This window comes from Acipenser ruthenus, chromosome 9 (genome assembly GCF_902713425.1).
Source record: "Acipenser ruthenus chromosome 9, fAciRut3.2 maternal haplotype, whole genome shotgun sequence".
NCBI lineage: Eukaryota > Metazoa > Chordata > Actinopteri > Acipenseriformes > Acipenseridae > Acipenser > Acipenser ruthenus.
The window spans coordinates 50,548,935-50,620,614 of record NC_081197.1 but is presented as its reverse complement, the minus strand read 5'-3'; the positions used below and the strand labels follow the sequence as shown (position 1 = coordinate 50,620,614).

At 39.0% G+C, this 71,680-nt stretch overlaps 4 protein-coding genes and 2 long non-coding RNA genes across 12 annotated transcripts; 3 read left to right on the top strand and 3 right to left on the bottom strand.

Annotated features, from left to right (window-relative positions):
• Nucleotides 1-16,411: 16,411 nt before the first annotated feature.
• Nucleotides 16,412-20,980, bottom strand: LOC131737936 (uncharacterized). The gene is made up of 2 exons (XR_009329523.1): nucleotides 20,568-20,980; nucleotides 16,412-19,506 (listed from the first exon to the last, which is right to left on the bottom strand). It is a non-coding gene; the product is annotated as an uncharacterized LOC131737936 (long non-coding RNA).
• A 1,423-nt stretch (nucleotides 20,981-22,403) lies between these two features.
• Nucleotides 22,404-28,455, top strand: LOC117405228 (methyltransferase N6AMT1-like). Its single transcript, XM_034008110.3, has 7 exons — nucleotides 22,404-22,536; nucleotides 24,013-24,148; nucleotides 24,759-24,845; nucleotides 25,893-25,983; nucleotides 26,283-26,366; nucleotides 26,537-26,678; nucleotides 27,644-28,455. Exons 2-7 carry the CDS (start codon nucleotides 24,021-24,023, stop codon nucleotides 27,748-27,750), a joined length of 639 nt encoding a protein of 212 aa, XP_033864001.1. The 5' UTR covers nucleotides 22,404-22,536; nucleotides 24,013-24,020; the 3' UTR covers nucleotides 27,751-28,455.
• Nucleotides 28,456-41,783: 13,328 nt separating this feature from the next.
• On the top strand, nucleotides 41,784-46,146 carry LOC117406386 (C3a anaphylatoxin chemotactic receptor-like). Its single transcript, XM_034010403.3, has 2 exons — nucleotides 41,784-41,903; nucleotides 42,708-46,146. The coding sequence occupies exon 2, from the start codon at nucleotides 42,719-42,721 to the stop codon at nucleotides 43,718-43,720; it is 1,002 nt and encodes a 333-aa protein (XP_033866294.1). The 5' UTR covers nucleotides 41,784-41,903; nucleotides 42,708-42,718; the 3' UTR covers nucleotides 43,721-46,146.
• Nucleotides 46,147-46,443: 297 nt separating this feature from the next.
• On the bottom strand, nucleotides 46,444-48,050 carry LOC131737935 (uncharacterized). Its single transcript, XR_009329522.1, has 3 exons — nucleotides 48,000-48,050; nucleotides 47,102-47,170; nucleotides 46,444-46,541 (listed from the first exon to the last, which is right to left on the bottom strand). It is a non-coding gene; the product is annotated as an uncharacterized LOC131737935 (long non-coding RNA).
• A 3,093-nt stretch (nucleotides 48,051-51,143) lies between these two features.
• Nucleotides 51,144-55,011, bottom strand: LOC117405399 (large ribosomal subunit protein uL16m-like). The gene is made up of 4 exons (XM_034008424.3): nucleotides 54,715-55,011; nucleotides 54,297-54,365; nucleotides 53,432-53,580; nucleotides 51,144-52,070 (listed from the first exon to the last, which is right to left on the bottom strand). The coding sequence occupies exons 1-4, from the start codon at nucleotides 54,770-54,772 to the stop codon at nucleotides 51,585-51,587; spliced, it is 762 nt and encodes a 253-aa protein (XP_033864315.1). The 5' UTR covers nucleotides 54,773-55,011; the 3' UTR covers nucleotides 51,144-51,584.
• A 2,046-nt stretch (nucleotides 55,012-57,057) lies between these two features.
• On the top strand, nucleotides 57,058-69,171 carry LOC117406229 (uncharacterized). 7 transcript variants are annotated; one of them, XM_034010168.3, is made up of 7 exons: nucleotides 57,062-57,251; nucleotides 62,795-62,824; nucleotides 63,375-63,413; nucleotides 63,780-63,818; nucleotides 64,554-64,652; nucleotides 66,202-66,260; nucleotides 68,137-69,171. In XM_034010168.3, the coding sequence occupies exons 1-7, from the start codon at nucleotides 57,209-57,211 to the stop codon at nucleotides 68,236-68,238; spliced, it is 411 nt and encodes a 136-aa protein (XP_033866059.3). In that variant the 5' UTR covers nucleotides 57,062-57,208; the 3' UTR covers nucleotides 68,239-69,171. The 7 variants fall into 7 exon arrangements, with proteins under 7 accessions (XP_058886180.1, XP_058886178.1, XP_033866059.3 ...); XM_034010162.3 differs by having other exon boundaries at nucleotides 62,795-63,124; nucleotides 64,557-64,652; XM_034010161.3 differs by having other exon boundaries at nucleotides 57,066-57,251; nucleotides 62,795-63,124.
• Nucleotides 69,172-71,680: the final 2,509 nt, after the last annotated feature.

Genomic DNA, 71,680 nt, shown 5'->3' with positions numbered 1-71,680 from the left:
ATCAAACCTGAGACAGCTGGAGCAGTTTGCTCAGGAAGAGTGGGCCAAACTACCTGTTAACAGGTGCAGAAGTCTCATTGAGAGCTACAGAAAACGTTTGATTGCAGTGATTGCCTCTAAAGGTTGTGCAACAAAATATAAGGTTAGCGGTCCCATCATTTTTGTCCATGCCATTTTCATTTGTTTTATTATTTACAATATTATGTTGAATAAAAAATCAAAAGCAAAGTCTGATTTCTATTAAATATGGAATAAACAATGGTGGATGCCAATTACTTTTGTCAGTTTCAAGTTATTTCAGAGAAAATTGTGCATTGTTCGTTTTTTGTGGAGGGGTACCAACAAATTTGAGCACGTCTGTATATATATTCATATTTTAATGTGCATATGCATTTTCTCAATTAAACATTTCTTGTATTTTCCCTGATTGTCCTTTACATCTTTGGCATGTATTTTTATTTGTTCTCTAAATTTGACAAAGTGCTTTCCAGACACCAAGCATAGCACACATCTAAACTCTGTACCTGTGACCAGAAACAGAACACTTTAAATATTTGAAATTATGAAGGCAAGATACCATCTATATATTTTTTTTCTCATGCTTTCTTCCAAAACAAATATTTCTAGATATCTTTCCATACACTGTTTACTTTTCTATGCAATTTTACTGTACCAGGGTGATATCTGTGTGTGTGTGTGTGTGTGGGGGGGGGGGGGGTGTGGGCATGTGTGTGTGTGTGTCTGTGCGTGTGTGTGCGGGGGTGCGTATGCATATGCGTGTGCGTGTGTGCAATGGCAGTGTGGTGCTGACAGGCTTGACCCAGTTGGCACTAGTTCAGCATATGTAGGTTGGCAGAGGATGCAAATGTTATCAGAAACCACACACCTCGATTCCCTCACTACATGCACTAATTTATCCATGTCTTCAAAATGCTGAGCATTCTAAGGTCAAAGTAGGTCAAGCAGACAAACGCTTTGTGCTATTTACAATCCCATCAAGACGTATGATGACTTAAATGTTCGCAAAGTTCAAGCACATTTTTTTGAAACCCTAATAAGCAAATAACATATAAGGGGAATTTACCATTACATTTTTAACATATAGTCCCATATTCCTAAAGCTGTTTCCTCAAAATTTGCCAAATTTTGGGCAAAAAAATTATAACAATTCTAATATGAATAATAAACAACATAAGAGTCTTTACAAGCCTAACCCAAAGTATCTTTTTTAAATTAAATTCTCAAATGGCTTTTTACTAAATTCTATGGATTTTCACTATAGCCTTACTTAAGTGTTCTAGAATTGAAGGCCAAACAGCCCTTGTTTGAAAGGTAATACCACTTAAGGAAATGAATTTATTTTACTCTTTTTTTATACATGTATAAATATTGAAATAATTGAAATATTTTCCTGTGCAAACTCAGATAAATTCTCCGGGGCTGGCTTGGTGGTGACGCATTCTTGATCAAAAGTAACCTGTGAAGAGTGCCATGAAGACCAGGGATGCTGATCTGATTTTAATTTGGCTCCTAAAACGTGAAGGCAGACAGGAAGGCAAATTTCATGTGCCGTCAAGCAGGCAGTGTTTACATTGCCAGGTAACACCACAGACGCATTCCATTCCAAATCTCTAGTGCAAGGGTTCCAACTGAGCGACCTCCACACTGCAGGCTTACATTACATGTCTGTGGCTACAAGAGGATCACCTTCAGCTATACTAGCGTCTCTGAGTCAGCAACTGTAAACAGAGAATAGTCCAAGAAGTTGTGGTCTGTGAAACGCCCACAGACCTCAACCAGCATTAAAAATATGTATATTTATCTAACTAACTATACAAGCAGCGGAACTAGGTATTATTGTTAAGACCATTATTCTTAAAAAAACAAAAATACAATTTAAAACTGTAACAAATGTTATAAACAAAAACTTGAATCTCAGTCTTTATCTTGGCCTTGAGTATCTGGCCTCAGATGTTCTTGGTTCTTGGACTTCAAGATCAGGGCACTTCAAACAAGTTACATGTCATTCTCATACTGATAACAATTATAAAATCATAATCCTTGAGTGATTGCTAATTTAAATTAAATTGTGAGGCGGTTTATTAGATGTAATTTATCAGTTTAGTACTGGGTACAGTTTCTAAACAGTACACCTCGAGTAAGACTTATAGTGCCATCTTTGTCCTTTGTTGTGCTCTGCCTTGTGTGAGGGTGGAAGCTCATTTGTAAAAAGTGTTCCCTTACTTACAGGCGTTTCAATCCCCCAGGCATTTGGAAAGGCGTTTCTGTAGCTCCTGATCCTTGTGCCAAAGCACCAAATTACCCCAGTTTTAACAAATGTGTGATCATTAATAGTGCTGTTGCTTCCATATTAGCATGTACCTGCATTTATGTTTGTGAATACTGACACACCTGAGAGATTACTGAAGAATCCCACATCTGTTGTCTCTCCCTGGGTGGTGAAAACTGACTTGCATAAATAATTCACCAGTCTTGTGAGGATCAGCCCATTTACACAAGCGTGTGCTACTGTAACAGGAGGCTGGATCATGCATACTCCAACTGCCTTAACCACTGCATGCACAAAAGAGCCAGGCTGGTTTGCACAAGCAGTTATAGAGCATGTAACTTTATCTAAGCTGTAGGGGTCAGATGTTTCTAATTGTATTGTGTGCTTAATGTTTTATCATTTCTCTAATCTTCCATTGAAATTGTCAGACCATGTGCAAAATGAAACATTGTCCCGTGAACAGTCTTTCTTACAAATTCATACCATATGCAGGATGTTATACTGTTTGTTGAGTTTTCTTTTCTTGTTTTTACAGTGGAAAGGCCTTTGTGCTTGTTTTGATCACACATGTGTGGAGAAGGTGTTTTAATAACATGTTTTGAAAGAAAGGATTGATGTGATTGGCTTGTTGAGCTGATAGTCGTTTCAATAGCTTTCATCTTTGGACAGTTTACTAATATAATGTCTGCAGGGAAATAACATGTTTGTCCAATAGTTGAAAAAGTATCTGAATATGTGGATGAGGTATATAACATATTTTTTTTAAATAATTTTTTCTGTAGTTCTATTTTTTCCTACATTTCTATTCTGTATTGTACTGTATTATAAGGCCTGCACAGACATGTTTTATTTCACGAATAGCTTCTCCATCATTGTAAATCCAAGTTTAACACAAATATCTCAAATGCTTTACACAAATTCCTATAAAAATATGTAAACATTTGTTTTGACGTCTTATTGAAATATACAAAATCTATAGAAGGAAGTTTGATGATGTTTTATTGAAATCTATTACAAATATATTACTTTATTTATGCAAGGGGACGCAGGCATTTTTTGGAAAAGTTTATTTGAGTTGTAGCCAATAAAGTTTTAAGCAGATTTTATAAGATGTTTCTGAACTGCTCAGCTTGTTTAGCGCCCCTGTTACAATTCACACTGGGCACATTTGGTTCACAGGTTTTTCCCCCCAGGCTCTTCTAGGGTTGGACTCAAGTACCAAAAAGACACAACAACACTGTGTTAAGAATCTACTTACACAGCAAAACTCACTGTTTCAGCTTAGTCTGATTTATTTTTTTATTTTTAGGAAACTTGAAATGAGTTGTCCTGCTTGTCCCTAAACTACCTCTGTTCCTCCCTAGCTCTCTCTCTCTCCACCATACCCTCTCTCTCCTCCTCCTGCTTCTATCTCTGACCTCTCCCTAGTAAGTTTTAGTCCCAATTTAGTGCACTTTCATTGCAAAAACAACTGAGATGCAATTCAAATTAATTCAATCTATTTCTGACATGTCAAACACATTGAAGGCATATATATTCCTACATCAATGTGCATTTGAATGTGTTAACCATTCACATCTACTGAAAGCAGTATCATATTTAGACTAAGCTGAAATTAAATTAAAAAAAACAGGCATGGGTGTGAGAAAGGGCAGGCAACCCAGACTCTTTTAGGTTTAAACTGCAGAACAGAGGTTTCAGGATTTGTGTTTGTGCACACCCCTTACAGTAGTATATAGAGATGGGTTAGCACAAATATCCATTATCTCTCTTTTATTTACATTTACTTCCATCAATGTCTTTATAGCTTAATAAAGATCATTTAAAGGTTTTACTCTGCTTTAAATAAAAAATTGTACTGACAATAAAAAATGAATTTTCCATCAGAACACAAATATATTGTATGGTACTTTGCACAAAATTATTTCATAGCTTTTAGTTTTTCAACCTAATATTTATGTATTATCTTTCATTTCTTTGTATACATGTGACAACAATGTAGATACTGTTAGATGTGTATGTGATCATACATATTTTTTTTTATTATTTTAACTCTTCTTAGGTTGTATTATACTTGTAATGTTTACATACATATATCTCACTTATTTAGAGAGAAAGAGACTTTGCATTTCTGTATTGTTATTTGCATGTCATGGTCGTACTTATAAGTTTGTAAATGCATAACTTCAGCATTTAATGGAAAAATAAAAGCTTGTTGAAGTGTTGAACTTCTGTACAAATTTCTTATTTTCAAATGTTAGTACATAACTTATAAAGGTCTGTTTTCAGTGAATTGTGTTGTTAGAAAAAGGTGCTCTTGCAGACTCGTACTCCATCGCTGCATGCAAAGTTAGCACATGCAGCAGATTAGGGAGCTGCTATGTTACCCACGACAGGAAGGCAGTTTGTAATTTTAATGGAACAGAGAAAAGTTGATCACTTAGAAAACCTCATCACTGATCTTTCCTTTACTACCAGCGGATCAAATTCTTGATTTTTGGGGGTCTCGCAACAGTTAGACTGCAAGGTTACATGCAAACATTTCAAATTTAATTTAGTGTCCTCATGTCTCACTTTTATCAGCCCGTTAGTCAACAGATATTGAGCCGTCTTTAACAACTTTTATAACAAAGCCAGGATGTACAGCAGGCCAACAGGACCTGGACTGACTGGAATGTTTGTAACCAGTCAGAAATACAGTGTTTATGTGTATAAAATGACATGTGTAAAGCATGTACTGTATGTGTAGATGGAATAAAACAGTAAAGTATATGCAATGAAACACTATTTTTGACTTAGATTAAATGTTTAACACTTGAATAAAGTTTAGTGTTTAGCTTTAAACTATTACCAGAAGTCGTCTGTGAAACTTATTGGAGCGCTGGTGAAGAAAATTAAATTGATAGAATATCTACCAGAATGAATTTGTGGTTTCACAATTTTGTTTTTTTACATTTTAATTGTGGATGTCTTCCAAATCACTTTCCTTCACAAATACAATGCTTTACTAACCTTGTTGTCCTGATAAAGAGGATCTGCATTAAATTGTCTCTGAAAGTAATTCCCCAAATGCATCTATAATTTAGGTTTAAACATGCTTACTTTTCCATAGATTGCACTTGTTATATAAACAGAATTCTATGAGTGCACACAGAGTGTTTAAATAAGTAATAAATAAACTATCGCCTGAGTTTCCTGACTCAAACCGTTTTTACTGGCAATGTTATGCAAAATTGGGTTAATCTGAAATTGTGGAATATCAAGTTTCTGTAGGACCCCCTCAAAATCAACATAACAGTACAGATTTACTCTTGACAGAACTTTAAATATTAGTACGGTACAGTACAACCTGTTCTAGGTTTACGTAATGAAATAAAACAAGCCAAAGTCAAGCCAAATCTGAATTGCTGTATGTTTTAATTAGGTTTCCTGGAATGGATCCACATGGCAGATACACAAGCTAACTCCTCCTGTAAACTAAATCAGCTGCTCTTCTCGTGTCTGTGCTCTTCATAGGGAATTCTGGAATTCTGGTTTTGCAGGAATTCTAGAAGTTTCTTTGTTATTATAAATAGTGAATAATGAACTAAGACACAAAATGACCAATTCCATGTAAGTGCTTAGGAATTCTTAAGTTGTTTATTTATTTAGCTTTGCAACAGATGCTGCTTTTTTTTTTTTTTAAATGGCGCTAATGACACTTTGTAAATGTTGTATAATGTATGTAGGTAAGATCTGAATGTTTTTGTAAAAGCAAGTTAATGTGTAATTGCACCCAAAAGCGGTAGTCTTGACGAGCTTTAAAATAGACAGAAGGTGCTATTACAGTAGGATCCAGGACTGTTCCTGAAGTCTCTGAAAGTAATTCCCCAAACGCATCTGTATAATTTAGATTTAAACATGCTTACTTTTGCATACATTGTACTTGTTATATAAACAGAGTTCTATATCAGTTCTATAACAGAGTTCTAAATTCTACATTGAAAAGCTTGCAATCCAGATCCATTTCCATAGATGAAGATGTACTTTGTGAGTCCAGATTAAACAAGGAAATTCTAGACTTTGATCTCTGTCAGATATACTGAGTCTTACAAAAAGTAAACCTACTGAACCTCGGCACAACCAGTTCTAAATGATCATGCTTTTACGAGAGGATTACTGGCTTGAACAATCAGACTCTCAGTGAGACGTGCATCTCCAAGAAGCTTGTAGCCAGCAGACATTTTTACTATGGATTCAGGCTGCTATCTAGTGGCTGTTAGCACAAACTGTAGCAACAAGCCTTCCTCCAGTACAGACACTTACAAACAGCTACGATAAAAGAAAATGTGATTGATATGCCATGGGTTACAGAGAAACTAATATTAAAGTTGTTTTTCCCCCCATTCATACAGCCAGGCTTTTCAATTTGTATCAGCATATCACTGTTTTTGGAAGCTAGAACTACATTTTTCTATTTTTTTTTTAGATTTGATCTTTGTTTGTTATTTATCAAAACATATCAGAAATATATTTCTCAAATGACAGCATAAGATGATCTAATAATATAATACTATATCGGTATTACCAGTCTACACCCAACTGTGATATGATGAAATATGACTCTTGGTTCACCAAAGTTCCAGCAGCATGCATCCTCCTTGCTCATGATGGCAGGACCAGAGGACACACACAATGGGAAAATAAGTGGAGAGAGACTTAAAACAGAGGGCAAGAGACACACACTGTGAGTAGTGAGGGTATGGAATGGGTTACCTAACCATGTTGTTGATGCTGACTAGTTTTGAGATCAACCAGCTACTAGGAACCTGACGAGCACTGAGAGTCCGAATGGCCTCCTCTTGTTTGTACATTTTCTTTTGTTCTTATTTTGCAATGTTATACTGGGAAGTTTCTGTGTTTGTTTTTCTCCAGCTGTTGCACCTATTTGACCAGGCTTCTCCAAACCTGACCATTCCAAATATTTCGCTGACTGCTATAGTATCAATTCCAATTTGGCCCGCCTGCCTCCTTAGAAGTCTTCTATCTCACTCTCGGGTGCTTACTGGCACAGGGAGGTTATCTGTGTAGATGCTGAAGGGGTAGCTACTACAACACTCCCAATAACCTCCCTTGCTGTGGTAAAAAGAATAGTCAAACCTACGAAGGTTAAGCCAGGAAGTTGCTAATGCCAAGGTGTCTTCCAAAAGTATCTGTGTGTGTGATTCACCAAACCTCAGATGTTTGCCAGGTTTAAGCAGTAACGTTAAAATTTGCTGCCCACTCACACACACACACACATACACATAATGATTTAGCTGTGAAAAACATGTGATTACACATAGTCTGCTATGTGTAATCACTGTGTAATTATCTGTGACTGCAAAACTAGCACGCTTTCTGAACATCCAGATGGAGTGCGCTAAACAGCACATAATGTATTCAAAGAATTTGGCTTAGCACAGAACATTTTTCCAGTCTTATGAAATTATTCGTTTTTGTCATTCGTCCATCATTCTCCATACCTCATAAACTACACTGTCACGTGGATGGAACGAGATCATATCTTTTGTAAGTCACATAAGCCATGATGATGTCGGCTGTGTAAAGTAATGGCAACAGTTAGCAGATCGCATCATTATAGTTTACCTTGTGCAATTCCTTTAATAAAAGCAACATAGGAACATTTGAAATCAGTTTATTTGGTTTTCAGCTTAGGTTTGTGTGCACCTTTTGGTCTTGTTTCTGATAGTATTGTTTGCCATTTTTGCTGATTTTTTTCCAAATTTTTCAGTCAGATATGTAAATAAACCTTTGTTGTGAAAATAAATAATTGGGCAGAGAAGTAATTTGACATATTGCCTGTAATACTCTTGTAAATCACTCAGGTACTGCAACTAATATTAGTCCAAACACTTTCAGCATGATACAAGACCAGTTACAGCAAATCCAAAAAACAAATGTCAACACTTTATTGATATCGTGACCACTGGTAAGAGCTCATTTAGAATGATGCTTGGTATGTTGCAAGGTAAAAGGATATTTCTAGACAAGCATTAGAAGTAGGGTATATATAATCAGAGACGTAAGTTTATTCTCGAGTAGTACAAAGTGAATTTTAATCTCCAAACAGTTTAGTACAATCACAGGAACTGTTTGTATAAGAGACTTGATGAAAGAATGGACACACAGCCAATAATATCATTCCCCTGGGCTAGGTCCAAATTTCAGTAGGAGCTAAAACAGTTCAGGCCAGCTTGCCAAAATGCTAATGTGTCACGGGTGACAAAAGTGTGTGTAGATTATTATTTAATAATTATTATTATTATGATGACGATGATGATTTTTTGAAAAAAACAAAAACAAAACAAAACAATTGATTATACCTACTGTTGTCCTCCTTAGTATGGGTTGAGGGCTGGTTGTTGTTCCCCTCTGTTGATGCCTTGAACCTGATAGAACTCCTTATTTTCTTTAAACATAAAGTGGCGTAGTCTGACTATATTCTTATACGGGGTATTTGAAGTAAGTTATTCCTCCCCCCAACTCCAAACACCCTCGCCGGTGACAAATGTACTGTTTTACCAAGGAATGACTAAATCAAAATACAGGCCCCATTAAGACTTCCTTTGGCTTTCTTTGATACCATCATGCCCACAGACAGAAGCATGCAGGAATACTACATTGCTTTCAGGAGGAAAGCATTTCATTTTCAGAGAGCACGGAAATGTGTCTTTGCTGCATGTGAGTTGGAAATGAAATCAGAAATGAATACAAGGGTTAACTAATACAGATACATGTGGGGTACTAAGATTCTAAATATAAGGACAGACATGAATGTACAATTTGCAGTGCATCTAGAGTGGGACACAAGATCGACAGGGGACCTCTGTTCTCGCTGTCTAGCCAATCACCTTTTTTACTGAACCCATAGAGGTGAGACTTTATCCTGGGGGTCTCTGCCTGGCCTCGCCTGGAGTCACTATGATAGATAATCCCTCATAGATAGCAGGAGCGAAAAGACCAATGCAGTGCTCCCTATGGGTCATCAGTTAAGATCAGCAACTCAGTGTGACCGTATTTGATCAGGATCTTGCTGGATTGCATGATTCACCCACATGCCTTTTACCCATGTTACTTCTATAAAGGTTACTGTAGAAAGATGGTTGTTCCATTTAATTTAAAGTGGCTTGAGATAAACTAAGTACTGCTTATAGAGCGTACTAATGCTAATATAACAAAATATGTCAGAGCGAGTTTAGAGGAAAACTTTACCCCCCAAGCTCATCCACCAAAGTCCCATGAAAAGAAAACCATCCAACCAACCAGACTTCGCAGGGGATGGATTTTCACCCAAACAACATTGCTATCCCACAGAGAAACTGGGCTGGCCAAATCGCTCAAAGGCTTTCACAACTAAACTGCCTGGGGGACCTTGGAAACTAATTAACAAACAGAATTCTTCAGAATGTCCAATCTGTTTTTAATTACAGAAAGGTCTTGTAAAGTGAAAAATGAAAATTGTAGCCAGTTTGGAATGAGCTAGTAACATAAAGTATGATCTTAATTTATACATCATGCAACTTTATTTGTTTTCAAAGATCTGATCCAAATACTCTGGGGCAGGATTTTTTTTTTTTTTTTTTTTGTCTGGCATTGATGATTTCACAATTGTTATCAGTCCAAAAATAACCATGAAAAAGAAGGACTATGTTTTCCATTACCGTTTTCACTGTTGCATTGCAGAGTAGTGACCCCAAGTGGTGTTTGTCATGAAGACAATATTCAGCCTAGAAGAACATAATTAAAGTGCAGTTTTATACAAGTATTATTTAAATATAAACTAGAATAATAACAAGAAATGTGGACATTTAGAATAGAGTAGATCCATACATTTCATACAAATGGGTTTGTTTAGTGTAGTTTAAATAACTAACTGAAATTTTAAACCTTCACATTTTGTGAAATAAAAGATCGACACTTGTCCCATCCAGTCATTCTGCATTGTTCGTCTAACAAGGAACCACAGCACATGGGACAGATTGTTATTTAAAATCGTTTGCATATTTGGTAATCTATTACAATAGGTTAAAGAAAGTTCTCAGTTTGCACATCTTACTTTTTTATATATATATATATATATATATATATATATATATATATATATATATATATATATATATATACCCACACACACAGTGGTGAAATTCTGCTGGTACTCACTTATTTAATCTGCTTTTCATCTAATGTGGATGCATTCCATCCACTCACACAGTCCACTAATGCAACGTTTCTCAAATGCGCTTTCATTCAGCACAGTTCGTGTTGCTTACATTCTGTTTCCGCATTGCTCCTGTTTCTGTTAGCTGCTATTGGCCACCATTAACGTCAGTATAATCACTGCATGTTGATTGGCCGAGCTTTCATTATGATCTGATTTCATTTTGGCATGAGTCACAAATCTCCGCCCATTTCGCTTTGTGTCAGTCCTCATTCATTGATCAACGAGAGAAGCACTTAGCAGTGCAACGTGAAAACAGTGGTATTGAATAATTTTGATTTTTATGAAGTAATAATTATTTTCTTAAGTGCGGTAGAGAAACGATCTGAAATATTCGAAACAAACATTGCTGCACATGAATTTGAAGGCAAAAAAGCCACATCAGTGTTCTCCATAAATTACATAGTTGATAAATATTAGAAATAATAATCAAAACGTGTTTTGCAAAGTCGAGGGCGCTATTACAACCAAATGGTCATACGCTCTTACGACATCCCGACAAATTTCTAACATGTCAGAAAACTTTAGTCCCCAACAAAGCAATTCGTGAAATGTGTGAGGGGCTACGGGCCGATTTATTGACGAATCCTGCCTGTAACCAATAGGACAAGCTAGCAACAGTAGCGACGAAGAGAAAGGTTGTGCCCCGCAAGGTGTGGAGCCTCGAAATTGAGGAAAGGATGGTGGAGATGTGGCAGGAACACCCGTGTGTCTTTGACATAAGTGACATTTCCTATCATGATCGCTCATTGAAGGCGCAAAGATGGAGGGAAATTGCTTTGCAACTTCAGGTACCTGGTAACTAAATAATTGTTATAACTTATTAACACCGAAGCAGATACTGTGTGTGGTAGTGTGTGCTCTCATGGCAATCAGTTTCTACAGTCACTAGTTTTCGATATCCCTTTCAAACCCCTACTGTCTGTTTGCTTGTATTGCTCATTTAATCAAAATACGAGGAGGGGTGTGCGTCTGTGAGTGTGAGAAATAGAGAAAATGTAGATTACGTTGTTGCATATTTAAACCTATGACAAACTTGTAGTAGCCTACTATTAAAGTTGTATTCTAGTCTGTTCAAAAGCACAACACACGCTTGTAGTACACAATATTTATCAGCTAAAAGTCTTCAAATTATTCATCAGAATTTGGTATTCTGATGAAGATCGCTTGACGGCCAATCTCCCACACCAATCTTTTAATCTAAAAAATATTTTGTACTACGAGCGAGTGTTGCGCTTGTTGAACAGATTCGATTTTATATATTTGGATGCATCTCGACTTGAGTTGGTTCAGAGCACAGACGTCAAGGAAATAAATATTGACATTGCTATAATGTTATAACTGTTATAAACGTTTTTTTTATATACATATATATCGCAATATTGAACATGTATGCAGTCTATGGCCCTGAAGTATAAGTTTTCATGCTGTAATTTGCAGAGTATGAAATTAGCAATATCCACGGTCCTATTATACACACATAGTACACTTTTTCTTCTTTTTTACTGTGCAAAACAATGCACAGACAACAGCGATCGCCTCCTCGCTTCAGTCCATGATTCTCCCGAATGATGTCTATGATTCTGCAATGAAAATAGGCGCAGTCCGCAACAAGATGTCTCGTGTAGTGTGTGTAGCTTGCAATCCCCGATCTACAGTGAGAAATCGTAGCTCAATCGGTTACAGCGACTGTAGACATCTCAGAGGTGCTCGTATTTTCTGGGATGTTTTGATTTAGCCATTCCTCAATTGACATCCTATTAAAAAGGTTGTAATTTACAGCATTTTGTTAATTGCTGATGGAGTGATTTTATTTGATTTGTTTTTGTGATGCAGTTACAAAGATTCTAAGTGCATATATAAGGGACTATATCCCTCTATCTCAACCGTATTTTGAATGCGTGAAATCTTTCAATTGAAGTATATACTGTATGTATATATATACACACACGATCATGTGATGCTGTTTAACCAATCAGAGGTTGTTATTTTTCCAAGCCGTGTTATTATATATATATATATATATATATATATATATATATATATATATATATATATATATATATATATCCCTGTAGTTTACATGTCACTTTAATCCCATTACATTTTTAATAACTACACTAGTCTAACAATGCCATGACTAAAAGAGGTGAACAATGAATTACAAAGTGGTTTTCCAGGGCCTGCAAGTAGGTTAGCCTGACAGATTTGGCTACAAAGCACTAGTACCAATTTAATGCAGCTGCTGGTACTCTACATTGAACATTGTACCCATTACAACTTAGGCTATTTTTCTTCATTCTAAAACTAAAATTTGTAAACATACTCTATCTGGGACCTCACCTATTGTATGGTATTGTAAATGGGGGTCAGTAAGTCACCCCTGCTGGTAAACACTAGCAGGACTAACATAGTGTTAAAGAACGGTGGTATTTAGATTCAATCCATGTTTAAATTATTAAAATGGACCCCCTTTTAAATAGGCCATGGTGTTTATATTACAACAAACTATGTTTGTCAGTGTTCTGTACGTATGTTTATTGATAAAACTTCACAGTAATTAAAACCTGGTTTATAATCTTTAGAAATCAGGGAATTTCTACCTCATGGGAATCTCTGGCACACAAACTGGCACACTTATGTAACAGTATGTCAAACATTCCTTTTTAAATCCAGATTGTGTGTGTGTGTGTGGGGGGGGGGGGGGGGGGGACCTCGACACTGGCAATGCTGTTTCGACCAGGAAGGGAGACTGAGACACAGAAGTTTCATTTTCAAGCGTTAATGCACACTTTAAGAAAAAGAAATAAACAAAACACTAAACAGAACAAAAAACACATTAACAAAACAAATAGGCACAGGGGCCAAAATAAAAAGTCTACAAACTTACGGAAATGTAAACAAACATGGACGTAAATACAACACAGAAGACAGAACACATAGTCACCTTTACTGCCAACATTAATTCTAACCCCTCTTACACCCGTGATCACCCTATTTATAAACCTGTGGCTGGAGCCTTAATCATTTCATAATTTATTCAATTCACGGCTCCCACGTGTTGTCAAATCCCAGCCACATGGTATTCAAGCGGGAGCTAAATCCTTTGTTTGAAGAGGAGAGTTCAGTGAAGGCTAGTGCTCAGCCTAAACCGAAGGAGTGGGGTGCAAACATCCAGTGAAGGCACTGCTCAGCCTGGACAAGCGGAAGCATTCATTTGAAGTGCATGTATTGTTTTGATTGAACCTTTTATTAAGGACCCTGTGGCGTATTTCTTTGTTTTGTTTATTCTGCGTTTGTAAATAAACGTGCACAACAGTGCTTTCACTGCCGCTTCCTGCACCCTCAGATTGGAGGAGAAACGGCTGTACTCGCTAACCAAGGGGGCGTGACTGACGGTACATAAGGGGACTTGGCGAGGTGATCTGTCCCTTTTGTTATGGTTAAGCTGAAACCGGAAAGGAGTACTGTGAAATTACAGTGAGTGTTTTGTTTCTTTTGTCGTGTCTAAAAATCTACTTGTTTGTTATTATTAGATGGCTAACATGATCCAGAGCTGTCGCTACAGGCCAGCACTAAACCTGGACAACACTACACCATTGTACACAAATAAATTGTATTTCACCACGAGCACTATGGCACTCCCTCTGTACTTGTGTCTTTGTGTGTGTTCTACTGTGTTTATTCATTTCAAACTGTGTTATTATTATTATTATTTCAGGACAGTGTATTGCCTGGGATTATTCTTTGTGGTTGCCAGACCAGGATTTACAAAATAAAACGTTAGGTTACTTACCGTAACCCTGGTTCCCTGAAAGAGAAGGCAACCACCAAAACATTACGTATGGGATATGCCTGCCTATTGGTAGGTTTTCACTGAGCTCTCTATACCAGAGCTGCCGATAGGCCCCTTCCTGGATGACATCCTCGGTCACACCTACTGAAGGGTTAAAACCGTCATTCCACGGAAGCCATTTCTCTTTTTGCATCGAACCTGTGAGGGCGACCGATGCGACCTCACGGTTGGTGGTCCTCTTCTCTTTCAGGGAACCAGGGTTACGGTAAGTAACCTAACGTTCCCTTTCAATTCGAAGACGACCACCAAAACATTATGTATGGGAAATGTATACCAGAGGTGTCGCAAGGAAGAAGGAACGGCAGCATACGAGGGACACGTCAGAACCGCCTAACCCAAGGTTAGCAGTGCGAGCGTGCAACCTCAAGGACCCTCATGCCTAATGAAGGCAAGGAAGGATCTATCATGTTAAGGCGACAGAACCTGGAGAACGTATACGGTGTAGCTGTGTGACCAAGGCACTGAAGTACCGTGCGCACTGAGCACTGTGAGCACCGGACACCGCGTGCACCAAGCACTGAAGTACCAGGGGCTGAGCATGCACCAAGGCACCGAAGCACCGGGGGGCAGCTATGCAGCAGTTGTAATTTGTATATAATTTTAAATAAAAACTACTTTTAATAAAAAAAAACAAAACTTCATTTTCCCTTGTTATTTTCATACATTACCATGATAAAAGGTTTTACATAAGATTTGGCAATGTACTTTGTGATATTTTGCTTAGTATGGACTACTTTCATAAAATAGCTATCTGAAAATAGGGACGTTTTGGGGAATTTTGTCATACAAACCATGGCTTGGACAAAGTCTTGTAGCTCCTCAATAGTAGAAGATATTTGAAATCTGATTTTTTTTTTATTTGAAATCCTCATAAAATTTAGCATCTGTCACATGCTGATAATTTCTTTTGTATCTAACTTGGACAGGGGTCGAAATTTGCAGTTTTTAAAAATATTATTTATTATACATTTCTCAATTATTTTTTGGGCAGTGCAGTTTATATAAAAAAACATAAATACATTTCACAATAAAATACATCATAACATTGGAAACAGCTACTAAAGGCCTTTCTATAATTGGGTTTTAGTTTCTGATGTAATGTTGCTAAACTTCAAGCGGTAAACACAAAGTGGTCGTATTCAAGTCCAAATATGGTCATTTTACCTAGGCATCAAAGGGTTAAAACAGATAATGAAATATTTCAATGCTACCGCGAATGTATTTGTTTCTGTCGGACCATTTACTATTGATAGTTTCAAATGTTACTTTATAAAACATTTCTAACACATTTGGGTCCCTTTTTCCATTAATGGACTAGCTCCAACTGGAGGACTGTCAGAGAAAATACAATAATTTTCTTTAAAAATGATTTAAGAAATAAAAGGAAAAATGAAGGCATGTTGGGTTACATGATGTCTGGTTCAAAATTTATACAGAAAACAGAAATGAAACACACACATGTGGCCCAATAAATGCAATCATTCTGAAATGTGTGGAATGTGCAAAGTAAAACAACGTTATTGACTTATCACTTGTAGCATACCAGCTGAAGGTTTTATAGCTGCACTTACTACTCCCTCATGTCTACAATTTTGAAAAAGCAAGATTTTTTTAAAGGGCAAAACTTCACAATCAGAATGTAATTGCATCCATCTGGTACTGGCTCTCACGCTAAATATTTAAGAATGTTAAAAATCAATTTGCGGTTAAGAAATTGTAACCCCCTACAGTTTGTTGGTGTAAAATGGGAACTAAATGGGCTGGTAAAGCTGCACAACATGCATCTCTATGACTAACCAGCACAACTAAAACAAAGCTGTTTCCAGTGTTAACTGCTGCCACTCAAATACAAAAAGTAAACGTCCCAGCTGGAGATACAAGCCCACCCAACGACAAAAGCTTAAAAAACCATTAGGTTGCACGCTTAAAGCAGTGCTAACAAACTTACAAAAATTACTCCCTGTGGCAGGATAGCCAAGGGTTAGAGAGACTCAGAGACAGTAACTGCAGGTTTAAGCACTGGGGCACGCATTTATTAAACAAAAGTAAATCAAAAACACTGCTCACAGAGCAAAATAAAAAGGTTTAGCAAAACAAATCATGAACACCATGAGCCAAACACCCAGGAACAAAGTAACCAGCACAAGGGCTAAAATAAAAGGTTAAACAAAAACAATTCTGTTGTCAGGCTGGGCATTGACCTTCAAGGACCACTTTCTAATCTTCACAGGAACACCAAAAAAAAAAAAAAAAAGAAAAAAAAAAAAACACCTCCCCAGCACTCCTCTCAGACACACAAACCACAACTCCCCAAACAATGGATTTCCCCCTGCTTACATACCATGTGGCTTTAGCTTATTAACCATTAATCATTCAATTGGGTTAGGAAATGAACCCCATCCCTACCAACCACCACTAACATACAAACCACCCAATGCATTTTAAACAACAATCATTTTAAATTATAATACAATATTTACAAGCATGGCTTTGCCCTACCCCCTCTCATTATGTGCAGGGCTTTTCCTCTCCCCTGCCACACTCCCCATTTTATTGGGTTTACACAGTTAGGGGTAACTGGTTATTTATGAAATGCGTTACTGTAATAATTACTTTTGTCAATAACAAGGTGTCAGGAGGTGAATGTCCAGACCAAGTGTCCCAGTTCAGAACCATCCATATTTAATAAAGATTTTAAATCAAAAAGACCTCCCTTCTATCAGCAATGATATCAGTGGGTATATGGCAGAATTTTAGCTCTTAATAAGTAGGCTTGCTACTATCTGATTTTTATTTTTTCATATTTTTGTGGAATTCGACATTTAACAAGCTTTACCAATTAAAATCAAAAAGTAGCAAGCCTAATAATAACACACAATAATCCACGCCCATGTTCGTGCATGGAAAAGACAACAGAAAATAAAAACAAACAGTGCTCCGACTTGATTACTAATTCATTGAAAGGGGGTCATATTGACGTAGCTGCATCTCCTTTGTACTACCAGAACTCCTCCCTGCGATCAGCCCGGTGCCATTGTTTGTCCAATCGCTGCTTGCCCTACAGCTGATCGCAATGGAGTCGCTTAGTGCACTTGCAGCTACGCGCTACCTCCAAGATGGTCGACTTCCGATTTCCACCTACCATCGAGTCAGCCACTCTAGAGGAAAGCTTCCTACCAACCTTACACAGCGCCATTTCTGGTCGAGAGGGAGATTTACAACATTGATTCTTTCTCTCTTTATCACAGCACACCACAACAAAAAAGTGATATTTTTCTCATTTCACATTCTTGTATGTCTGTAAAAACATTGACAAGGTAAATATATTTCTGGATTTGTTTTTTTTAATTCCGGATATGCAAAAGTCAGAAAATACATGTTTATACCTTGTTTAGCAAACCTTTAACATTACCTGAGGAACATGGACCCAAACAGGGACCTGCAAGCCTGGATGTGCAGGCTGATCTCAGCAGCAGCAGCTGCTCACAGTGTTGCCTTTGGCTCTCCCTCCTGCCCTGACACTGAGCTAATTCCTCTTACTGGTCCCAGGGGAGTGATTTTATACATCATTAGGATTGCACAGCTGGCCAAGCTATGTTGAGTATTTTCTTTGGTATAAATCAACAGTGTTTTTGCCAGACTGTAGTCCAGTGAGACAAAAAATGGACTCTTCCTCATCTCAATATCTACAAAGGAAGATCATGAAGTGTGCTGGACTTATTTGTAAACCGTAAAAACACATACAGACATGCATTTAGGAACAACAACAACTAAAATCCCAGCATGGTCAAAGGAGAAACCATTTTAATAAACATACAGTAAAAAAAGAAAATCTGAAGAAACAAATAGGCTACATGCGTTATGACAATTACGAAGGCCACAAACATACTAAAACAAATACTGAAACTGCCACTTTAACATTCGCTTTAGTTCAGCAGGGGTGTCAAACTCAGTTTCTGGAGGGCCGCAGTGTCTTCTGGCTTTCATTCCACCCGAGCTCTCAATTACTTCATTGGTCTAATTATTTGATTAACTGGACACTTTTAACACTTCTCTTCAGGCCTCAAAATGTTTCACAGGTAGTGTACCTTGAATCAAGAGCATTTTGTGAGTTCTTTAACGTCGCGCTGCCTTTCTCTCCCTGTAGTCTGCACACTGAACACACAAGTTAATTCCAGCCAGCCAGCAAAAAAAAAAAAAAAAGTCCTGCCCAAGAATCTCTGGACAGCAGCTTGTTATCCTTTTGACCAGCTTAGTGTGCTTTCCTATAGCTTTCAAAAACGTGATATCATCATTATTATTTATTATTATTATTATTTATTTCTTAGCAGACGCCCTTATCCAGGGCGACTTACAATCGTAAGCAAATACATACCCGAATAGATGACTCCTCTGTACTACTGCATACCACAAACAGAGAGTTAAGGCAGGGCTAAGGAAAGGGTTTAAAAATAACTAACAGATAGATTTTTTTGGTTTTGTTTTCTCACTATTTATTATTTAAGATGTGTGGAGTAGTGGTTAGGGCTCTGGACTCTTGACCGGAGGGTCGTGGGTTCAATCCCTGCTGGGGGGACACTGCTGCTGTACCCTTGAGCAAGGTAGTTTACCTAGATTACTCCAGTAAAAAACCCAACTGTATAAATGGGTAATTGTATGTAAAAATAATGTGTAAAAAATAATGTAATTGTATGTAAAAATAATGTGATATCTTGTAACAATTGTAAGTCGCCCTGGATAAGGGTGTCTGCTAAGAAATAAATAATAATAAAGTAAATTACTAACAATTAATTAAGACTGAGACCAAAAGGTCACATTTCAGGGTAATGCATTTTAACAAGACCAATATCTATTTACAAGGTTTACAGATTTTCACATTATTTTAAAATGGACTGTGTCCTTGGGCACAGTCCACTGAACAGAGTCCAGGGTGTTGCACTTCAGCATAATAGCCTCTCAAAACTCCATGCTGTCCATCTCCCACATATCCTGGTGCCAAGTCCTTGCAGCTGGTGCCACAGTGTCCGCACTCAGTAATCTGAAACTCAGAGCGGTGCTCCTGAATGTATTCTTGAGTAAACATATTCCAGTTTACAACACCTGTTCAAAATATAAGAATGTTTAATGAGTACTTTAATGTAGTTTCATTGTTGTGAGGTACTATTATAACCGACACAGAGTTACTTAGCAGATTTTACAATCCCCTGTTAATGTTAATTTATCGATCACACCATAAATCACATACATTTTTAGGATTAGCTCAGCTCTCTATAATTGCATTAGTACAGATATTAAAATCTTATCATAGGCTTGTCTGTTTTTCATCTCGCCTCAAATGAAGAACAAGGTTGTGAATGTGGTCAACTCCACATTTCTTGCATAGGTTTGACAGTCTCCACCTAATATTGAAGAGGGCATTGCATTTTAACTGTCAATGTAAAATAAATAATGACCATTATTATTAGACTGAGTGAATATACAACTATAAATAAAACATGATAAAGCATTTGAAAAAATGGAAACAGCTATTTACAATTGTCAAAAATTCAGGCTAGTTTAAAAATGAACTCTACTTAACATAAAGGCCTGTGTCAGGAACATATGACAATTGCTGAAAGGATTCTGCCGGAGTACTATCTGTTCTCGGTATCATACTGGGTGACTGAGTTTTTTTAAGTAACGTTGCCCAAAATTACATGGTTTCAAAAAAAAAAAAAAAAAGACCAGCTATACAGCGCTAATGCAAAATGGCTACAGCCGTACAGGAAAGCAAAAGCGAGTTGTGCTTACAATTGAAAGCTGGAAATACTTTCACTTTGGGAAAAGGGAATTGCCAGCGATAAAATATTACAATATTTTGGAATTTTAAAAAGCACTCTGACTGATATTAAAAAGTTTGCCTCAGAGATTTAAAAGTTTGTGGTCTTTGGGCGGGATTTTTTTTAGATCTATTTGTTGCTCGAGACGAGTACTTGAGCATTACAATTTCCGAGTACTCGAATCAAACGCCAAGCAATTAAGTAATTAAGTAATTAATATAATGTTTGCATTCTTGTGCAGTTAATTGTATATGGTCAAGTAATACTAAATAACGTAAAGGATTAAAATTCACGTATCCACACAACTTTACATTAAATTGTAAAAAGAGATGCCTGGCCTACCTGTTTGAAGTGTGTCTCAGAGGTCCTTTAGTTTAGTGCAGTAGTTCCAACATACAAATAAAAATTGCGCTAAACATAAATGGCACTGTCCTCATAGGGGATAACGTGACACATCCTGTTCGGCCAAATCTATAGCAAATGTTGTTATGGTTATTTGCTTTTTATTGACATCAGTACCTCCATCCACAATAATTCTGAATGTTTTAATTTCAAATTGTCAAGCATTGAACTTGTGTTTTTGTGGTACGGCAATTTTGTTTGGCATAATTATTTACATACCACGGTTTTCTCGTCCGGTTCCTCAAAATACTTCCAAACGTGGCTTCCTTTGTTTAGAGATGCCATTTTAACTATAGAACAAACTCAGAAAAAAATGCTTGTCATTAACGTTATTACCCCGCCGTGGAATTGATACCATACCATGCCTACTACAGGCATAAACACACAGGGTGCACTGAGGAAGCGCCAGATCAAATGAGAATAAAACCCGCCAAACCCCTTCTTTTTTTATAATATCCACCTTTTACTGTGGCACTAAAGCAGTCTGATACGCGACAGACAACTGATGATAAATTACTAAAATTAATGCATTACAAAATATGCGTTTGATGACATTTGTCACGTGACCGGTTATACGTTTAGCATATTATTAAACGTTTAACCACTTATTTAGAGTTTATACGTTTAAACATTTAAAATTCCCATCCATACAAACTAATGTATTTAAACAAACAAAGGCCATACTGGTGCATAGTCCAAGATGAAACTAAGAAAAACAGATTAATTCCTTGTGATTTTAAAATTGTCAGAACATGGTGGAACACTGAAAAAGTCACAGAACACCATGATAACATCGTCAAAAGTGAAGAAAACAACTTAATTATCACTTATGTTCAGTGTTAAGTGTTTAGCTATGTCTTTGATAAGCCTTTGCAAGAAATTGTTGTCTCAGTAACTGTTTTTTTACAGATATTTGATCTGCAAACATGAGCAAGCTCATTTTTTACTGTTGCAAATTTACTGAAAAGCAATTACAGTTTCTTACAGTATCAAGTTATGCTCTCTGACAACATGAAAACAGATACAATAGAAATAACATTTAAACCCTACAGAAATCCACATACCGGTATTCATAATATGCATTGCAACAGCTGAATAGAAACGTCACAAAGAGACATACATTATGATTTAAGAAAAACAATATAATACATAACTTAAAAAGTAATACTTACTAGAAACAAAGCCCCGAGAAATCATCTCAAGACAAACTACATCCCAGACCTCTTCAGCATTTACCTCACCATTAAATATCTATGAACGTTCTTCGATGTCACTGACTTATTAAAGTTAACAATAAAATAGTGTAACCACATTTATTCCACATACATGGGATATTTAAATATATTCTTAATCGTGTTTATATGCGTTTTTTTTCATTTCTTCACACAAGCAACTGTAAAACACAAAACATGCATTTTACGTGTTCCTATTTGTTCGTTTTTTTTTTTTGTTTTTTTTTTTGTAAACTGTAAGGTGTCAATCACAAATGTTATCTGTAAACTTCTTACTTTTAAAACCCAAGGCAATAGATTACCCTCATCATGTGGTCGAGCTGTACCGCCAGAAGAATGACGTAATTAAAAGCTCTACACGCAAGGGTATGATGAGTAAGGTACCCTCTATGAGGTAACGCTGGTGAGCCTGCAGTCCGCACGAAATGTCTGTGTACGTCACAGCCGCTTGCGTTTTCCCGTTGGATTGTGGGAGACGTAGTTCATCTCACGTGGAATGCACAGTTAACGCAATTGGTGCAAATTATGCTGAAAACTACAACTCCCGAAACACAATTCTGGCAAGCGTGCACTGTTGTTGCATTCTTTTCCTGGTTGAAGATGTTGATTTTTTTCTTGGTCGCATGATAAATTACTAGAGAAGCCTATATCATCGGATTGATTTGATTTCGTAATTGGTAATGTTGATATAAATGCAGTTGTGCTTGTTTACATTTTTTATTGTGTTACGGTACTTTACATTGCATGTTTCTTTGCTATTGGCATTGCACATCATTGAACAAACCAGCGACATTACGTGCGCCGTCTGTGTAGGCTGCTTAGTTCACTATCAGTTATTTCCGAAGCAACGATAATAAATACGTTTGCCTTATAATCTCGAATGAGTGTAGACTTCGGTAACACAAACGCTCAATTTTTATCATTTAAAATTGCTCGCCTTTAGCAGAGTTGACTTTATCAGTATTATTTTATGCGCACCCCGGCAGAAAGAAGGATAGGCTGCTACTAGCAGAAAAAGAAGGATAGGCTGCTACTAGTGTCAGTGCTGTTTATATGGTAAATCCTAACATGTAATAAAAAATTAGACGAATTTAGTTTACGATTTGGGTCAGTGAGCTACCAACAAATGACCCAAACGCCCAGTATAAAAATGTAAACACCTTTATAACGCTGCCATAGTGCCACAAAAGCAATCAAGTGATGCTGATGCAACATGACTCGTCTGCAAAGGATTATATTGTTCTGGCGGTGTACCTGATCAGGTTGGGTGTGGAAATCTGCAACAAAGTGAATCTCTAGAAGAAGAAAAGTCTTCCCCAGGATGTCTGTTTCTTTTAGGGGACCTAACAGAGTTGTATATCTAGTTCTGAAGAATATTACATTCTTGAACATACCACACTACATAATTTAAAAGGGGGCTTCTTATTAAGATGTTTATTGTATTATTTTGTTACAATGCCAACTACCGAATGCAGCTCCTTGTCTTTGTGTGGGATTCACTCAGTTTTGTGCCTGTCCCTCTGTGACTGTGTTGCTGGCTTTTAGACCATGTTTGTCCACGGTCTGTGACTCTGCTTGGCTGTTTTCTGTTTAGCAGTTTCACAACAATGGCAGGCAAGATATTACCGTGTATTATTATTATTTTTTAAATTCATTTAAAACACAATTAATTATGACTTTAAGTCTTCTCTAGCTGACAAATGTTTCTTTTCTAATACAATAGTCACTTAAAAAAATATCATCAGTTTTAAAAAGCCAAAATGACAACAAAAATATTACTTACCGCACATGTGTTGGTCAAACAAGTCCATATTTGGAAAACTCAATTTGCAGCCACTAGCACTGACAATGCAGGTCAGCCATTTTGACCTCCAGGGAGGCAGCTCAGAGCTTGAATCACTACCGTTACCGTTAGGAACCGCTCGCAGTTCAATAGGAAAAGCCATGTAACGCGCTGGGGGTGCTCTGCTGAGGAACGCACTCCTGATTTCTGTGGAGAACTCAAACCAAATAATCGGTTCATGCAGAACTATTGGTCGTTTCAATAATATACCTAAACCAGGGAGGTTCTGAAAACCAGGGCTGTATTTAGGGCTAGTGGATGTTTCATTTCAAGTCATGCAGCCAAGCCTGTCCTCTGCTGTGTTTCGCAGGAGAGGGGATGTTTGCCACCCCCCTGTATGCCCACACTGGGCGTGGTGCATTTGCCAATGTGTACGACCCAGCCGAGGACACCTTCCTCCTGATGGATGCCATGGAGCAAGATGCAGAACTGCTTCTTCAGAGAGAGTAGGTCCAGCATCAGCTTTAAAATTCCTACCTGTTGTTGATCACACTTACTGTAACCTGTCACTCATGCAGCTTTAAAGGACATACAGTAACTAGCCTACAAATGCAATAGTAATATATTATTTTTTACTCTCTTACCTTTTTATTATGTGTTCATTCTAAATTCTACATCTTGCAGTATTGTGTCAGTGATTACATTTTAATTAGGACTCTGCTATCCTTAAGGCGATTTTTACATAACCAATCAAATGATTATTGTGTATCTTGGGTATTTGACTTTTAAATACCTTTTTCTGTCTTGCAAAATGTGGTCTTCTCTTTCAGTGATTTACATTAGGTGGTGGTGTTTTTTTAGTTTACAGTGGTGTTCTTGAGTCCCAGATAAATGAACTTATTTATCGTCTGTAATCTGTTAGGACCATTCTGTGTCCTAAAACTAAATGCTAATATTGCATTCTGTAGAAGCCTCTCTGTGCATCCTACACTTGCAGATCGGAGCCCAGATCTCCTGTCAAAACCTCCTTGCCCGTATAAAATCCACAAACTGGCAGCCTATGTTGTGGATGTTTCAGATGGTCTCAGAACACGTGTTTTCTCTCCTTTTGCTCAGTCCCTCTGTCTGCCTGGAGGTCGGTTCTGGTTCTGGTGTAGTTTCTGCCTTCGCTGCTTCATTCATTGGGCCTAAAGCAGCCTACTTGTGAGTATAGCTACATGTATAGATTTTATATAAACAAGTGTGTGTATAGACCCTACTTTGTAAAATGCAATGGAAACCTTCCTGATTTCTCAGGTTCAGCCTCTAAAATATACAGGTAGTTCTGGGAAGCTGTTGTGCATGTGCTGTATTGTACGACAATGCAGAGAGGTGAGTAAAACTGAGAAAGCAAAGATTTTGTTTTATAAATGGCATTTCTAGGATGTGAGTGGCTTGTGTACAAAGTGAATGTCCAAAACAGTATTTATAATTCAAAAAGTCTGGTTTATTACAGAGCACAAAAGAATAGCTCCACCCCTATACCAGCAATGGTATAGGGTTAGGTCTACTGTGGGTATTGCAGTCCCAAACACAAAATAAACACTCCAGTAACCAGGATCCTCCGTGCACGAAACTGTGCTCTTCTGTGGGGAAAGTGGTGAGTGTACGTATCTGCGTCCCCTTTGTACTACCAGAACTCCGCCCCGCGATCGGCCTGGCGCCATGGTTTATCCAATCGCTGCCTGGCCCGCAGCTGATCACAATGAAGTCGTTCTGTGTATGTGTAGATACCCGTTTCCCCCAAGATGGCCGACCTCCGGTTTCCACCTACTGTCGACTGCCAGTCTAGGGTGAAGCATACCACCCACCTTACACAGCGCCTTTTGTGGCGGGAGGGAGATTTACAGCTCAAATACCTCCTGTCACATGCACCAAAAACATTTTTTTTTATTAAATGTGAAATACAAGTATGTCTGTAACATGTATGCAGTAAAATCAGTATAATGAAAAAGTTAAGTCACATATAGACACCATATGCCCAATTAATTTGGTCAAGCACTTTTCTTGGTATGTAAAGATGTAAGTATTGATGCCTCTATATAACCAAGATGTTAATGTAGAGCCCAGTGGTTTAGCTAAATGCCCCAAGAAGAAATTGATTACCCAGAATCACATATGCTTCTGCCCATAGACACAAATGTATTTGTATCCCTGTTATCTCACACTGATCTCTCAGTTGAAGCGGAATTGTCTCTGTCTCCTGCCAAGCTGTACAGATATTAATCCCTTAGCTGCTGCCTGCACTACAGAGACCGCACGCTGCAATGAAGTCAGTGTTCAGCCAGTAATCACCGATTTGGTAAGTAATAATATTGATTTTTTTTTTTTTTAGCCACTAATTACTCAAACATGCTGACTTTCAGCTCATAAACGTCCTCATATTTACTTGATAACTCACACTTACTACTTCCCAGTCCCTTAGCTCTAATCACTAAACCATACTCCCTCCCTCCCAGTCTCTCAGCTCTAACCACAAGATCATATTGCCTTCCTCCCAGTTGCTCAGCTCTAGCCACTAGATCACAGTTTCACTCATTCTCTCAGCTCTAACCACAAGACTTCTAGACTCCCACCGATTAGTGCTCTTCTCTGTTTCAGGTCAGTGCACTGTTGCCCAGGCTTCTAGAGAAAGTGGACATTCTACTCTTCAACCCCCCCTACGTTGTGACTCCATCTGAGGAGGTGAGGGAGACGTGGGATGCCATGCAAAAACTAGCCAGGTTAACTTGGACAGTGCACGTTACTGCCATCTAGTGGTGAAACTGCAGTAATGAATAGGTATAAGACACTAATTTGTAGTTGGGGAGTGAGACTGGAGGTTTACAATAATGCCATGTGTTTTACTCTTGCAGGTAGGAAGCTGTGGTATCGAGGCCTCATGGGCAGGTGGGAGGCGGGGCCGAGAGGTGATGGACAGGCTGTTTCCCCTGGTTCCCCAGCTCCTGTCCAATCAGGGGCTTTTCTATCTGGTTACCGTGCAAGAGAATAACCCAGGTAAGAAGCCATACTTAAATGCAGTTTACACAGAGTTACTGCTTTTATAAAGTATTACTATGGAGAAGATTGTTTGCTATTAAATAGCCCCTTACCATACTATTTCATTGGAATTATCTTTAGATTATCAAATAACAAAAACTATGATAACTGACATTTTTTATTGATAATGCTCAAAATGCCCCAAACCATCAGTTATAATTTTGTTTAAAAAAAAAAACAGTACACCAAAGACGACACTTATCGCAATGTTTATTTACTGAACTTAGACTTAGCTGTAAGGTAAACAGCGTCATAATTAACATATAAAATATGAAAACACACTTCACTTTTGTTGCTGGTATCTTATATACTGCATAATGAAACTAGCGATGTAAATAATTTAATTAGGTATTCGATTATACCCTAACCCTCACCCTAACCCGTTCTGAGGGCCCAGATGATCCTGGGATGCACACATACATCTTTGCCAGATTTGAGAGCTTGCGAAAGCGCTGTGTATTAGCTTTCCTCCATTCCAATGGATTGCACTCTAACGATGTGCAAGCCTCCATAAAATGCATTTCCATTTCACTTTCTGCAACACTCTGTTGCATCTGGGAGGTAGTCGTCTCCTAGAAGAATTGCCATGGCACCGTTTGCACTCTCTGTCTCTATGCATGATGTTAGCTAGGAACTGGATTCTCCTTCCCGCCCACGCTGATACAATCAACCATAGTTATTTTCCCTCTGGCAACACCTCATTTTATGGATGTACATGAGAGATATTTATGTAGTTTTTCTCTAGGTTAAACTAATTAAATGTATACTAAACTTTTGAGAAAATGTATATTTTAAACAATTAAACGTTAAAACTATTACATCCATAAACAAAACTGGCAAACTGTTCCTGCTCAAAAGTACTTTGAAACGTTTCTTTTTCATGAACCTTGGGTATAACCAAAGGTCTGTGTTTTCCGTTGCAGAGGAGATTATCAGCTTGCTGGGGAAGGCTGGGTTGAAGGGGATTATGGCTCTTTCTCGACAGGCTGGAAGAGAAACTCTGTCCATTCTCCGGTTCTCGAAATCCTGAGCCTGCTCTGCTAAATTCAGTTGGTCCTTCAGGATAATAACCCAGACCTTTTCATCTGTAACACCCCTGCATTATGTGGGCGGGCATTGTGTTGGTGTTAGGGGAATACCTGGACCTGTGTCGAGGATTTACGATCATCAAGCATGATGTGAGCGGGCTGCTGTATAAGGGTCCTGAGCGACTGTATCATCTGTAACAAGGTTGTTGGAATGTGATAACCTAAAGCGAGTGGGTGCACTAAGCTGAAAACTGACATCCTGTGTCAACAGTTTAATTAAATAAGAAAATATTTTGTGGATGTCTTCATCACTGTGGTTAAGCTTACATGGGAGAATGAGTTGAATTTTCATCTTGCCCTTTATTAAGGTGTGTTGAAAATGTCCCTTTTATTTTAAGTTAGCCCAAGTTTAAGGAAAATGCAGTGCGCGATGTAATGTCTTTTGATGTAAATCAGAAATGTGGAAGAAGTTGGATTACAGAAGTTTTCATTTTTTACACACATTTTGACCTTAATAAATCAGTCATGCCTTATTAGGAAAATGTCCTCCAAGCTTGAAATTACCAGCATGTTTTGATTTGTAATATGAAGTGTATGAGTATCCCGGTTCTGTTTTTGTCCCAGTCCGTTTCAATTCTGTGTTAGCCGTTCTCTCATTCTCTGGCGCTACACACAATTTAAAAAATAAAGTATTATTTTTTTACACAGATGGTTTCTGCCCTTTTTTATCTCAAGGTAAAATGCATTCTAGTACTTTAAGCGTTATAGAATGTAAATGTTTATGACTGCAGTTAACACCAATCTTGGACCACCTTATTTTTGCAAATAAACACTTTGATGGTGTACTAATAAAAGTACCTGTTAACAAGTATGGGAATTAGACATAAGATAGATCCCCAAAGTTGGGCTTTTCTGTTGACAAGGTCCTTAGTGGATAATCTGCATGAAAAAGCCACCTGTTATTTAGCCCACATTTGAAGTATTTAAATATATAAACTGTAAGAAATGTATGTCTTTGAAGTTTCCGAATATGAACGTTTTCTTTTTAGAAAAAGATTGTTATAAACTTAGTGTGGAGAGTCTTTATATTAAAATAGTTTATTGTTAACAGAAGGGTCTGCACCTGAAACATAAAAACACTATACATTTTCAACCTGTTTTTAAAAGAACCATGAAACTTGATGCTATTGCGAGTAGTACATTTTTTGTAAGCTTTTTTTTTTTTTGGAAAACCACTGAAAATGCATTAAAATGTAAACATTCTCTCATAAATCTATAGTCCAGTATCCTCCTGGGTTCAGATCAGTGTCACCTGGACTCTCTTACCACACCAAGAGCCCAGACAGTGCTGTTCACAACCTCCCGGCAGTGTTTCCCTGAAGTGAATCCCTCAGAACCCAACACACAACCACTGACATAAAACTGCTCGAGGGTGTCAGGAAGCTGCTGTCTCTCACACTTGTTAGATCCTCTGAGAGTATCAGACCAGTGTGTTTTGTTTTGGGATCCAAAGTCACTGGAGCTGAGAGAGGAAACAATGGGCTGAAATCAGAGAAGTCTATTCTACAGTATATTTATTTACAAGGAGCTTTAATAAAGACCACCATGGGATCAGAAAGCCTTGATCTTGGAATTTGAACCTCAACCCTGTGGACAGCTCCCAGTGTTTTTAATGATTGAATTGAGAGATAATGTTACACATTTTGTTTAAATAATGTTATTTTTTTTTCAGAATAAAATTGTTAGATTTTTATAAAACTGTTTTTTACTGTTGTTAAATAAACCATAAATAGTGCAGAACAGATTTAGGAACATCCATCTTCTATCTGTACATTTCATTATGTGTTATTATTAATTGTAGATAGTTGTATTAGCTGAATACACTCCCTCCTTTGAGGTGTCTGACCACAGTACTCACTGTATTGAACAATCCCTAGTTCTTGGCTACATTTGTCAGTGCTCCATAAACACTCTGCATCCTGCAGTGTGCTTTCAGCTCTGCAATAATATCCAGGTGTTAGTGCTGCTCTGTGGTTGCAGTCAATAAAATACAGAATATGAAGACAGGCCTTCTCTTGTCTACGTAGTTCTGAAACAAGCAAGAAAATCAATTGAATACATTATTAAAGATCCCACTTTTGAATAAAACAACAGAAAATATGTGCAGCTTTTTACTTAAAATATACTCTCGCATAACAAATGAAAATGAAACACCTGTGCTGGGGGGAGAGAATCTTCTGCCTGTGTTCACTTGCTCACTGTCTGTTTCTTAACTGAATATCTTGGTATCCCAAGGGTGGGATATTTGTCTTGGACATCTCTATTGAAGAAACACATTTTTGGAGGGTAAAGTTAAAAACAAATATCCCACCATAGAAAATAGTATAGGTTTGTTTGGGATGTCGAGTGAAAATGTATGTTATGTATTTTTTAAATCATTAATCTAGTTAGCATGCCTTGATATGCTCTGCTGTTTCTTCACACTCTTCTTCAACTTTATTAAAGGTTTTCAGTTTGTACTTGAAGAACACAGTGTTGAGATCTTCTTGAAATTAAATTAATGCTTGTGCATTACTTCTAACATATGCATAGCTAGGGGAATACCTTCAGAACTGGAATCCAGTGGTGCCCAGTCAGACAGGTGGAAGTCCAGGCTTTCAGTGGCTGAAGATAGTTTGGATCACCGGCAAGGAAGAATTCACAGCAGATTGGGGTGTAATACCCAATAGAGACTGTGGATGTTTTAAATATCGGGTTGGGAGTACATTCTTCTTTATTCATCTTCCCTCTTTTCATTTGAATCAAAAAAGTAGATTTTGGATGGGCTCCTGAGTGGCGCATCCAGTAAAGGCTTTCCACGTGGAGTGCAGGATGCGCCCTATAGCCTGGACATCGTCGGTTCAAGTCCATGCTATTCCACTGCCGACCGTGGAAGGGGGAGGGCTTTGGTCGGCCAGGGTGTCCTTGGCTCACCGCGCACCAGCGACCCCTGTACATCTGCCGGGCACCTTCGGGCTTGCACTGTCCTCTGACGCTGTAGGTCTGGGTTGGCTGCATGGCGGGCCTGCAGAGTGAAAAGAAGCGGTCGGCTGACGGCACACGCTTCGGAGGACAGGATGTGTTCGTCTTCGCGGCTCCTAAATCAGCGCAGAGGTGGTAGCGGTGAGCTGAGCCTAAAAATTGGACATTTCAAATTGGGAGAAAAATGGGTTAAAATTAATTGGCGACTACAAAATTATGAAAAAAAGGTTATTTTGTAAATTAAATATAAATAAATAATACTAAATAAAAACATGCAGACGCACTCTCTATCACTTCCTCTACAGACCAACATGTTAAAGTTGCAGCTTCCTCAAGGGGGCAATGTCGTACAGATTTTTCAGTGCAGGTTTTTTTGATGAATTTGATAGAAAAAAAGATTAACCCAGTGCTAGGAAATTATGGTGTTAAAGTGCTTCCAGAATCCCTGCAATTATTGTATTATCCTGAAATGAGTGTGCAGTCAAAACAAGAAAACCATTCAGGCTTTGCAGATTCTCAAAACATTAGAGTAATTCCCTTTAACACTTTCTTTGTTGACAGACTGTACACTGATTCACAGATATGGAAACTCTCATTCCGGAACTGTTCTGAATCGTATTTGGAGCGGTTCTGTTTGCTGGTGGAACTAGAGCAGTATTAACCTGTGGTGTGGTGTCTGAGCCTTATTTTTAAAGGGTTCTGGTCAGATACAAACTGTACATGAACCTCATTAACATGTTTAACAGAATTAGAATTTAAACACAGCGTCTTATAATAACCACTGAGGGGATAAATTGTTGACGAGGATAACAGGTGATGAAATTTAATTTTACAAATGTTATACTTATTTACATCGTCTCAGTTGTATAGTTTTGTATCTACATGATATACCTGTATACTGTATACACAAATTTATTTTCAAATATTTGTTTATTTCATTTTTTTTTTTACCAATTTTTGAGGTTGTGCTTTATGTGATATGTCTGTTTATAAACACATATCTGTTAAAATGTCTGTTTATTTACAATGCTGCGGTTGTGTAGATGCTCATGGTTGTTCAAGGTATGCCTATAAACGCGGTCATTCCAGTGTTAAATACAAGCAATCTGTTTAAAATGGTGAGCAATAAAGAATACTGGGGTGTACATTATGTGTGATTTGAGGTTTGCAAAAAGGATTGTGGGACCAGACAGCAGGCTGCTGACAGTAGTTCTGGAGGTATGTTCAAATTGCTATATGTGATTGACATTTACATATACCCTGTCAGCCAATCAGATAGCAAGATGTCTCTCCATTATAGATAATATAGCTATCTGATTATTGTTCCAAACCTAAATTGTCATTCCTCTGGTGCAGATGCAGTGACTCAATGGCACCACCCAAATCCTGTTAGCAGTTTGTGGTGCAGCTGCAGAATCAAGGTGTATTTGTGCCAATGATATACAGGGCTCACAGAAAACCTTTATTTCTACTTATTACACAATGCTAATTGACCTGTCCAACAACAAAGAGACTAGTCATAGAGTACTGACTTTGCATTTATGTAGCACTTATGCTCCAGTATTTAAACTATGTTTCTGCTTGCAAGTTGGTTCTGATGCTGCAATAGTATGCTATCAAGATAAGCACTTTTTTTTTTTTTTTTTTTTTTTGTACACATAACCACTTAATGGAGAATTGTGGGAGTGTTAAATGATTATAGAGATTCAAACAAATATCATGCAAAGCAAAGCTACTTTGCCAAAAACCACAGCGGCAGCCCAGGGCAAACAAAAATCTATTACCCCACAGCTAAACATCTCTGTTATTTAGTTCCTTCATTTTCAGTGGAGGTAGTGTGTGGCAGGGTACCCCCGCCCCTGTGCATATTTTGTGTTATATGTGGTGTGCTATTGGTTATATGTATGTATGTAGTGGTGCACAGTGTGGGTTATGTAGCATGGATGTTTTAAAATATATATTTGGATTTAGGCACAGGGATTGCACAAAGGAGCACGAATCACTTACTCAGGGTTGGGTGTTCGATGAGGAGAGAATGAGAGTTGGGAGGTGAAGTGAAATAAGAAATTGTAATTGCTATTCGTGCTGGATTTATGCCAGCGCGATACTTCTGTGTTCTGTGTCTGTTTGTCTGTTTGTTTGTCTGTTTGTCAGGTTGAGAGAAACAGTCAGCATGGAGCTGTGTCAGCGCTTGCTGGGGTTGATGGCTGCCTCCTCGCAAGCCCTTCCTTTGGGCTTACTACACCAGAGACCTCTGCAGGCCTGGTTCAATGCCTTCGCGTTGCATCCGCGGAGACAAACACTGCAGGTTAAGGGTATCTCGAGCCTGCTGGGAAGCGCTACGCTGGTGGAAAGTTCCGTCGAACATCCGCCAGGGCGTACGCTTGGATCCCATTTTCCAGAGGGAAGTCATCACGACCGACGCTTCCAACCAAGGTTGGGGAACAGTCTGGAACGGGACAGGGACCCGTGGAGTGTGGTCAGGACCTTAGAGGTCAGCCCACATCAATGCTCTGGAACTCAGAGCAGTGGACCTCGCCCTTCGGCACTTCTTGCCAGTGCTTCTAGGCAAACATGTGTTAGTGCGGTCAGACAACACCACAGTTGTGGCGTATATCAACCGCCAGGGCGGCTTGCGGTCCCCCTGTCTTCACCGGATGGTAACACAGATGTTGCTATGGGCACAACAGCGTTTAACCTCTCTGCGTGCAGTTCACCTACCGGGCAGAGTCAATTACGCAGCAGATCTCCTATCCCGAGGAGGCCCTCTTCCCGGCGAATGGCGTCTTCACCCTCAGGTGGTAGAGCACGTCTGGGAATGGTTCGGCACAGCGCAAGTAGATCTCTTCGCTTCGCGAGAGACCACACACTGCCCCCTATGGTTCTCGGGACCTCGACAGCCCCCTAGGAGTCGATGCACCGTCATGGAGCCTTGACATGGTGTTAGAAGCCCTTACCAAGGGCTTCTATGAAGCTCGTGTCTATGAAAACTGCGTTTTTGCTGTCAGTGGTATCAGCCAAACGTGTGGGCGAGTTACATGCACTTTCAGTGCATTCATCATGTACTCGTTTCACAGGAGACGTTTCTAAGGTCTCCATGCATCCAAATCCGGCCTTTTTACCCAAGGTCATATCCCCGTTTCATATGAACCAACCAGTCAAGTTGATGGCGTTCCATCCTCCTCCTTTTTCTTCCCCAGAGGAAGAACGGTTACACATGCTCTGCCCCGTGCGGGCATTGAGCTGTTATATTGACCGTACAATGACTGTGAGGCGAACAGAACAGCTGTTCATATGCCATGGTTCTAGGACTTTGGGTCAGCTGTTGTCTAAACAACGCCTTTCCCATTGGATAGTGGATGCTATTAAATTAGCAAATGAATCTGCAGGCATTCCGCCACCAGGGCAGTTGAAGGCACATTCCACTAGGGATATGGCGACATCCTGGGCCCTCTTTAGAGGGGTGCCGGTGTCTGACATTTGCGCTGCAGCCAGTTGGGCTACACCGCATACTTTTATGAGGTTCTACCGTTTAAATGTACTGGAATCCTCTGCTCAGTCATTCGGAGCATCCGTGTTACATTCTATGACGCCCTAGTTGGCGATCATATTGAGTATTGTCACGATATGGTGTTGACTCCACTTTAGGATAGGTGTCATTGCGAGCGTGGACGCTGAGGCGCGGCTCCGCATATCGTAGATGTATTGCCTACGCAGTTGCGTTATGACGTAAGTCTGTCCTACTGCCGAGAATCCTCCCTCGCGACGGCTTGGGTACACTGTTCCCATACTTGATGGTTATTTTCGACTTGAAAGGGAACAATAGGTTGCAGATGCAACCCCGGTTCCCTGAAAGAAAATAACCATCAAGCCGCGAGGTCGCTCCGGAAGCCTTCATGGCCTGAAGAGCAAAAGAGGAAGAGAGTCTCTGCCTTTCGGCAGCTTTGCAATAAAGCTCAGCCAATCCCTACTGCCTGACGGCAATGTCCCATACTTGACTGTTATTTTCTCTTTCAGGGACCTGGGGTTGCATCCGCAACCTATCGTTATTTACTGATTCGGACACAAATTGCATGAAATGATAACAAATGTTTCAACATGTTTCAACAGTTAGTGTTACAAGATGATGAATGTAGCAACATTCGCTGCCACACATAAACTTGGCTTCTCTGCGCTAATTCTTTCCCATATGATTTGTTAAAAGCTTCAATGTTCCTCTGTAGAAGCTGGCGGCACAGCTAGCGAAACGTTAGGATTATTGTCTATCAACAGTTCCGGTGTCGTCTTAATTTGTGGATTTATCTGACTTATCTGTGTCAAAACACAGGTCCTTCCAGGTCACTTTTCATAAACCAAAATGAAGGAACAGATAACATTGCTTTGACCCCTATTTACTCATGACCCCTTGGTAAACGATTGCAGCTGCTTTTTATGATCTGCAGCTGCCACATCATTCTCCCTCCGGGTCAATGAGTTAGTGTACCGAAGCGCCGTCTCTTTTCTATATGACAGACTTCCTTTTAACCCTCGGAACGAAGTGTCAGGCCACGTAGTCCAGAGTACTCTGTTCCCGTTACTTAGCGCCCTCACAGGTCGAGAGGGAGATTTACCACCACCAAGAATCATTGTCTTTCTGTCACACAAGGCCATTAATCTGTGCTTAACAATCTACACATAATCTTTGAATGTAAAAAACCATTGAGCTTAATTTGTAAAAAAAAATAAAAAATAAAAAAGAAAGAAAGAAAGAAAGAAAGAAATCTGACATTCCCACATTGATCAACCCCTCGCTCTAGAACAGCACAAAGCAGAGACTGTATGTGCCAGGAAAAATAATTTGCCTTAACTGAAAACATGTTGCAACGTGTGGGTTTATTTTTCAGTGTTGTATGCGGTAGTTTGAACTGGCCCATTTTCTATTATGTACATTTGTTAAAAAGTGTTTAAAACTACCTCCAGGGTTACAAATGGCAGACACTGTTTCCTAATGCCCAAGTGATTGAAATCACGTTGGTAAACTACATGTGTCACCTCTGACATGTTGAGTTTATGTATTGTTTATTTAGCCATCCTAGAATATACCATCATGTTTGATATCGTTTTTAATAAAGTGTTATTTGTTAATTAATATGTGGACCAATCTAGGAAAATAACAGAAAGTAGAAAGCTAATATACATGTTTGCCCTATTTTGCCATTTTATTAAAATAGTTTAAAGTATTGTTTTTTTAAAGCCCAGTTTGATTCATTATATCAAGTTTGCAGTTTTAAAAACTCATTTCAGCTACTTTAGAGGGGGTTAGAAATATATTCTGATTGAAGAAAAAAATCTTATTTTGTGAATAAGGTCCAATATGCCCTAAACATCTGAAGACTAATGGACTATTCATAAAACAATAGGACCGTTTTGAGGAATGATTGTTCAACATTCCGCTAGGTTAAACAGTTCATTGAAATGTATTGTAAAGTCTGAACTCTCGCCTAAACAGTTGAAAAGTGTTTTGTGAACTGCAAACTTTATTTCATTAATCACAATTATTATTTGTTTATTTAGCAGGCGCCTTTATCCAAGGCGACTTAGAGAGACTAGGGTGTGTGAACTATGCATCAGCTGCAGAGTCACTTACAATTACATCTCACCCGAAAGATGGAGCACAAGGAGGTTAAGTGACTTGCTCAGGGTCACACAATGAGTCAGTGGCTGAGGTGAGATTTGAACCGGGGACCTCCTGGTTACAAGCCCTTTTCTTTAACCACTGGACCACACAGCTAAAACAGACCTTCAAATACAATAACATGCTTGCTGTAATTTGTCTCTGTTAAAACCTCTGGGGTTGCAAGAGGCTACAGATACACTTTCTCAATAGTTATTAGACATTTGTTTTCTAAGTAAGATGGTCATACATGAAATTCTAAACCCAATAGCTGAAATGCTGTTTTGTTATCAGCTTTACAGTACTTCTCCTTGGGAACAGTCTGTTCTTTAAGAAAGCTGAAGAAATCCCCCTTGTTGTACTTACATCCTGTCTGTTTCTACTAAATGAATGTTGTGTAACAGGAAATTGTAAGATTAGAGTTTATTTTGTAATATTCCCCTTTTCATTGTTTTACTTTTTTCACAATTTATGGAGATGGCCAAAAATCTGTATTTATCATGACTTTTTTCATGCTGTCCCAAAAGTGAATTGAATGTTTACTGTTTATGGTAAAACCCCAAGGTACTCTTCTGCTTTTTTACATTTGTTTAGGCATCCTGAGAATAGTTAAATCAAATAACATCACAGGTTGGATTAGCAGTGAACAATGCACCGCTAATGTAATAAAATACAGTAAACTGCATCAGAGAAGGGGAGGTTAAGTGAACTCAGAGTTTTATTCTCAGGGTTGTTTTCTCAGTGTCTATCAGTTAAATCTAAAATCAGAAAAAGGATTGTGGGACGAGACAGTAGGCTGTTGACAGTGGTTCAGGAGGTATGCTAAAACTGCTATATGTGACTGGCATTTACCTATACCATATCAGCCAATCAGAGAGCAGGATTTATCTTCAGTATAGATAATATGACTCTAACTGATTAGTGTTCCAACAATAAATTGTCATTCCTCTTGTGCAGATGCAGTGACTCAATGGCACCACCCAAATCCTGATGCACTGCAAGGAGGGCATATTCATTCCTCACTTTATAGTTTGTGGCAAAGTTGGATTCAATTGTAAGTGCATTTGCATTTAAATTAAAATGCAATCAAGAAATATACACCACATTTTCATTTGCATTTTAATGTGTTTGCTAAGTATTTGCATTTGACAGAATGTAGTTGATCAGTTTAAAGTAATCTATTAAATAGGCAGCAGTGTGGAGTAGTGGTTAGGGCTCTGGACTCTTGACCGGAGGGTTGTGGGTTCAATCCCAGTGGGGGACACTGCTGTTGTACCCTTGAGCAAGGTACTTTACCTAGATTGCTCCAGTAAAAACCCAACTGTATAAATGGGTAATTGTATGTAAAAATAATGTGATATCTGTATAATGTGAAATAATGTATAATGTGATATCTTGTAACAATTGTAAGTCGCCCTGGATAAGGGCGTCTGCTAAGAAATAAATAATAATAATAATAAATATATTTAGCAAGCATTACTATTTAACCAACTACAAGTGCAATTAATGATACAGCAATTAGTGATACATTGTTAAAGGAATCGCAGGGTTAATTGAATGCTTTGATTGTTGGATAAACATCCTTGAAGGATAGTTCACGTCTGTGTGTCATTGCACCTTTGATACTAGTAATCATTAGCAACAACAACCATGTCTAAAGGCAAAGCTTCAATTGCCTATGAGCATTTTGCTATACCTGACAATGCTGAGGAAGTGTGAAGGGCTAAATGTAGCAAATCGGCCCAAAGTGTTTGCCTCACAATTGATTTATGGTATAGTAGGCAGATGTGTTCTTACATGGTAGTCATTGGCCACATGATCATCAATGACGCCCAAAGCACAGTGTTGTTTGCCTGCAAACGTGTCAAGGGCAAACAGACAGTGGGCAATATGCTCCACTACCACAGCAAATTGGGGCCACCTACAACATGTCAAGTACAATTGCCAGTTTTGTCACGGACAACGCTTTCAACATGGTTCCAGCAACAACCCCAAGCTTCTCAGGACTCCAGTGAAAGTGACCTTGATGGTGACAGTGTGTCAGGAGATGGTGACAGTGTGTCAGATGACAGTCCCTTGGAATACCTGCAGCAATACAAACATTATTTTGCACATTCACTTCAACTTGTTGTTAGGGATGGACTCAAGTCGTCAACACTGTAAGGTTTTATATACATTTTAGATTTTTATATGTGCCTTTTAAATGGTAAGAAATGAGAGATCATTGAAACTCTTAGACAAGGCATGCATTTTGCTAGTTCTAATCAGCATGAATTCAGCACATGCCCTGGAATGCATCACAGGTCATACAATTGGGTTGTGTGTGTAAAAGGGGGGGTGAATGGGTGTGAATGCTGGTCATGTGGCCATTGGTTATGCAGACTTACCTGTTCTTTCCGTTTCAAGATAAGGTTAATGTTACAGCAAAGCAGAGACTGCATGTGCCAGGAAAAAAAATTTGCCTTAACTGAAAACATGTTGCAACATGTGGATTTATTTTTCAATGTTTTATGCTGTAGTTTGAACTGGCCCATTTTCAATATGAGAAATTATGTACATTATTATTTATTTCTTAGCAGACACCCTTATCCAGGGCGTCTTACAATTGTTACAAGATATCACATTATTTTTACATACAATTACCCATTTATACAGTTGGGTTTTTACTGGAGCAATCTAGGTAAAGTACCTTGCTCAAGGGTACAGCAGCAGTGTCCCTCCTCCTGGGATTGAACCCACGACCCTCTGGTCAAGAGTCCAGAGCCCTAACCACTACTCCACACTGCTGCCTGTAAATGCTGCCTACATTTGTTCAAAAGTGTTTAAAACTACCTCATGTCGGGTTACGGATGGCAGACACTGTTTCACTGTTTCCTAGTTCCTCAGTATAGAATGGAGAGATAAGCAGTGCATTCTTGGCTGATTGCTAGGAGATAGTAGAGAGGCAACTCGGGGGAGCTGTGAAGCAATTCAAATGTGTTTCTTTTTGAAAGAGCTGAGATAGGAGAAAAGGGGGGGTTTATGGTTTTGGGTGTAACTTCTGTGATTTTCTGCACAGTCTTGAAATGTGGTTGTAAAGCTGGTGCATATATATTCTGTATGTTGCTGTGACCCAGCGCTCAGAAACGAAACATCTACACTGATGCCAGAAATAGTCAGATCAAGATGGTGAGAAGTGTACTGAGCATTGGCAAGGAAAAGCTGGACTCCCTAGATACAACTGCCCTCACTGCTAGAGACAGACTTGTTCCCAAGGATTTTAGCAGCATCATGACTCTCTTTAAGGAAGTTACAGACAGGATACAGGGAGACCAAGTTGTCACAACTAATTTTGTCATCCCCTCTATCCATGGGATCAAGAGACACCTCAGTTTCCCATCAGAGTACAACAAACCTGTGATTGCCCTCAGGAGTTCCATTGAATACTATCAAAGTATGAGGACAGGACCACTTATCAGAGAGAAAAATGTAAACCAATATCAAGGAAGGTAAAGCTACTTTGCCTAAACCACAGGGGCAGCCCAGGGCAAATATAAGTATATTAACCCTAAATATAAACATCTATGTTGCTTGTTGGTTTGTTGCAAGAGCAGCTCTTTTGTACCCTTTTGTGTTGAACAGTGTTGACATTTTAACAGCAGTCTGTGGAAAGTGTTACTCAGAACACCCTGCAAGGTTTACAAGAAATGCATTACATTGCTTCTTCTGTGTCCTGAGTTGTAGATATTGTTCACCAGGAGAACGTATATACAGATCACACACACCCCTGCAACAATGCTGGTTTTCTGTTCTCACAATATTCCACTCATTTCAATCAGACCGCCAGCATTGTTGCAGGAGGATACACTGCCTTGTGGACGTTCCTGAGTAAAAATGGAAAAAAAAACTATTAGGTATAAGTTTTAAAAAAAATGACTGTGATATGGACAACACGAAATACAGCAAAAAATAAAGCCACATGTTTCTTGTAAACAACAGGGGGTTCTGTAGCACGTTAACACTGCTGGAAAGAGTAGACCCACCTTGTACAGTATTTGCCTTGATTGTTTAAGTGTTCTGTTTTTCCAATAATCCTGATTTATTATCATTGTTCCTTGTATTTGATTTTACCTGGCTTTCAGCTTGTCTGAACTGAACACTTGTCTTCCTCGTTATTATTATTAGTTTATTTAGCAGACGCCTTTATCCAAGGCGACTTACAGAGACTAGGGTGTGTGAACTATGCATCAGCTGCAGAGTCACTTACAACTACGTCTCACCCAAAAGACGGAACACAAGCAGGTTAAGTGACTTGCTCAGGGTCACACAATGAGTCAGTGGCTGAGGTGGGATTTGAACCGAGGACCTCCTGGTTACAAGCCCTTTTCTTTTCTTTAACCACTGGACCACCACTGGTTCCACTCAGATCACTAACCCTAACCCTATAGCTCAACTTAAAAGCTGATTGAGGGAAAATGGTAATAACTCATTATTGAAGAAACAGAACTCAGAATGATTGCAAACACCATACAATGGGGAAAAAAAATCAAATGACATTTGAAGCTACTTACTCTCTAATCTTTAATATACCTTGTGTATTATGTACTGTGCTTTCCCATACTTTGCTGCGTGTTTGCCATTGAATGCCACAGTAAGAGCAAGAGTTTTGCTGTACTAATACCTAACATATAGGTCACTCCTGCATAATGAGCTTGTTTAAATGACTGCTTAGGTCAAACAAAACAAATTCATGTAGAAACATTTCATGGTGCAACATTTTTGACATTTCTGTCAAAACAGTATCTGTTACCATGGCAATGCGAGCTGCGGAACATGCTCAGAGAAGCCTGAGGGAAGGGAGGCCATTCCTCATTCACTCCACCATCGTGCAACCGAATGCCTTCTGCCTGAAGCAAGAGTTAAAAGTTATTTGGCTCTCCTCTTCTGTATCACCAAGAGGGAGGCAGCAATAGCACTGCAGTGAGGTGTGAGTTTTAATTAAAAAGTACAGCTTGAGAAACTGTAAATTCAAACTCGTGCCTTCTTCAGGCTTTAATTGAATGTGGTACACATGGCTTTTTTCATGATAAAATTATGCATTTACACAATACTTAACCATTTTTCTGCTTAAAGCATTAATATTTGCTTTATCATACTACCCTTTCCCATACTTTCTCTGCTCCTCACTTTGTGGTGTATATATGTGTGTGTGTGTGTGTGCATAGGTGTGCATAACTGATAGCAATCAAATACATTTATTAAACATGTGCTATCAGGTAAAGCCACTACACTATAGTCTATGGAAAGTTGTTTCATTGGCTTTCGTGTAGGAACTTGTATGTTGAAGTACAACCACTTCCTCTCTTTCCTGTCAATGAAGCACAGAGAGCTATACCTAATCTCTTTAAAAACTATGAACAAGACAGCAAGCAGTCACTAGAGTCTAATCGTTCTGCCTTATAGCAAACACCAACCAGCACATACCACTGACCAGAGGCACAGGTATGTACTGTCATTTCTGTAGCATTGAACTGGTTTTGCTTTCTTAGTTTATTAGTAGTAGTAGCATTATTATTATTATTATTATTATTATTATTATTATTATTATAGTCGTAGTATAAATAGTAGCAATAGCAGTAGAAGTAGGCGTATAAGAATTAGTCTTATTAGTATTTTTTGTATTATTATATTCTGATGCATTCCTAAATTTAAGTACAGCATTAAATGGGTTTCCAAGTGTAAAGTAAGAAACTGGTAGATATCTCCTTTTAATTTGACATTACACCAACAATATTTGCATTGCTAAAGTATTTTGAAGTTTTTTAAATTGCATGGAAGAAAATTGAATCTGTCTTTAGTTTATTGACCTCAAGATTTTATTTACATTATATACAGCCTGTCAAAATATATTCAAAATAAAATTCTCTGAACACTGATTATGTTTGATTGCATTTTAAAATTAAAAAAAAACAATACTGAACTGGGTTTTATTACAGCCTACCATTAATTGTATAGTACTGCTGTTTCCATTTTAGGTGAATTTAAAATGAACTGTATCCACCTTGACATCAGAATCAGTTTCCGTTTTAAAAGCAATCTACTGGTTTTGTTTTTCCAACCTGGCATAATTTTAGAATGTTATCATTGCTTCTGAACAAAAAGTCACCTATATATTTGAAGAACTTGCTCTGTACCTAAGCTTACAACAACAGTATATTAATGCATACACTTTTCTCAAGCTCTAGATCTTGTGCACCATTGAATCTAAATGTTAGATTTCAATTTTTTTTCCTTTTCCTTTCTTAGGGATCCTCTCGATGGCAGGATTTGACAGGGACGCTATGAATGCTTCATTACTCAGTATACCAGTTAATTCCACAAGCCCTAACATCACACAGCCCCCTTCAGAGACTCTGCGCGTGGCACAGATTGGAATAGCCACCCTGATATTCGTGGTTGGGTTGCCTCTAAATGCCTTGGTTATTTGGGTGCTGTGTTTCCGCAGCACCAGAAGGAATAGCTTTGGGCTGTACGTGCTGAACCTGGCCTTTGCTGACTTGGTATTGGTGATGCGTATCCCACTGGCCATTGCATACTTGGTTGCCTATTACCAATGGCACTTCGGAGCTATCGCCTGTAAGATCATCATGTTCCTGAGAGGGCTGGGCCTGTATGCAGGGGCTTTCCTTCTCTCCGCTATCAGCCTGGAGCGATGCCTCTGTCTCTTGCACCCTGTATGGTATCGTCTCCGCAGGCCCGCCTGGGTTGTCCCCACCATCTGTGGGTTCTTGTGGTGCCTCTCCTTGTTCCTCAGCTTCCCGTACCTGCAGTCCAGCCAGATCATCAATGGCCAATGTCTTGAAAAATTTGTGTCTCCAATAGGGCTTTTTGTCACAGAAACAGTGCTGGGGTTCCTGATGCCATTGCTGCTCTTCGTCTCCTGCAACTTGGTGGTCTTGCTAAAGGCAAAGCAGGACTGCCCCGCGAAGCATACGAAGCTGTTTAAGGTGCTCACCTTTACCATGGTGGTGTTCCTCACCTGCTGGGTCCCCTACCACACGTTTCGTTTTCTTATGTCACTTTACAGTCCCTATCCCCAGGACAAAGTATACAGGATGGCGACAAATGGGGTTTATTTCTCCCTGTACCTTGTTCACCTGAAGAGCAGCCTCAACCCCGTACTTTACGTCTTAGCCGGAAAAGACTTACGCAGCACTGTGAAAGCATCACTGATTTCAGCAATCGAAGGGATCTTCAACGATGAAGCATCTGATTTGAAACACAGACGATCCTTAAAGGCACAGGAGTCACTGGTCTAGTGAACATTCAAGGCCAAGGTAGCATAGATGCTTAACATTCTCCTCACCCCAAGGTGTGTACAACACTTTACTAGACTGGCTGAAAATGTTATGAGAGGTGTATTGTATGCTGCCATGCAATACCCTTATTTAAAACTACTGCTAAATACTGTAATACTGTATCTGTAACTCTCGCTTCATGTGGACAGAACATTTTCCTAAGATGTACATTTATGCAAAGGCCTATTAAATTGAAACAGATATATTACAATAAATGTATGTGTATATATATATATATATATATATATATATATATATAATCATATACTGTACTGTCAAGGTGGTCAGGGATTGTTGCTGAATCACCAGTGATGCCAGCTGAAATCACAGCTAGGCAGGTTAATGGACATAGGCTAGGGGAAATAAAGTATGTATTTTTTCTTTTTTTCACCAATGATGTGCTTGTAGAGCCTGAGAGCCTGCAGTAAAATATTTGGATCAGTTAGTTAACGCAGTAGGCATCCTTAGAGACCCCTGTGGAATCTGCAGGATTTTTAGGAACTTAAAACCACCCATAACATCAAACACTCAGACATAAAAACTGTGCATTCATACTTTAATACTCTAAACCATAGTTGGATATGTGTAATCAAGGAGCATTTCAAAAGATGTGAGGCAATGAATATAGAAACACCACAAGACTGTCGTATTAACTTGGAAATGTGATGCTTAAAGGAAGTTGTGACGATGCAAATATTTTCATTCATTCCAAACAACTGATAGGATTTGCTAACCAGGCCAGACCTTTTGTGACCACTGATTTTCAACACAGGATAGCAAGCAAACACACCACCACCCCACCCCATGAGAATGGACTGTAAGAAACCACCCATCCATGCAAACATTTTCCACTTATCCCACAGTAGTCTGCTTCTCCCTCAAAACTTTATGGAATGTTTTTTAAGGACTTTTTTTTTAAAAGCCCAGAGAATGTTTAGTATTACACTTCAAAAACCAGTCCCAATAACACAGTTCTATAAACACATTCAACATTTGAGAGCTGAAAAAAAAAAAAAAAAATAATAATAATAATAATAATAATAATAATGGAAAGGGAGCTACACCTGTGCTTTTGCAGAGATGTACCAGTTCTGTGGATGTCGTACACAAAAACATAATGACAGGTTTTACAAGCAACGAATCCAGTCGTTGCTTTCATCACGTCCACAGACATTTTTAATATTACCAAGCAGGAGTGATAAATCTTGTGACTTATCAAACAAGCGACAATACAAACTGAGAACACTGATTTAAACGGTCCTAAATCTAGATTTTAAATGTTGTTTTATGAAGAACTGCTTTGGAACTGTCAGAAGCTTCACTAAAATGTCCTCAATAGGGTTGTATTGGCAGAAAGACAGTATGTAAACACACTGTCGATAATTAAAATAGCCAAGCCCTGAAAGACAAAAAGAATGGATTAGAGATCTGAAGATTCAATTTTCCAGTTCATGTCCTGTGTTTGAGGGAGGGCAGCCAGTGTTGAGTAGTTTGTTTCTCATATCCCCTATTTAAAAGAGATTGCACTCTCAACTGCTTTAAAACCCCTAGCTAACCTTCAATAAAAGTGTATTAAACTGAAGCAATCAGTTAAAGTACAGTACATGACATTTCAAGTCATTCAAGTAGTGGCCCAACTAAATTCTCTCTGTTATTTGTGTTACTGTATTGTTCCTCAGATTCCAACCTTTAGTACCAGTAATAATAAATACCCAGTTTTGGATTCCTTTTCACCCATAAACACCCACATAAAATTCATACTTTTCCTGTCAACCAACCCCTGGCAAAACCAGCAGATGATGGCGTACACTAAGCAAACACTGGGCCGGGAAGTCTTCTGGTAGTGAAGAGAGGGATTAGAGCTTAAGCAAATCTTGCTTGTGTGTCTTCAAACAAAAGAGTTTAGGGGCTTTTGCTGGTCTCTTATTTTCTGTGTGTATCTATTACAAATTATACTTTTAAGTAAGAAAAGCAACACACACTGCCCACTTCTACCTTACATTATGTAGAAAGTACTTTTTTCATGGATTTCTTTTAATCATATTGGTCTATTTGTACTAGATATGTGGCATTATCAGATGTTTACTCTACTTAAAAACTAAGCTGTGTTTCCTGCATATGAGTTCCACTTTAATTCTATGATATACAAGATGCACAGCTTGTAACAATGAAGTGCAGTGACCTCTTTCTAACAAACAACTTTTTATTTCTCACATTGTTATTGGGCTGATCATGTTTACAACTTATGTTTGAAAACATCTTCTTGGAAGTTATTGTAAATCCTAAATAGATACAAAGTAGATGTTTCAAGATCATGTCTTAAAAATAACATTTGTTCATCATGAAACATTTGTTTGAGAATATAAACATACAGATTTTAGCAGGTTACAAATAATAATAATACAAGTCAGAAAAGCAAAAATGCATCAGCCAGAAATATATCTAAAGATGATTTATTACTAGCTGTTAGAAAACTATATACAGTGTTTTTGCAGTGGAAAAGCAGTTCAGGCTTGGTGGTTTAGTTCTCAGGTCAGGGCCTGTGAGAAGGGGGGCTCTGTGTGATAACAAGTCATCAGGAATGAGAAATCCTCGAGTAGTGATCAAAGCCCTGAGCACCTGTTCTGTATCTGCAGATGCATCCTGGTTAGGGCCACAGATCATCAGCCTGCGAGTGTGCCTGCTCCAGGAAAGCCAGCATGTTCTGCATCTCTTTGCTGCTCTGAATAGCAAGCACATTCTGGAGAGCCGCTTGAGGGTCTGTGATCTTTAACAACTCCTCCTGACAACAACATACAATCGATTAGCCCAACCATGTAACACAGTTGATAGGTGTTTTGAACAGAGTTAGATGCACTTCCCTCAGCACTACCCTCCCTCACAGCTCCCTCTACTGGCATAAAACTAGTGTGACAGGCCCCAACTATAACCTGGCATGAACTCATCTGTCATGAAAGCGTAAACTCTACCTCTGCATCTTCCTCACAGCCCAGTAAGACCTTGTTTCACAAACCCCGATTAGCCCTAATACTGGACTTCCTTACCTATGCTAAAATTACATAGGCCACAATAATTTTCAAATGTTTAGTATTCTTAAGACACTTTGAAAACATATTTTGGAATGTGTTTCAATAGCTCATGTGGTGAATGTATTTGAATGGCTAAAGTAAAGCAAAATGCACTGAAGATTAAACTAAGGCGTATTTTAAATCTGTAATACTATGCTACACTTAGTCAAGCACAAACTTTAAAATAATTATTTCATTTCCCAACACCTTAGTTAATAGGTAAATTATTGTTCACCGTTTATAATAATAATAATAATAATAATAATAATAATACCTGTTGAGTCGACCCTGTAAAACTGCTGTCAGGAAGGTGCAAGACATCCTTTTCAGATCTCTGTAAAAGCTGCAAGAAATAAATACAAAGGCTACTACACAACTATTGGATCAAGTATGTTAACCTCTCCCATCAACACTTAATATATAATCAGAGCCAACAATGAAAAAAGTGACACAGATTGTATCCTTCGATTCAGATAATCAGATGTTAGAAATGCCCTCCAAGTTCCATCACAGCAGGATAGGCAGTACTCTAGATACATGTATAAATGTGAAGTCTGACACACCATATGTACATATGTATCCCTAATGCCGGGATATGCATCCGCAGCGGGGGAAAATAAACCCTGCATCCCCTGGCTAGTGTAGCTGTTTTAGGATTAGAAATACAATAGATATACGTGTCAAGTGTTACTGAATTACCTGCACAAATGCTAGTCAGAGCCTCTGTTTCCCTTCAGACCGTGTCTATGGTAACGGCTGAGCCTTGACAACTGATTGTAAGTATTTATTTAAAGTATCTTTTGTATAAACCTCCTAATTTAAAAATGGCATTCTGTTTGCGTCATAATAATTTGTCATTTTATATTTGCATTTTGTTTTATTTCATTGTGTGTGTTGCAATTCGTTTACAATGTGCTGACTCACTAGCCTCCTGTGTAGCTCATAATTCTGCCGCAGACAACATAAAGCTGTCCTCTAATATATTTAGGACAATCTGGAACCGCAGAATAAATCCCTAAACACCCAACTTTGAAGGGGCTAGGGTTTAAGGAATGCGTCGCTTAGTAGGTCCAATTTTAAATAAGCTGTGTTTGTTTTTGTTTGCAAAATTGCAACCGGAATGAGCAAAGACACTGCACCATTTTATTTTACCAGGTCAGTCAGCTCCTTACCTGTCCTTAATGATATTTAGATGCCTCTGAATCTCTTCCTTCTCTTTTCCTTTCCCAGTCAAAATGGAACTGTGAAAACAAAGCCAGTTTTCATTCAGATAGAATTCCCTGACAGTGGAGGGAGATCATGGTCAAAACTGGTGAACATTTTCGGAATATTCAAAATTAGCATGTACTGTGTAGTACCATGATCAGAAATCAATGTGCTTTTCATACAGTATGCCAGTTACATTTGATGGGGTCTGTTGTAATGATCTAAATAGTCCTATATTATTTAATGACAGAACCCATCTGTTTAAGGCTCAGGATAGTTAGAATTAAGCATTTTCTAAAGACATCTGAGGTAAAACAAAATGACTATGGGAGTAGCGCACATTCACAACCACATTCTGTCAGGTAGCATTCCCTCTTTGCTATGGGTAGTCCAAGGTCATATTGTATTAGCCGAAAATGTTTATGAAAACTTTGATTTAACAACTTTTCTTCTAATATAATAACTGATGGGAATTGGGCAGCACGGTCTCATTTTTTCTTACCCCCTGTCCTTGGTGCAGGGCCAGTTTGTTGTTTCTTCTTGGCAGGTTTTGCATCCTACAGGCAACAAAATCTGAGGATCATTGAAAAACAGATGCATTTGTGGAGCACCATTTGTGACCACCACTGGCAGGAAAAATAAAACACTGAACCCTAATTTAAAGAATTTCAACTGAGTGGTAGAATGTATTGCAGGTTGACTTGCAAATTAACGTTACTTTAGAGTGTTATGTAGATGTCATGAGGAGTACGTTTCTGTTTTGTTGCAGAATATAATGCAATGTTTTTGTGTTGTCTTCTGAAAGAAAAGAAAAAACTCCCAAGGGTACAAAATGAACAAGAAACTACTACAGTGCTCCCTTTGTGGAAATAGTAAATTAGTGAAGGGCCCTTATATGGCAAAATACATAGTACAATAATTTACAGTCAACATGGCCTAACACAGACTTAACCAATTATCAAATCTGCTGCAAATTTACATTTAACAGAGCTGGTAATAGCAATAATAGCTGCTTCTTACCTCCCTAGAGCTCTTTCTTTTACGGCTCTGTTTTCCAGACTTGCTTGTCGCTGCGCTACGGCTATGTTTCATCCCGACTCCACTTCAAACTGTCGGGTATGAGGGTTGTCAGAACGACAGATAGGGTCACTCGGGGGGGAAATGATCAAACTCAAACACAGGCTAATGAATGGTAGGTGGTATACCAGTGACTATATACTGTAGTACACTTGTCCCCAATAGTACAGTTTATTGATGATCATCCAAAGAAACAACAAAACAGTAAATTCACTGAGCTTCGAAAGACAGACAGCAGGAGAAAACATTGAAAATATAATGTTAAGCCCAGGACAGACAGGCGCAGCGCGGCATGCGAGGTATTTTGCCGCCTGTATCGCTGCTATTGCTTTCTTACTGTGTTGGACAGATCAGCACAGGACAATAGCGCTAGTCCCACAGTGACACTGAGCGGTACCGCTCAAATCGAATCCAGAGCGATTTTGTCTGCCGGCTGTGTGGTACCGTTGGTGGATTAACCAATCACAGCCAAGTGCTGACAACACGTGCTTGCCAGGAAAAATCATGATTGAAACACCCTGAAGTGTTTGATCCCTCCCATATTTCATACAAGGACAGGCAAGTCAGTATTTTATACCTCGCCCCTGATAAGCATCCTTCCTGCCTTTTTTATTATTTCTGTAGTTCACTTCTATTTTTACTAAATAACTGTCTGTAAAAGGATATATTTTCTAACACTTTAGTAGTAGGCTACTTGCTGTCAACAATGTATAGTATGTTTCTTTGATAAGCTTATCGATCATTTCATACACCTGCATATGATGACAGAAAAACAACTTTGAAAAACAAACCAGTGTTTTTATTTAGTAGATTATATGGGGGGTATTGCAGCTATGGCTAAAAGTTTTGCATCACGCCCTATAGCATTAATAATGTTACATTAACATACTGAAATTAAATATCGCTTTGTAGTTTTCCAAAAATTGAAAAATGTGACATTTCAAAATCTAACATGAAATACTGTAGGCTTATCATTATTGTAGTTTCCGATAGACTTTGATATACCATTTTGTAGTTTCTTAGATTGCATGACGTTAAATATAATATTGAAATGATGTTCATATATATATATGAGCCTCTGAAATGTCAGTATACTTACATTACTTAATAGAATATTAGCATACTCTTTTTTTTTTTTTTTTTTTTACAATAGCTAAACACACTGTATACTTTAATATGCAGGGCCACAACTAAATATTAGACGCAAAAGACACACTGCTTGCCTGTAAATATACATCATTGTTTCTATTGTTCTCAGCTCACTGTATATTATCCTGTATAACACCTACTGTTGCCAGATTTAAATCCACCATGGCAAAAATACTAGTATGTTGCCTCCCAAAACTACATACCTTCAGTATATGTTCCATCACACAGCCTTGGTTAATGTTGCTCTATTGAGTGCGGCTCACCTTGAAGGCAAGACCATGAGCCTGACTGTACAAACATTCCTTCAGAATCCTATCACAGTCACTATCCAAAATTATTTACAATCAATAAGTTAAACTAGTTGGATAACAGTAGTGAAATAAACCCATTACCCCATTAAATTACCTATGACCACCTGTATGGTAGAATGTGTATTCTTTATTTCAGGTGTAATTTATGCATTGGCTTCCATTGCATATTTTATAGTCATACAAATTCTGTCTTGTGTATAAACATGGTATTTTTTGCCGTGAATACATTAAGTATATAGAAACACCCTCTAAATAATTCATAACTACCTGCTGAAACAAGTTCCCAGTGGTCTGTTACACCCAGCAATGCCACTCCCTGCACCAGTAACACAACAATCTGTAGCATATTGTGTTTGAAAATGTGTCTCAAGAGCCTATTAGATTGTTGTACTTGTGCCAACAGTAAAGTTTAACTGGGTTACATGTATACCGTCTCATACCTCATAACCTTAACCAGATTAGTTCTAACTGTGTGTGAGACGAATGAACCTTTAAAATAAAAATTCTTTGATGTATGGTAAATGTGCTTCACGCAGTACCTAAATGATAGAAAACTTTTTTTTTTCAACACAATCACTTAAAAATGTTTATTCTTATAACAAATTACATTTGAAATATGTTTCACTATGCAAATGTACATTTGTATTGGGAAATGAGTGTATGTTTTGTTTTCAGTTTTCACTTGTGTTTTAATAAGTGCTTTTCAATTGTATTTTTTTTTCTTAGCACAACGTAGACCAATGACCTCATTCAAAACATAAGCCTGTGAAATGTATTTTAGTCATGACGACTGAATTTTGCTGCTGGAAATGTAGTTTAGTTCCTTCAACTTCTTATTCACAGAAACGTGTACAAAATCTGTAACCTCCACAGTTCAGGTACAAAGTCCAGGGCTCCTCCATAGAAGACCCTTGTGGCGATCCCCTTCCGTCAACAATACTGATCTGCAGTCCTTGTGTTCCCTGCTCGAGCAGCAGTTTCTGGAAGGATCGTGGTGATCCGGTCTGTTGCCAGTCACACCCTCCCTGGGAGGCGGAATTTCCCTACATACTTGCCGTTGTGGCGCAGGTCGAAGGGGCTGAGTACCTTGCGGATCCCCAGCATGTTGGTGGAGACAACTCTCTGGAAGGTCCAGGGGTTCTGGTTGTTGAGTTCACGCTCACGCTCCTCCTGATACATGGCTGCAAGGCTCTCCCTGCTCACCACCTTGGCCGGGAAGGGCAGCTTTTTGGCCACCTCTGTGAGGATGGGCTCCACTTCGCCAAACTCACATTGGCCCCCCAGCTCCAGCACCATCCTGCCACAGCGCACAGGCGTCACATAGTGGTCGATGGCACCCTTGCCCCCGCCCATGCGTTGCCCCAGGCCCTTGCGGGTGATGGGCTTGTAGGGGGCGTTCACTCGCCAACGTGCGAAGGTCGTCCGCGGGTCGATCCGCCGGTTGATTGTCAGTCTCATCATCTCAATGTGCCCCCAGTGCAGGTACCCCCCACCTAGAGCCTGTGGGGAGAAGACACAAGAAATATGTTTACAACTTCAGGTGATATTTTAGAGCAAATCAAGTAGATCCTCTGGCTTCTCCTGCTACAATCTAGAACATGTTGATAAATATGAGTATGAATGCTCCGATTGTGATATTTGGGGCCAATTCCAATTACCAATATTCCATATCAGAAACTGTCACAGACACCAACTTTTTTTCATAATTAATGCAAATTACAAACCATCACTTAAAATTGTAATTTGACACTTGAATGTTGATTTAAGCAAGTCACAGATTGTACATATTGTGATAGGTTACACATTCTGCCAGAAGCAAAACACTGGTAAGCCAATAGCATGTGACATGTTTACTTAACTTGTATATGTATATAGATTCACTGTAGATTTACTAAATAGTGATAGTGTTAAAAATGTAAAAGCTTGTAGGCTTTACTATATCTATACCCTAGTTTAGCCTTTGATTCCCATGTGCAGAATGTTACAAGGGTGTCATTTTTTCATTTACGTAATATTGCCTGATTACGTTCTATTCTGTCTTTGTCTGATGATGAAGTTAGTATACATGCCTTTGTCTCTACTAGACTTGATTACTGCAATGCTCTGCTTGCTAGTGTCTCTAAGAGGGTTCTCAACAGGCTGCAGTTCAGAATTCAGCTGCTCAGGTTTTAACAAAATCTAAATCCTGCAAACATATAACTCCTGTTTTGGCATCCTGTTACCTGTTTGACAATGTGGGCAATAATCCTTACACTAGCAGTGTACTAGAGCAGACATTTTGAAACAAGCTTTGAAACAGACTATGATTGAACTTGTGTTTTTGTGGTACTGCAATTTTGTTTGGCAAAATTATTTACATACCACAGTTCTCGTCCGGTTCCTCAAAATAATTCCAAACCCTTGTTCCTTTGTTTAGAGATGCAATTTTATTAACGTCAGAAGAAATGCTTTTCTTATCCCATGTGGACATAACCAGTGACGCAGCAGACTGACCGAGAATAAAACTTGTCCCAGTGTCACTCTTTCTGTTGCACCAATTAGAAAAATTGCTTGGAGGTAATTGCCAGTCCCCTTCCTTTTTATAATATCCTCCGTTACTGTGGCACCACAGCAGTTGGATATGCGACGGACTGCTGTATATGATAATACATTACTAAAATGAATACATTTAAAAATATGCGTTTGGTGTAATTTGTCATGTGACCGGTTATACGTCTAGCATATTACTCAACGTTTAACTACTTATTTAGAGTTTATACGTTCAAACATTTAAAATTCCCATCCCTAAAAGCTAGATTACTGTGCGATGACTGTGTGCCACATGAACTGACAAATGAGTACCAGGCTACTGCTTTACATACCACAATTCCATACTGGCCCCGTGCAAAAGTGTTGGCTGTCTGTGCCGGGCCCCGGATATCTCTCAGTTTCTTCATCTCTTTCTTTGCCTTCTTAAAGTTTGGAACCTTATTTATGAACTTTAGCTTTGGTCTCTCAGGTAGAACCACACCTATGCAAATAGGAAATCAGCACAGGGTAAATCCAGAAATACTAAATTATATGGATGTGCAAGGTATCCAAATTTGCTAACTTTCTTTAGATCTGAATGGTATTATTATTTTTTTTAATAAAACACAAGACATGTTACTTGTCCAATGGACCCTCTCAATATATTGCAAATATATATATATATGTGTGTGTGTGTGTGTGTGTGTTTCTATCTACCAAAAACATCCTTGTGAATGTATTACTGATGCAGATCCTTTTAAAGTCACCGTTATTATTGACACCAAACTCAGTACCAAATAATACATACAAATATTTTTATCCTGAAAGGTTGACATTCAAACCAACCTAATAATATTTGTGCTTATTTCTGATTATTATTTTATTGGATATTGATGAGGGTTCTTTAAATGGTACTTTAAAAAAAAAAAAAAAAAATCAATCCTTCTGTTTCTATGACGTTACAGGAAAATGTTTTTCTTTACTGCATTGAAACAAACAAAACAACTCTTTAACCTGCTTCCATTACAATTCAGTTGGGAACATATTCATCTGACACATGCTGTAAATAGGTGGTACAAACATTCTGTTTGAGGTGATTGGGTTTTGAATGCATAAAGGGAAAATGTCCTCCCCTTCAAGGTGTTATTGTGTTTACTTCATAGTTACACAAATGAGTGAAATATTATTGAATACATTTGCAATACAGCTAAAAGTTACCACTGTAATCTGGGGGCTCTTCATAAGTCTTCATTCCAGCAACAAGTTTCAGTTGATTCTGCAGGGAACCTAGACAAAGAGACACAGTACAGAATGAAATAACATAAGATATCCGCAGTTTCTCAGTTTTACTGCTATAGAAACAAACTTCCACGGATGCATAGTACTGGGGATATTGTGAGGCAGCAGGGGGACATTTTGATCTGGAGGAATGGCATAATTTCATAAAATAAATCTAAATATTGTAGACCCAACAGTACACCATCATTGTGATCAATATAGTCAATCACGTCCAGTTAAATATCGGTAATATTTAGCCCATTATACCGTTAAATTAAATCCAGCAACGTATATTATCATAGTATTCATTTTTCATTTTGTTACAGTATTTTATTACTAATGTATTTATTTGAGTTACCTGTAAATCGTGAACTCCTGGTGAGTCCTAAGAACGTGTTTTTCAGAAACGCGAACATGATTAATTCACAGAGACAGACAGCTTTACTTAAACGTCCCCCAAAATGTTGGTCTCGTTCTTCAATTTTATTGGCAAAATACTTTTTAGATTTCCTTTTCTGCTCTATTCATTTTTGTTCACAAGGTCGCCGCCATCTTGAGACCGAAAAGACAATCCGGTCCGACCAGAAAACGATCCCTTCAGCTTTGTCAAGCAGTAAAATAAAGTTCCGGATAGAAACGGGCTACTGTTCTGTACCTGGATTTACAAATGCAGTTTATAAGTACCCGTCACTGAAGTGAATGCAATTCTTTATGATGCTGCAAATTAATATTTGTGTATGCCAGTAACGTAATATGTTGTGAGGATTTCCCAGTGTTAGGGTAGCAGTGTGGAGTAGTGGTTATGGCTCTGGACTCTTGACCTGAGGATATTGGGTTCAATCCCAGGTGGGGGACGTTGTTGCTGTACGCTTGGGCAAGGTACTTTACCTAAATTGCTCCAGTAAAAACCCAACTGTATAAATGGATAATTGTATGTAAAACAATAATGTAATTGTATGTAAAAATAATGTGATATCTTGTAACAATTGTAAGTCGCCCTGGATAAGGGCGTCTGTTAAGAAATAAATAATAATAATGGTATCCATACCGACCTACTTCTGCCCAATTTGGTAAAGGACGAGGAGTTTGTGTATATGCTCCAACAAAAACACTATTAAAACTAAGTACACCATTGTGTGTTGCAGACTGTAAATGTGCTTTTTCTTGCGCAAAGACAGTTAGTAGCCAGCTGTATACTACTTGTTGCTATGTCTAGTATGCAGAGGAATGCAGTGTTAAGGACTAATATACCGGGGTTCTGAAAACAGTGCCCGTTATCTATACAGTAGGAACGTGTAATGCAGTAAACTCAATGCATCGGATCGTGTTTCACACCAATGCGTAGCTATATCAAAAAACTGGCTATATTAAAAAATTATTGTAAGTGCATATTCAAATGTAAAACACTTTGGAATTAATTACTACCAGCAATATAATTATGAAGCCTTGCATATCGTATTCCTTTATAATTTATTTCTTAGCAGACGCCCTTATCCAGGGCGACATACAAGATATCACTTATATATACAAGATATTATTTTTACATACAATTACCCATTTATACAGTTGGGTTTTTACTGGAGCAATCTAGGTAAAGTACCTTGCTCAAGGGTACAACAGCAGTGTCTCCACCGGGGATTGAACCCACAACCCTCAACCCTCAACCCTCAACCCTCAACCCTCAACCCTCCGGTCAAGAGCCCAGAGCCCTAACCACATTACTCCACACTGTTAAAACCTTTTTTTTTCTTTTCAAAAATAGCCTGCGTCTTACATTTGAGTACAGTATAGTGATGCGTGTATTAAAATAAATCGCCAACAAACGACATGACTACCCGAGTACACAAACAGCAACGTGACTGACTGCTGAGACAAGATGAACCAAAGCGTTACTGCCCGTTCTCAAATCACCCATGACATGCAGGGAGCCATTTTCAAAGAAGCGTCATTAGCTTCCTGAGGAATTTGAAGAGGTTTTTACAATTTCAGCGTTTCTAACAAACAGTACCAGCTTGGACAGATCGGAAATGCTGATCAGACCCCCGTATTTTTCGACATGCAAAGCAATACCACAGTTCACAAATTGGGGAGAAAAACAGGTGCGATTAATCACAAATGGAAATGAGAAGCAGCGCATAACTGTAATGCTCTGTGTGATGGCAGACGACCGCAAACGACCTCTATATGCGCAATTGAGGTTGTATCTTTGTAAATGCGTATTTGTTTGATGTTTTATTTTTTCCTCAAATTGAGGGTGGGAAATTTGGGCTATGTCTTAAGTTGAAGGGTATCTTAAATTCGAAGGAATACTGTATTTGTATGCATTTTTTTTTTTTTTTTTTTTTTTTTTACCATTGCACAGGAAAAAGGAATAATGTTCATGCTACACATGTGGGTCCCAATCATATAAATGGTTCTTTGTTTTGAAATGTTTAAAAAGCTTTAAAAAAAAAAACACCTGGTTGTCATGTATTTGTTTGTTGTGCACCTCGAAAGAGTCAATATTTCAGTTATGATTTTGTTGATGTGCATAATGGCTGTGGGGAGCAATAAACTAATAAATACTGAAAGAAAAAAATGTTGTTTTGTTTTTTTTTTATACCACTTCTTGCCTGCATATACAGTGTATATATTATAGGTCAGGGTGATTAACTTTTCCTGTTACTGGTGGCTCTGATAACATTTCTACGGACGTGGTGGGGGAGGAATGTCACTGACATGCACGTCTTGGCTTGCTTATATTATTTTTTGACTTCCTCACAGCTGCAACTCAACCACACTGGTTTAGGGAAGCTGAATAAAAAGCCATAAGCTTAGACAAGTGTGAACCAAAAAAAGTTAACATAACAAGAATGAACACAGGGCTCTGCAGATGCCATTTCATTTTCACTGTAGGTGAGTAAAAAATGAATTCCAAACTGCATGTATTTAATTTAAAGTGTAATTAAAAAAAATGCAGATACTGTTGGATATATTACAGGTCATGATCAAAGTTTGAATTTATTTGTAATTAAAAGATTTTAAAGTATGTTTTGATTAATTAAAAGTTAAGTTTAATGATCTGTGTGCTTATAAATTAAAGTGCACTTGAAAACTGCGTTTTCAACACAAATGAATTCGGTCTTGAAAAAAATGGAAAAGGACTACAAATATTTACTTTAGCTTGCATCCAAACAAACTGTTCCTTGGCTAGCAAGTGTTAACAGCTAGCACATTGATACATTGTTTCAAGGGAAACGAATCAGACTAAGTCCATTTGAAACAGTCTCAGTGTGAATGCAGTCTTGGAATCATTACAGACCTCATGGAGTCAAGTTTGTGCAGATTTGCGATGAGGACAAACTTAATCCCCTGCTATCAGTACTAAACCCTGTCTAGTTTAATTGAAAATCCCATTCGTAAGAAAATCAAACTAGTGGAGAAATGTGCACTAGCACAACGATAAAATAATACATTGGAGACAAAATTAGGCAAATTATAGCAAAAATACCAACATTTGTATTGAATGATTTTACTTCATCCTGGTCTCAGTAAAACCATGAATGTGTTATATGTGTACAGTCTTTCTACATATTTAATATTTTATTATTTTAATATTATTATTATTTGTATAAATATAACAGTAGTGATCATATACCTTCCACCTCCAACAAGAGAAAAACTCCTCAGTTGAGTTGAGGAAGGGAGTAGCGGAAGAAAATAATCAGAAGTTATCATGTGCCTCAAACCACTGCTTCCCTGTTTGTTAAGGGATCTGATGCATTCAATCTATGCAATATACTACAGGATATATTTATAATAAGTAGTTAAACCATTGCATGGAAATGGCATACAGTAGTCGCCTTACCATATATTTGAACTTAGCTCACATTGTGTACTCCTTGAAACAAGTTTGCATCTTCATTGATGTTGCTCTGAATCTCTCTCAGGCGAATGCCATTTTTTTTTCAGACCATATCTATTATGGCCACGGACACATTTTTGAGGTTTTCTTTCAATTGTAGAAAAAATGCAAATACATATCACAGTAATGCAGTAGGTTACATAATGTAAAGTACAAGTTGGGTGCATTTGTATAAGTACCATGATTTGCACTTAGCTATTTTCAGTATGAAATGTGTGTATGTGGCAGGCTGGCTCGCAGTGGTGATGTGGATGACGTCACGGACCAGGAAGTAACTCAAACCAAACAGTGGATGGGCAGTTGAAGCTGAGTGTTAGTGCACTCAGCGTATTTAATAAACAAAACAAAATATTAAACAAAAACACAAAACAAAAAGGCGCGAGGGCCAAACGAATAAACAAACAAACAAGTAAGTGTCGTGCTGGCTAATCCAGCACGTTTTAGCAATTGTTTTTTTAAATGTTATTTTCTCTCTCCGTTCTCCCGTACTCTCCTCTACACTCTCAACCCCGAGTGCAGAGTGCTGCTGGTTTATATACTCTGGCCGAGGGATTAACTAGTTGGTAATTATCTTATTATCCCTCGGCCAGAGTCTGCACGCGTTTGGTAAGGATGCATGACTGTCAGCTAGTTAAATAATCAGTAGCTGATCAGCCATGCATCCTCACGGGGTTTTTAAATATAATAACAAAAGACGCGGCGCTTTTACCCGCGCCGCAAACAAAAATACAAATAATAATAAATAGGGGCGGGACACTCCGCCACACATGCCCCCCCTTGTGCGCAGCACACATGGCCTTTTCGGCCACCTCCCCCCTTAGTCCCCAAAGTCCCGGTCAGCAGTCCCGGCGCAGGAACAGGGGCAGCAACGGGCCAAAGGTGGCGGCCACGGTGGGATGTCCTCCTCCCACCCAAACAGCCGTAGTGTTCCAATGGCCCGCGCACCGGCCAGCTCCTCTGGCCAAAAAATTTTTGGGGGTGGTCTCCAGACCTGCCCCCCCTTCTTCATGGCCGACAGCTCCCCTCCGTGGGGCTCTGGCCACCCTTTCTCCTGCAGCGAAATTGCTGCGGGGGAAGCTGGTCTCCTGACCTCCCCCCCCTTCTTCATGGCTGACAGCTGCCCTTCACGGGGCTCCAGCCACAGTATTTCCTGCCGCGAAAGTGCGGCTGGGGAAGCTGGTCTCCTGACCTCCCCCCCCTTTTCCATGGCTGGCAGCTCCCCTTCGTGGGGCTCTGACCACATGATCTCCGGCCGCGAAAGTGCGGCTGGGGGAGCTGGTCTCCTGACCTCCCCCCCTTTCTTCATGGCCGGCAGCTCCCCTCCGTGGGGCTCCGACCACAGTGTAGTGACCCCAGGCGAAGCAGGATCCCTGGCGACCCCAGGCAAAGCAGGATCCCTGGCGACCCCAGGCGAAGCAGGATCCCTGGCGACCCCAGGCGAAGCAGGATCCCTGGCGACCCCAGGCGAAGCAGGATCCCTGGCGACCCCAGGCGAAGCAGGATCCCTGGCGACCCCAGGCGATGTGGAACAGGCAGCCCCAGGCGATGCGAGGCAGGCATCCCTGGGTGGTGCGAGGCAGGGCAGGAGCAGTCCTTCCCATGACGGTGGATGTGGAACCAGCAGGTATTCACCCTCTGCTGGTGGAGGTGGGAGGGGAAAGCAGTCCTCCCACAGCGGCTGAGACGGAACCAGCAGGTATTCACCCTCTGCTGGTGGAGCTGGGAGTGGCAAGCAGTCCTCCCACGGCGGCTGAGGCGGAACCAGCAGGTATTCATCCTCTGCTGGTGGAGGTGGGAGGGGCAAGCAGTCCTCCCACGACGGTTGAGGCAGAACCAGCAGGCATTCATCCTCTGCTGGTGGAGGTGGGAGGGGCAAGCAGTCCTCCCACGACGGTGGAGGCGGAACCAGCAGGCATTCACCCTCTGCTGGTGGAGGTGGGAGGGGCAAGCAGTCCTCCCACGACGGTGGATGTGGAACCAGCAGGCATTCACCCTCTGCTGGTGGAGGTGGCGGAGGCAGAGGCAGCTCTTGCTGCTCTGCTCCTGGTGATGGTGGAGACAGAAGCAGCTCCTGCTGCCCTGCTCCTGGTGGTGGTGGAGACAGAGGCAGCTCCTGCTGCTCTGCTCCTGGTGGTGGTGGAGGCAGAGGCGATGGGGCGGATGCTGGCCACTCAGAGGGAGGCTGTGGCGGTGCTGGCTCCCTCTGCTGTGGCGGCTGGGCTGGTGTGTGCCGTGCTCCCTTCAGCAGCATAAATAGAGGCTGCTGGGGAACACCAGCATCCTGCCCTTCTCCCCCCCAGAAAAATTCAGGGGGTTGAGCCTGTAACTCCTCCCCTTCTGGCTCTTGGGACTGCAGCTTGGGTCCTACGGCTGTGGAAGCGCAGACTTCCACCTCTTGGGCTATGGACGCACCGACTCCCCCCTCTTTGGGCTGTGGACGCACCGACTCCTCCCTCTTGGGCTGTGGACGCACCGACTCCTCCCTCTTGGGCTGTGGACGCACCGACTCCCCCCTCTTGGGCGTAGGACGTTCGGGCTCCTCCCACTCGGGCGTAGGACGTTCGGGCTCCTCCCACTCGGGCGTAGGACGTTCGGGCTCCTCCCACTCGGGCGTAGGACGTTCGGGCTCCTCCCACTCGGGCGTAGGACGTTCGGGCTCCTCCCCAGGCTGTGGAGGCAAAACCAGCAGGCATTCTCCCTCTGCTGGTGGAGACAGTAGCGATGGCTCCTCTCCCTCTGATGCTGGAGACGGTAGCGATGGCTCCTCTCCCTCTGATGCTGGAGATGGCAGCGATGGCTCCTCTCCCTCTGATGCTGGAGACGGTAGCGATGGCTCCTCTCCCTCTGATGCTGGAGACGGTAGCGATGGCTCCTCTCCCTCTGATGCTGGAGACGGCAGCGATGGCTCCTCTCCCTCTGGCGCTGGAGACGGCAGCGATGGCTCCTCTCCCTCTGGCGCTGGAGACGGCAGCGATGGCTCCTCTCCCTCTGGCGCTGGAGACGGCAGCGATGGCTCCTCTCCCTCTGGCGCTGGAGACGGCAGCGATGGCTCCTCTCCCTCTGATGCTGGAGACGGCAGCGATGGCTCCTCTCCCTCTGGCGCTGGAGACGGCAGCGATGGCTCCTCTCCCTCTGGCGCTGGAGACGGCAGCGATGGCTCCTCTCCCTCTGGCGCTGGAGACGGCAGCGATGGCTCCTCTCCCTCTGGCGCTGGAGACGGCAGCGATGGCTCCTCTCCCTCTGGCGCTGGAGACGGCAGCAGCAGGGTCTCTCCCATATCCGCAGCCAGGTAGTTGAACACCATGGCTGCGATGTCTGGGAGGGAAGCTGGGTGGTGTTGCTGTTCCCAGGCCTCCCAGCGCTCCCCATCTCTTGCCCACAGGAGGTTGATCACTGCAGGGAGGGCTTCCTCATAATCCCTCCCCGGCTCCACCAGCCAGTCCCAGACTCCCTCAGAGGAGAGTGCATTCGTCCTCTTTGGAGGATGCAGGTCCTCCCTCACTGGACACTCTGGCTCCTCTTTCTCCTGCCATGGAGGGGGTTGGTCTGGTGCCACGTGCCCAACCTCACCAACCGCGAAGCACCACTCCTCACCCTTCAGGCAGGTGAGGCAGATATCCAGTGTGGCAAGGTAAGGCTGATGTTGCTGCGCCTCCTGCTGCTGTTGTTGCTGCTGCTGCTGCTTTCTCCTCCGGCTACTTTTCCCCATTTTTAATTTGAAAAAAAAAACGAACAAACAAAAAAAAAAACGCACTTTTCAATCCTGGTCCGGCTGTTGGAGGCGTTGTTTATCCCACCGCTGCCACCATATGTGGCAGGCTGGCTCGCAGTGGTGATGTGGATGACGTCACGGACCAGGAAGTAACTCAAACCAAACAGTGGATGGGCAGTTGAAGCTGAGTGTTAGTGCACTCAGCGTATTTAATAAACAAAACAAAATATTAAACAAAAACACAAAACAAAAAGGCGCGAGGGCCAAACGAATAAACAAACAAACAAGTAAGTGTCGTGCTGGCTAATCCAGCACGTTTTAGCAATTGTTTTTTTAAATGTTATTTTCTCTCTCCGTTCTCCCGTACTCTCCTCTACACTCTCAACCCCGAGTGCAGAGTGCTGCTGGTTTATATACTCTGGCCGAGGGATTAACTAGTTGGTAATTATCTTATTATCCCTCGGCCAGAGTCTGCACGCGTTTGGTAAGGATGCATGACTGTCAGCTAGTTAAATAATCAGTAGCTGATCAGCCATGCATCCTCACGGGGTTTTTAAATATAATAACAAAAGACGCGGCGCTTTTACCCGCGCCGCAAACAAAAATACAAATAATAATAAATAGGGGCGGGACACTCCGCCACAGTGTATCAATAGATACAACAATGTTTGGCTGGACCATTGTCCTAGCTTCACTCATGTCATGGTCAATAATTATGGTCCACCTTTCATTTGAGACAGATGTACGCTGAGGTCTAACAGGTCTACTTTAAAATACACTATATACTAGTTACTGTATTTTTCATTTTTTATCTTCTTACAGGTATTTATACTTACGGACTATATGTGGCGGGTGAGCTCTTAACAACAATTGTCCCAGGAGAGAATGTAACTATACAGTGTAGTCATACCAATTCTACCTCTATCTACTGGTACAGACATCACGGAGGACAGCTCCCACTTCTGATATTGCAAGTACTGGAGTCTCACATTACAGCCTATAATAGGCTTGAAGGGCGCTATTCGTGTAACCGTCCAAGTAAAGCCTTAACCATACACAATGTAACAGAGGCAGACACAGCAACATACTACTGTGCTTGGAGAGATAAAGGAGTGACCGTGTTTGTGGATGGAACAACCCTGAGAATGAACAGTAATTTAAAAATTTATATTTCAAATAATTCTACAAAATAAATACAATTTATTTGTCCTAAAGTGTATTAATCAATTGAGAAATGTATTTGCAAGCAAGGAAAACTAATCAACCCAGCTATTATTTTGTTAAAAAAAAAAAATTAAAAGCATGAGCTGGTGTTTAACACAGTTTTTTTGTTTGTTTCAAGTGTAAATTTACTATTAGTATTAATTTATTTGTATTTTAAAATAAGCTTCATTGTTTATAGGTACAACCCGACCTGATGCAAAGAACTACACAGATCAAGGTAAAATAGACATGCAAAATAAATGCTATTTTTTATTTGTCCTAAACTTTAATTAATTGAGTAATGTGCCGGCAAGTGAGGTAAACTAATCAACCCAGCTATTTTGTTAAAAAATAATTTAACTTCAGAAAAATACTACAGTAATCATGGACTAGTACTTCTGAGGAATCGGAGCATAACTTTTCTGTGCTGTTTGCAGGCATTCCCTTCAGTTGCAAAAGAGTCAGTGGTAACACTATTTTTTAAAAGCATGAGCTGGTGTTTAACACATTTGTTATGTCTTTTGTTTGTTTCAGGTGTAAATGTACTATTGGTATTAAGCTGCTCACTGTATTTGTATTTTAAAATAAGCTTAATTGTTTATAGGTACAATCGGACCTGATGCAAACAACTGCACAGATCAAGGTAAAATAGGCATGCAATACTATTTTAATATCAATATATAAAATATATATATTACATATAATATTACATTTTTCTTACTAAGTTACAAATAGAACATCTTGTTGGGTAAACATTGAGTGGTACTTACAAAGTAATATTTTGAATACATTTCTCCCTGCCTGGAAGGGGGAGGGATACAAACCCAGTCATCAGGGGTGAAGAGCGAACGCACTACAGCTGCAGCTCCCTAAGTGGAGAAGCACAACACAGTAGATCACACCTTTATACAGTGTGGCTCTTACCTGTTTCAGACTTCCATAAGCTTCACAAATCTCAATTGTGAAGTTTTGAAAGAAACAAGTATTTTTATTTAAAAAATATATATATATACCTGGTATGACTTTATGTTAAAGAAAGTTCTCAGTTTCTATGCCTTATTCTCAGGAAGTCTGTTACATTTGCACTTCCTGGGTCATTTCACCTTGTCTCAAAAAAGCCATTGAAGGGATGAAGACAATCTCCAAGTGAAATGACCAAGAAAGTGCAACACTAACTGAAAGCATGTCTTGCAAACAGAGATTTATTAAACCAAGTGTAGTACCAGATATCAGAATTGTTCTTATTAGGTTGCATAGCGTGCTCTTTGTCTCGGAATTACTACCACCAGGATACTGACACTACCAATTAAGGCTAACTTGGAAGGTGCAAAAACAAAACAAAAACATCTTAACACTTTTTAACTTTGTTTTGCTTTAGAAGGAAGGACTAGTGCAATCATTTGGATCACCATATGTCTGGCTGTTCTGCTGTCGCTGTCGCTGTGTTGTAATGTTGTGGTTTTATTCAAATGGAAAGGTACGGTATGTGTAAACTTCCTACTGAAATGCTTACATTTTATATTCAAATCAATCTTAAGTTATTATTTGTAAAATTTGAGGTTTGGACCTTTCCCAGGTACTCATGCATACACAGAAGTCAGGTTAAACAGAAAGAAATATACTCAGGCCTGTGATAATAAAGGGACTGGCAAGTCTGATCCGGCTCAGATAGTCTTTCCTGCATTCACACTTGGCAAATAAGGAAATTATCAATAGTTACGTTTTCTATTTAAAATCTAAAAACACACTGCTGACCACACTTGCTGCTACTTCCTCTAAGCATACCGCTGTGAAAAGGAGTTGCTTTTATTATTTTTCAATTTACAAAACTAGGTAATATCAGATATATTTGGCTTTAAGGTGTCAGGCAAAAGGGATTCTTTAAAAATAACTTAAATGTATTTATACCTAATAATATGAGAAGCTCTTTGAGTAAGGCAAAGTAAGGCATTTGTAACATTGAGCAAGCTTTTTCTTGATACACAGGCAAAACTGATGCCACATAAAATGTAACAAGCAGCTCTGTGATATGAATATATTTAATACAAAAAAATATATATATTTAGAGTTATATAAATATATTGTGAAAGAGTCTTGCGGCTCAGGTTCATTTCGCCCTTTTAAAGTACAGACCCAGACACTGAGATGGAGGTTTTAAGTGTTGGTACACTAATTTAATAACAAAATAAACAAAACAGAAAGCAAAAACCTAGCTCTATACAAGCACTAACTGACACAGACAGGAACATACACTAATAAGCCGGACAGCTAAGTTGTTACCGGACTAAACAAAACAAAACAAAACAAAAACACAGTTTCAAACAAAACATTCAAAAAGGTTTTCACTACCTTTTCTGTTACGGCTGTACAAACACCTCAGCCGCCCTGCACAAACCATCTGCACGCTTTTTAAACCCTGCACCTGGCACTAATTTACAATAGTTACCAGGTGTGGTTGATAATTAACAAAAAAAAAAACCCAATATATACACGTTTGCACATGTTTTTGACAGGGAGGATTTTAACTCCCTCCCTGCCTGGTTACAATATATAATTAAGTACATATATTCTATCAGTTCCTTTTGAAATGGTTAATACACAGGAACTATGCATATTACACCATACTTATTTGTTTAAATGTGTTATTATAATACTGTTGTAAGAGAGTAAGTGAGAGAGAGACCCCCATGTTTTACCTGAAACTAAGCCAGAATCTGAATATTATTATCAATGTACAGTATAATTTGATATTAAATAATATTTAGATGTATAAACATTTTCATCTCTCAGCTTATCTTACTCAAAGCAAAATATATACTTACTAAAAATGAAAATGGGTGAATTACTTTTGTCTGGAATTCCTTAATCTACAACAGGCAGTGTACATTCTTGTTGTTTGAATACATTCAAGTTTTGAAATATTTTTTGATGTATTTTCAGGCATTTTATAAATCTACCACAATAAAACAAAACATTAACTATAACAATTATTATTATTATGCTTAAAAACTTTTTATCATTCAAAGGGAGTTGCAGATCCCAGGGGCCTAACAAGAAAAGCGGGTCAGAACAAGCTGGTAATGAGGTAAGGTATACCTGTCTCTGTTCATGTGACTGACTGAGTTTATTTCTGGAAGAATACATAATGCTTGAGAACTGTAAAAAAAAAAATGCTTATATTTATATTTATATATATATATATATATATATATATATATATATATATATATATATATATATATATATATATATATATAACTCTTCTTAATTCTTACAGTTTAAAAGACTAAAATATATATTACATATTGCTAACACAAATTACTTTGCTTATTCAGCAACTGGAGAATTATACTTTGTGTGTTAGAGTTAGATTGTTGTTACACTATTACTTCAGACAGTTGAATCCAACTCTAAAACTAAATGTAATAGAGACTTTCAGTTTAATACATGACTAAATAGGATGTCAGAAGGCGTGTTAGATGTTCACTCAAGTTTGGATAAAATAGAACAGAAAACTGTGAAGTCAGCACTGTATTCAGGAATTATACCTCATGTTGCTTGATTACTTATTAGCCAAAAATGTAATCTAATATATTACTACTAGTTCCTACTGCAATCAAAATGGGGCCCAAGTTTGCCCCAGTTTTGTATTTAATTTAACTTTTAAACAATTACATCCTTATAGTACTGACCCTTTTTCTTTTTAGCATATTACTTGGCCCTTATTGTAGCTATCACATCTTTTCTTTCATATGGCTGAACCCTTTTAGCTAACTTGGTCGTTTTTGTACATGTTTTTAAATATTTTTTGGACCGAGATATATATATATATATATATATATATATATATATATATATATATATATATATATATATTACTGTAACTGAAACATTTGCATATTTACTGTCTTTCTAAATTCAATAGCATAAAATATGCCAAGTTTATCAAATGTGTAACTGCAATTGCAAAAAGTGCAGTTTACCTTAATATAAAAAAGTAACAAATATATCAAAACATTTATTGAATACTGTATTAGTGCTACACTGTGCACTGAAGCCTATAGGTGATACATTTTAGCTATATTTCTCAAACATGTTGATCATGTAAATGAAACAAACAGATCATTTCAAGCTCTACAATTAAACTTCCAATATATTTTCTACAATATATTTTTATATTAAAATATTTTTGGTCAATATGCAGTATTTATATATTAAAATATTTTGCAAAATTTTAATAGAAATGTTTCAAACCTATACTGGATTATTACTTTCCCTTATAAATATGTATTGGTTGCATTGTAAAAAGATTTGATTAATTTGAAAACTAACTACTTTTATAGCAAACTTACACCCCTTTTTGGGGCTTTGGTCTTCTTACCTTTTTTTTAAAGTTTAAAGAGTAAGTAGCGGGGTTCAGAAAAAAATATAGCGTTACACATCTGCACGTGTTGCTACAACTGTTTAAATAACATACCTGTAGTTTTTCTTTTCATTGTTAACATCCTGACAACTTTTTACACGTATAACTTGAAATTCTGTTTCACAGCTCTTTTCAAAATGTCCGCTCTAGTGCACTGGGGTTTGAGATCTGTCCTCTAAATCACTGCAGGAATTAAACAAACAAACAAAATAAAACTCAACAAGTGATCTGTTCTGTACATCATGGATCATTGTTGCTGTGTTACCTGTTTGACAATGCGGGCAATAATCCTTACACTATCAAACATTTTGAAAAGAACTTTGGAACAGAGGTGTAAAAAGTGGTCAGGATGTTAACAATGAAAAGAAAAATGACGGGTTTAAACAGTTGTAGCAACAAGTGGGGACATATAACGCCATATTTTTCTGAACCCTGCTACTTACTCTTTAATAAACACAGCATACAATGTAGTATAGTTTATAACATGAATATCTGTTAATTGAGCTCTTTTCTTTTTTGTTTTCCTTGTTGTTTTTAGGAAGCCATTTATTACTGTGCTGATTCTGATTTCTCTGAAAACCAGAAGAGAAAAAAGACTGAAAACATAAATACAACTTATGCTGTAATACAGTTTCAATAAATGTTACAACTAATGGATGCACACAAAAAGACAGAATGTAAATATGATCTGGTAATTCTCTATAGAGTATGAGATGTCCCAGCTCCGATTGTTTCCCTGTGTGGGTGATGACTTACAGAAATAAACGATGTATCATTTTAACCCTTGTTTCAACAAAGAAACTGCTTCATGCAGCTTGACTGTTGTATGTTTTGGCAAGGGTGTCATTGATTAATATCAGGACTGGAGTTAAGGGAATTTTTAAACTGAAGATATTCCAGGAGCACCCTTACAATTATAGTGATTAAAGGGAAAATACTCCCGTGCAGGAAGTGAGGCCACAGATTGTACCTGTATGGAATGTAGCCTGGATACTGGGGTTAACAACTCTTCTAGTTATGACATAAATGTAACAGTCAGGCTTCCAATTGTCAAACACAAAAGTGTTGAAATAAAACCCCTCTTATTTGTGAACAGGCTGTGGTGTCAGTTCATTATGGTTTTCATCTCTGTCACATGGTGTCTAGGCGCTACAAGGGCAGCAGTGTGGAGTAGTGGTTAGGGCTCTGGACTCTTGACCGGAGGGTCGTGGGTTCAATCCCAGGTGGGGGACACTACTGCTGTACCCTTGAGCAAGGTACTTTACCTAGATTGCTCCAGTAAAAAAACAACTGTATAAATGGGTAATTGTATGTAAAAAAGAAATAATGTAATTGTAAAAATAATATGATATCTTGTAACAATTGTAAGTCACCCTGGATAAGGGCTTCTGCTAAGAAATAAATAATAATGGAAATCAGGTTGTGGTCAAGCCGTTTGACTTTACTGAAAATGCATGCCAGGGTTTGTCAGCATAAAACTCAAGTAGTGTGTGTGGGTTAATGGACAGTGGAATTAAAAAATGAGTTGTCTGCCTTTATCTGGCAGTGTATGTGGTGCAACATTTTTGTACAATTAACATGTGATCTGTTTTTGTATGTCACCTGAAGTGCTTTATAAAGGAAACTTGAATGAACCTTTTTTTTTTAATCCTGCATAAACTAACAGTTTTAATTTTTTATTTTTTTGTCTTTAGCATAACTCATAGTCTCAGATGCAACCAATCACATTTTTTCATAGTGCAGAACTACAAAAAATCAGAAATTATACAAACAAAAGGCAAGGCTCAGAACTACGGACAGAGGGGCTGATGCAAAGTGATTTGCAGCTGCAAAACACCCATATTGCTGCCAAAAACCATGTTTAGTTGCCGTAAACTGTGACTTTAGTGGTCACTAAAAACGTATGTCAAGAATGGTTTCACCTGTGTTCTGCACCCGCTATCATGCAAGCCTCATCTCATGTAACACTATTGCTGTGGTATTCTAGAACAGCATTTACTGGACATTGATCCTGTCTAGCAGCCCGGTTTTATACACACAGGAACTGAAATGTTTGAAATCACCACTGTCTCTGGTTTATGGTTTCAAAGTATTTCTTAGGTGCTGAAGTGAAATTTACTGTGAAAACCACAATACATAACTGTGTCAGAATGTGACTCCATTATAAAATAAAAAAATATCGTCAACCATTACCTTACAGACAACATAATTTTAGCACCAAAAATGTGCATTGTAACATTTCCTTGAAAATCAATAGCAACCAAATGTGTAGTGTTTGTAAAAAATGGCATCCAAATTGCATCATTGGTTATATTTCACAGTAGGGACTATCTTGATTTCAGGAGGTGGTGGGAAGGTATTGCATGAACACAGATATTATATTGCCTTTGTATGATTAGCTACAAGTAAACTGTTGTGTTCATTACATTGTTTAGCCTCTGGCTCTTTTCAATCTATCATGGGTACAGTTGCTGGGATTTCCCAACCCATCTTTTCGAGGTGTTTCCAGCAAGTACCGCAGGCCCTGCTGAAGCTCACAGAGAATTATATTACATTTCCCACACAGAGTACAGTGCAGGAAGTGAAATTGGGCTTCTATCAGGTTGCTGGCTTCCCCAATGTGACGGGTACTATTGATTGTACTCACTAGCACTGTCACCACTAAGTGAAAGGGAACATATTTTCAGGAATAGGAAGTATTTTAATTCCCTGAATGTACAAATGGTGTGCGACTCTCAAATGAGAATCTTGAATGTGGTTGCCAGCTATCCTGGTAGTACCCACGATTATTTTATATTGCGACACAGTGGGCTTTTTGAAGATGTTGAAAGCGGAAACTATGGGGAAGGATGGTTGTTTGGTAGGTGCTATTACTGTAGCGAATGCATTTAGCCTGCCAAATGTGCACCAGTTTTTAATTTGTGTTGATTGATTGATTGGGGGAGGGTATATACCATGAGAGGGGGTGACTATTGCAAAGAAAAGCCAGAACTGCAAGCAAACGGGGATCGCTTGACTTTAGCGAGAGTTGAGAACTGAGGGGATGATTTTTATACACTTGTTTGGAAACATGATTTTGTACACTTTATTATTCTAGTTGCGTTCTAGGTTATTATTTTTTATTTTGCTTTATTTACTGCAGTGTTTTGTAGAGCCAGCGTCCCCATATTTATTAAAACTCTATGAATTTTATTCAGCATAATTACAGATAAATTAACTTGTATGCTTGTACATTTTTGTTTAGCTTTTGTACAATAAAAATCCTGCTTGATGAGTTTGCACCTCTGTGTCTTTGCCTTGCCTTGTTGCCCTCATCTAGGGTCTCTATTTGTACCAGACCTTTCCGGTTGATTAAAGTAATAACGATCCATGATGTGGTAGGGAACAGAAAAGCCACAGCACTTGTTGTTATGTTTCTAAAACCCCAGTGCACTAGAGTGGACATTTTGAAAAAAAGCTTTGAATTAGACTTTAAACTTATATGTAAAAAGCTGTCAGGATGTTAACAATGAAAAGAAAAAAATACAGGTAGGTTATTTAAAATAGTTTGGGTTATATAGCACGGGTGAGTTAAAATGTATGTTAGTATGTGGGCAGGGGGAAGTCACAATCACGTCATGTGCAGACTGTGCCGGGGCAAGATTGAAGTTCCAGTACAGCTGCTTAAAAGCAGCATGAATTTCTCACTCGGGTTGGGTGTTCAGCGTGGAGAGAACGGGAGAGAGTCGGGAGAAATACAACTAAAAGAATAACAATTGCTACTCGTGCTGAAACAGCTCGGCATGGTACTTGTTGTGGGTTGGTGTTTTGTTTGTCTGTTTATTTTGGCCAACGTGCTGTTTCCTTTTGTCTCAGTGTTGTGTTTTGTTGTTCAACCTTTTTGTTTGTTTAATAAATGTGCACACCAGCGCATTCAACCACAGTACTGTGTATTTCTGTAGAACAAATGGCCTCTTAACGACTGCAACCTTATTTGCCCTATAATGAAAAAATAAGTACAAGTTACGCTGAAATACAGTTTAAACCAAAAAAAAAAGATTCACACAGAGACACTGGACTCATTGTCTATAGTAAAGCGCCTC

What these genes read in the sequence shown, in the direction of transcription:
- LOC117406229 (XM_034010161.3), top strand. Translation starts at nt 57,209, where the DNA reads ATGAACACAGGGCTCTGCAGATGCCATTTCATTTTCACTGTAG. An exon ending in CCATTTCATTTTCACTGTAG is followed by an intron (nt 57,252 to 62,794) that starts GTGAGTAAAAAA and finishes ATCTTCTTACAG; the next exon opens with GTATTTATACTTACGGACTA. An exon ending in AAAGAACTACACAGATCAAG is followed by an intron (nt 63,414 to 63,779) that starts GTAAAATAGACA and finishes AATTGTTTATAG; the next exon opens with GTACAATCGGACCTGATGCA.
- LOC117405228 (XM_034008110.3), top strand. Translation starts at nt 24,021, where the DNA reads ATGTTTGCCACCCCCCTGTATGCCCACACTGGGCGTGGTGCATTTGCC. An exon ending in GAACTGCTTCTTCAGAGAGA is followed by an intron (nt 24,149 to 24,758) that starts GTAGGTCCAGCA and finishes CCTTTTGCTCAG; the next exon opens with TCCCTCTGTCTGCCTGGAGG. An exon ending in GGGCCTAAAGCAGCCTACTT is followed by an intron (nt 24,846 to 25,892) that starts GTGAGTATAGCT and finishes TCTCCTGCCAAG; the next exon opens with CTGTACAGATATTAATCCCT.
- LOC117406386 (XM_034010403.3), top strand. Translation starts at nt 42,719, where the DNA reads ATGGCAGGATTTGACAGGGACGCTATGAATGCTTCATTACTCAGTATA.
- LOC117405399 (XM_034008424.3), bottom strand. Translation starts at nt 54,772, where the DNA reads ATGTTCGCGTTTCTGAAAAACACGTTCTTAGGACTCACCAGGAGTTCA. An exon ending in CAGGAGTTCACGATTTACAG is followed by an intron (nt 54,366 to 54,714) that starts GTAACTCAAATA and finishes CTCTTTGTCTAG; the next exon opens with GTTCCCTGCAGAATCAACTG. An exon ending in AGAGCCCCCAGATTACAGTG is followed by an intron (nt 53,581 to 54,296) that starts GTAACTTTTAGC and finishes CTATTTGCATAG; the next exon opens with GTGTGGTTCTACCTGAGAGA.